The sequence below is a fragment of the Hesperophylax consimilis genome, chromosome 3, assembly GCF_061612785.1.
Source record: "Hesperophylax consimilis isolate HC1 chromosome 3, BYU_Hcon_1.0, whole genome shotgun sequence".
Lineage (NCBI taxonomy): Eukaryota > Metazoa > Arthropoda > Insecta > Trichoptera > Limnephilidae > Hesperophylax > Hesperophylax consimilis.
In genome coordinates this window covers 20,762,536-20,828,925 of record NC_142838.1, presented here as the reverse complement: position 1 = coordinate 20,828,925, position 66,390 = coordinate 20,762,536, and the positions used below count along the sequence as shown (strand labels likewise).

Genomic DNA, 66,390 nt, shown 5'->3' with positions numbered 1-66,390 from the left:
GTCAGCTTAACCCCCTTCGTTCTTCAACAGTTGATTTTACCCCTCGCCATTATCTTCTCGTCTATTAATTCCTATGTCTGTGCAGCTGGCGTAGGAACAATGTATCATTATAAATGCATTCGTTTTGATCTTTCTCAATGTGTAAAGATAGTTTTCCGGCTCTTAATCAGTCAGATTTTACCGTTTTATTTCCTTTGTTTCAGGTTAGCCAAATTCTTTAAATAAATTTAAAATAAATCAAATTTAATAATGTTATAATAATTATTAAGTTCTGCAAGTATTTCTGTTATTTTTACAGTTTTTAATGTGACAGCTGTTTCGGCTTAATTATTATAACATTATTAAATTTGATTTATTTTAAATTTATTTAAAAAATTAAATGGAGTTCTACGAATTAAACACCAAAACAATAAATAAAAAATTAGCCAAATTCATCAATCATCACTTAAGACCCGCGATAATTCTACTGATTCTCAAAACTCAACCTTATCCGAAACAGAAAAAGAAATTGTCAATTTATGTGATTTCCTTAACCTAAATCAATGTAAAAAATGTCAATAACAGATTACTAGATCTTGTTTTTTGTACCGACACGGCCACTAAGGTTGATGAGTCACTGGATTCGATTCTTGCACCCGACTCGCATCACCCACCTTTAGACATTGTTATACTATGTACCCCTATGAAATACCAACTTGAAACTAAGACCCAGTATCCAAACTTTAATAAAGCCAATTATGCCACAATACGTGATTATCTATATAACGTTGACTGGTCTATACTAGGGGGAGGTGACCTCGATGGAAATATTAAAGCCTTTTATGACCACTTGTATAAAGCCATTGAAACTTTTGTCCCAATCAGCTTTAAATCATCCTCTAATTTCCCTAGCTGGTTCAACTAGGACCTCATTAACCTTGTAATTGAAAAGAAGAAAGCACATAAAATTTACAAAGATACTAATTGTTAAAAGATACTGATTATTCAAATTTCAGCATGCTACGAAAAAATTGTAATAAACTATCGAACATTTGTTACAATAATTATATTAATAATGTTGAACGTTCAATTGGAAATAATGTAAAACATTTTTTTAAGTATTATAAATCACTAAATAACAATAATCTTGGAATACCTGAAACTATGCACCACAAACAGAAAACTTCCTGTAAAATTAATGAAATTGTCAATTTGTTTGCAGATTTTTTTAAAGATGTGTATGAAGCAGATATACCTAACGAACCAATTCCAAACTTCGAGTCAGATATAAATTTAGAATTATCCCAGATTCATATTGAAATTACAGACATAGCGGCTTGTATTAAACTACTTGAACCTAAATGTTGCTCAGGACCAGATAAAATTCCCCCCATATTCCTTAAAAACTGTGCAGGTAGCGTCTCTTACCCACTATACCTACTCTTTAAACAATCACTTTCATCGGGTAAGTTCTCGCAAATATGGAAAAACAGCTTTCTTACTCCAATATTTAAAAGCGGAGACAAATCTTTTGTTGAAAATTACAGACCGATATGCATACAATCGTCGATACCGAAAGTTTTTGAAAAGTTAATTCTGCATGAAATATGTTCTTGTGTAAAATTTAATATTTCTTCATTTCAAAACGGTTTTGTCTCTGGCCGATCTACTCTAACTAATCTTACACTATACGAAAACTTTATCTCAGGTGCTCTCGCTAACAGGCAACAAGTCGACTCAATTTATACGGATTTCAGTAAAGCGTTGGACAAGGTTTGTCATAAAATCCTTATAAATAAATTGTCAAAATTAAGGATTACTTATAAAAACGTATACTGACTGTATGTATCAAAGAACACTTGTCTTACGAATTCGAGGCAACTAGCGGTGTGCCTCAGGGTTCACACTTAGGTCCAATATTATTTATACTGTTTATAAACGATGTCACTTCTATTTTCTCTGATGTTCACATATTATTATTTGCTGATGATATGAAAATATTTAAAATCATTAAAAATATCAATGACTGTTTTTCCCTACAGTCCAATTTCAAAAAATTTGCAGAGTGGTGTTCCATTAACAAACTTACACTCAATATTAAAAAATGTCAAATTATGAGTTTTTTCAGAATAAAAACCCCATCAAATATAGTTATACACTGAACAACCACATTTTATTATCTGTACCTGAAATTAGGGACCTCGGTATAATCTTTGATAGTAAATTATCATTTACTAATGACATTAATGTCATTACTAGTAAAGCAATGAAAATGTTGGGTTTCATTACTAGAATATCTAAAGATTTCAAAAATATCCATACATTAAAATTACTTTATACAACTCTAGTCAGAAGTCAATTAGAATATAATTCGTCTATATGGAACCCTTCCTACAAAAACCATGCAAACTCCATTGAAAGAATCCAACACAAATTTCTCAGAACAATTAACTTCAAATTAGGAATTAACTCTGACGACATTGATTACGATTCATTATTACAATTAATGCATCTCTTATCGTTAAAACATTTAAAATAATCAATCACCGGTTTGACTCCCCTGAATTAACTTCGTTGATAAACTACCATGTTCCCTGTAGACCAACTAGACTCAAGTCACCTTATTATTGCAACAATACTGGAACTAACGCAGAACAAAATTCAATAATCCATCGCTTGCATAGATTAGGCAATGAATATTCCAACATCGATCACACTGATCGTCTATTATCATATTATAAAAGATGCATAAAACAAAAATTGTCGAGTAATACCATACCATCATAATGATTATGTACTTCAGATTAAAAACTACTAGTACTCAATAGGTAGAAGCTGATATCAGTGCATTATATATCATAGTCATCATAGGTACTATGTAAAACTTTATCGGACTGTCAAGTAGTGTCGCACATTATTATTATACACGCGATTCTCCCGGTAGATTTACGTAATTTATTACTTTTGTTTCCTTTTCATATTATAATAGTATATATTTTATTCCTTTCATTTTCTAATAGTATGTATATACATTTCTAATATCTTTTATTTTATTTTTTACAAACTCTTAATGCCTTTTAGACATTTTATAAGCACTTCATTCTTCCTTATACTACTTTATTGTATATTATTACATATAATTTCTTACTTTGACTTAATACTTTACTACAGATTGCTACTTATATTATATTTATATTTCTTTTTTTCATACTCTTAACCTTACTAATAATCAAAGCCTTACTACTATTTACTGATTATACCATTATACTTACATTTATATTGTTGCATTCCTTATGTAGCTGTACTATTCTCTGTAATTTAGTATGTGAATGGCACAGGTTGTGCCGTATATGTGAAAAATAAATAAATAAAGACGGTGAATAGAAGAACATAAGTTCTACCTAAATATGCTACAAAGAAGTCTGCAGTCAAAGCAAGCCAAAGCAAGCAAAAGTCAAGCTAGCAAAAGTCAAAGTAAGCGAAACCGGAAACCCACGGTGGAGTTATTATACCAACCCTGATTGTAGATTGAAGGAAGTACTGATAGTGTCAAATGGATTTTACATATACTTTTGTATTAGTGATCGACGAACTGGATGCAATCTGTTAGCCATAAGTTCATAATAGTTTCTCTAGTCTATAGTTCGTAATAAGGTAGAGCATTTTAGAAATATGTTACATATTTGTATAGCCCCCTTGAGGTCATTTTTCACAAAAGTGGCGCTTTACAAATCATCCAAATGTTATTATTATTATTAAATACCAGGTAAAAAAAGCACACAGCAATCTTCCATTAGATATAAAAAAACGTGTAAAAAGAAAAAATTTTCAGAGACAAAACAAAAAGATGGATTAAAGAACAAAAAAGACAACATTATATATATACTACACAACACCATCACAATGCACACATTATTATGTACAACCGTACCTCATAAAAAATAACAGATAAACAGATTTTTGAAATTTTATTTTTTATTTTTCTTCAGTACTCTTTTTTTTATTGTATTTTATTTTATTTCAGCTCTGTTTTATTTTATTTCATATCATTCTCTTATTAATTATTTTTTAAACTGTAAAATAGGGCATGTAAAGCACCCAGTGACGCCCACATTATCAAATAATGTATTAAAATATACGTATTGTACCAGATATAAAAAATAAAATTTACCAAATTCAAGAGGGTGAATAGTTTTACCTTGCTCGGTTTTTTTTAGCGTATTCTATGTACGGGCCACGGGAATGAGGAGTATAAAAGCTAGTTGGAGGAGGCTGAGGACGTGATGGTGGGGACTGTGAAGTCGAAGGCGAGTCTAATTTTATTGGGTAAGAGGGGCTGAACTTTATTTTTTTAGTTGAAGTTAAAACGACAGATTCACTGTCTGAAATTTCTGTATTTTCTCCGAGAAACTGAGGTTGCTGATCAGTCAGGACAATGCACAGCTAATCGTGTCACGGAAGGTACAAGAAGAAGATGGCGGCCACATGACATCATGGACAGCCCTTGGTTGCATCAAACATGAGGGCACCAGGCGCAATGCTGATAGCCACTGAAAGAGATGGCCGAAACAGATAAAACAATCGGGATACTTATCAAAATCACTTTGCGGTCGACTCGCTTGGTGTGACTGCCGTGAGCGTGTTCGCGGTCATACAGCGCGCCAAAGCCCTCATGGAAAGTACCACGCGCCCGCTGAATACGAGCCGGTGGGAGACCGGCTTACCATGGAGGGAGAACAACGCGTGGCTGCCCGACAACCGGCAGTGCGTGGTAAACTGGCTCACTGCCCTTGAAAGTAAAATAAAAAGAGACCCGAATTGGCAGCAGCCTACTCGGACAAGATTGCGCATCTAATATAGAGGAAGTTATCCGACACTGACGCAAGCGCACAGGCAAGAAGGAAATGGTACCTGCCTTATTTTGCTGTCACCAACCCAAATAACCCTGGCAACTGCGGGTGGTATTTGACGCCGCTATCCGTTGCCGGGGCACGACCGGTTGCAAACTGGGCCCGACCTCCTGTCCTCGCTTTTGGGCGACTTGCTGCGGTTTTGAGAAGGCATATTGCGATATCACAGCTGATATCGAGATCTTCTTCCCAATATATAAAAGAAAAGGACCAACTTTCACACCTATTCTTGTGGCGAGCAGTGGAAGCGTGAGTACCTACCGGCTAACCGCAATGATTTTCGGCGCTACGTGCTCGGCTTGAGATCCAGTTGTTGACTAAGACTGAGAGGCAGCTGTTGAGAACGGTGATGAAGATTTTTGACCCCGTGGGGTTCGTGACCTGCTTCACCGTGCGGTCGAAGATCCTCCTTCAAAACGCCTGAAGGTCCAATGTGGGCTGGGACGAGCACATTGACGAGGCGCATGCGGCACAGTGAGCCGAATGGATAAAGATGATGCAGGAGATTAATATCCGAATCCAGAGATTCGACTGATTGCTAAGCAAAGATAACAGCTTCTCTCTCCACCTCTTTTGCGATGCGTCCGAGGCCCCCTGCTGTGCAGTTGCCTACCTCGTGGAGACTACCGGGAAGAAGCGCCACCACCTTTCACCAAGCAAATGTAAGGTGGCACCGCTTAAACTACTCTCCATTCCCCGCCTCGATCTACAGGCGGCGCTCATGGCCGCTCGCCTGGCCAATACTATTAAGAAGGAGTGCCAGGCGCCTATCACAGCCACCATTCGACCAACTACACAGCGCTGTTCGGCGTATGCTGGCTTCGAACGGACCCCCGAAGCTACACCACCTTCGTGACCAACAGGCTAGATGGGAGGTAGTTCTCCGGCCCTCCCTTCCTGACGGCGCCAGAGATACAATGTCCTCAGGAGAGGCAGGCAAAGATGCAGCCGGATGACGAGAAACTTGAAAAACAGCCAAAGTTCGTCGATCCAACTCATGTCGTGGAGGAGGTGCTACCCTCCATCGTAAGGTTCTCATCATGGAACCTTTTAATCCAGGCCACAGCATCCGGTAATGCTGCCAGGGCCCTACTGCACAACTTCATCTCCACTCTCGATGACGACAAAACAACCTTCTGGAAACTTCCAAGTCCCTTAGAAAACCCCCCCCCCGCCAGAATATGTCCCCAAAAGGCACAGTTTATTCCGCTAGAGACAAAGCCGAGACTTTTTCAGACAGCCTTGAAGAACAATTTTTCCCCACCATGAGCTACAACGACCAACTACTTGTTCATTTAGACTCTAAAGTTTCGTCCATTATCACTGAAATCTCCACAGACAATTCACAACCCCTCAGGAAAACACTCAAAACAAAAAAAAAATCCCCGGTTCGGACGCAATCGCAAATAAAATTAAAAAATGCCTCCCTTCCAAACCATTTGCTCTCTCACAGCCATAAGCAACACGTCCTTTAGGCTTTGTAATTTCTCACAAGACTATAAAATCGCAGATGTTATTCTCATCTCTAAACCTGGCAAAGAACCCCTTCTGGCCCAAAACCACAGACCAATCAGCTTCCTTTCGTGTGCAGGAAAAATATGAGAAAAACTCATTCTCGCCAGGCTCAGAAAATCAGTTGACGAATTAAAACACATTCCTGACTTTCAATACGGCTTTCCATCGGGCAACTCTACTCGAAGAAATAACTAACGGTTTCAATAATCGCCAACACACAGTAATCCTCTCCCTAGATGTCTGCAAAGCATTCAGTAAAGTATGGCACAGAGGTCTCATTTACAAAATGTACCTCCTCGGTATTCACCTATCAACGACCAACTCATAGCTAATTTTATTAAAGACCGTAAATTTAGAAAAAAACTAGATGGAATTCTCTCCACAATGAGATCGCTAAGAGCTGGTGTCCCTCAAGGCTCTTTAACATTTATTTAAGCAATATCCTCTGCCCCAGTATCCAAAACCATCGCACAAAAATAGAAAAATTTGCAGACGATACTGAAGTCATGTCAACCTCGGTAAGCGTAAAAACGGCTACCCATCGCGTCCAAGTCCACGCTTCAGAATTAGTAATTTTCTTCAAACAATGGCGTATAAGCATAAATCCCTCCAAAAGCACTGCCTGTGTTTTCGTACGTACATTCCATAAAGGACCACCTAACAACGAAAAACGCAACAAAAACGTCCCTTGGAAAAAAAGCATCAAATACCTAGGAGTAACCCTTGACAGTAGACTCACTTGGCATAAACGTATAAATGTAACCCCAAAAAAGCAAACACAACCCTAGTAGCCCCTCTACCCCATGCTATGCAAAAGAAATAATAAACTCTCAGCAAAAAATAAACTCCTAATTTACAAATCAACGATAAGGCCAAAACTAACATATGCAAGCCCCATCTGGGCCCACGCTTCAGTCTCATTTAAAAAAACTCCAAAAATTTCAAAACAAAGCTATACACATAGCCCTGGGAGCCCCCAAATGGATAAGGGTTTCCCAACTCCACCTAGACTCTGAAGTCCCACTCCTTTAAAAACATATCTAAGTCTCGCGGAAACATTTTATTCTGGAATTCGCACCCATGAAAACACGTCTATAAATTGCCTAACCAAGTATGATGAAAAGGTACGTACCAAATAAGAAACCCAAACACATCCTTCGTAAAGATTAATCTCCCATATTGCAGCCATGTTCCCTTGCAAATAATTATTAAAAACAAACCTAAAATACATATTTTTCCAACAGCCATTATTATAAATTCATTATGAAAGAGAAAGAGGCCTTTTTGGCCCGGAGCTCTGTTTGCCAATATATCAAATAGCAAAAATCCATAGACATATGAATATTAGTAGACCTGCCCTAAGTGATTAAAAGCGTATTATCCCCACTCCCCATACCGGTTCCATTGGAGCCGGCTGGGCTCGCGTATGGCCTCAAGTGAAATTTGAAAACTTGACGTCATCATTCTTGTGCGAACTATGGTCGAGGCATCATCGGTTCATTTTACGAAATAACACGGCAAAATGTTGACTTGTACTATGAAAACTTGTAAAAATAGATGTGAAAAAGAGAATAAACCCAATTGTCGTATTACATTCCATATATAAGCATTATTTTACTTTATTTTAAGCATATTCACATCGTATAATATAGATCAGTTTTAGAAACATATACTATCACATCGAGAAACGTCTGGACGCGAAACACAAAGCTGGTTGGTTGCTGGGAAGTAAATTATGAACATTTATAAAAGTGTCTTAACTAAATACTTAAACGAAATATTCGACTCTGAAAATAGAACCGAATTTTTTTGCCGAATTTGGACTTCGCAAATTTGTTCATAACGTGGCGAGTAATTTGCGCTCCCATGTAAAAATGTCTATTCATTCAAAAGCAGATTTTACTTTTAACTTTTTTAATGCCAGTAGGTAGAAGTGTAGATGTGCACAGCAGGCCGTGAATTTTTAATCAAAATAAATCATTTTTAAATCTTATTTTTATAAATTAAAAACATTACACCTTGAAAGGATATTTAAATGACTTACCAAATTTATTCAATATTCGACGTTTTTGCTTCCCTTCACTTAGATAAATATATTTAAAAAAAACGGGACATATGTATGATACAGAGGATCAAAGAAGAGCGAGTAAACTCGCTATTTTTCTATGGCTGGCCTGCTGGGCACGGCCAAGAATGCGAGTAAACTCGCTCTTGGCACAGAAGCGGTTAAGAAGTAAATGGTGATATTATAATGCGAGATGCCTATTTACTGTCAGATTGATTTATTGACGAATCACAGTCAGCCTTACGCCCTTCGTTCTTCAACGGTTGATTTTACCCCTCGCCATTATCTTCTCGTCTATTAATTCCTATGTCTGTGCAAAAATCACTATTATCAATTTTTTTTTTGCAAATTTTTATTTTCCAAGTTGAATTTTTTTTTGTCCTGGGGAATATGAAAAAAGCTTCCATCAAAATATTTGGCAAATGTAATAAGCTTTAAAACGATGTGCAACATTGCTTTCCTGTATCCTCCATACTCTTCAAAATCTGTCTTAATAGTCAAAGGTTTTATGTAGCAATTAATTCCCCGCAAGCAGAATGTTTTGTTTTATTTATTTATTCAATTATTTTTTTTACAATTTCTTTATAACATTACAGATTGGAGTCTAGGCCATTATAATTGTACCGTTTATACAATGTATTTGCAGTGACAAAATCCTTGTAAGTGCGTTGTAGGACATGGAAAACATATCTTTTGATCAACATTTAAGAAGTTCGTGGCTCTCCCCACGGGTGAGTTCATTAACAAATTAGTGCGACTCGCTCTAAAGGAGGTTTTGGCGACTTTCTCGAGAGTGCCTCTGGAACAAAGAAATTTATTTGAACCAGAATCTCATTGTTAGATATGTGACCGTTTAGTACAAGATAAAAATATTTAACAGGGCAATACCTACATGTATCACTAAAAAGTGGTAATTTGTCATGCCCAGGATATAAATAGATGTGTATATAGCCAGGGGTAATATTCATAGACTTTGTACAACTGCATTATAAGGTCTAAAATTGAATACGCCTCTGCTGTATGGGCCCCATACCAACAAAAATACATTGAAAAATTAGAACAGATTCAAAAAAAGTTTTTGAGATACATGTAGAGTGCACGGAGAGTACCTGCGATTCATGCATCACGAAGATTTGCTTGCCGAAACACTTGCTACCAAAGTCTCCACTCGAGGAGGAGTGGGGCCCTTGCAGTAACGGCGTACAAAATTCTTAATAATTTAATAGATAGCCCATACCTTCTGGAATGCTATAAGTTGTTCGTACCGAACAACTACAGCCAGGGACGGCACTATGATCTGCTATGTTTCCCACGTGGCAGAACGGACGTACTGGCTCGGCATAGCATGATATGGGGTATGGCGCTGTTAAACAACGCCTCCAAGACTATCGATATTTTTAATAGTAGCCTTGAAGAATTCAAGAGGCATGTCGATGCCAAAAATCACTATTTATAACTTGTTATTTCTATTCTTTTTTCTTTCATTGTTTCGTATCATCTATATGTAGTTATTGTTATATGTGTATTGTAAATGGACACACAGTCTGTAATACACAAAAAAAAAAAAAAAAAATCCTTAACCCATTGGCCTCAAACGACGCCATCCTGGCGGGTCTGGTGTCGTCGGCTTAAAAACGAAAAAGGGATACATTATTGACATCTGTGTTTAAAATTTTAAATGCCAATCGCTCTGTAGATAATTAAGCATTCATTTCGTAGTAATTGGCAGGACTCCGTTGGTACAGTTTTTTCCTGATATTTACGATTGAAATTTTGTTATATTTCAGCGTCATTGAATTTTTTTTTAAATAGCGTGTGGTTCGGGAATTGACAAGCTTGTTCGTAAAATGCGTGGTGGGCGGCTAACATCAGCCCAGATTGAAATAAAATATATTATGGTCATAAGTATGATTAATGTAAAACTTTTCTTAATCCAATTATAAAAAAAAGAAAAAAAAATGGGTTTTATGAAAAAAAATATTTTTATATCCTCGTTTAATCATATCATTATTATTTTTTTTAAAACTGCATATATTTTTTGCATACCTTAATTCAATGAACGAGTAAATTTAAAAAAATTGTTTCGTTTGTATGTTTAGTTTAAAAGTTATGTAAGATTTAGTACACCACTGCAGATTTAAAACTTCGGTACAAAACAATTCGGAGGCCAATGGGTTAAAATTCTTGTGGACTCTTTCAAACAAAATGTACTTTATTTCATGTGTGAGGCCCAAATGATTGAATTTGACTCCAATACTAGTGTGTTATATAATATACATCAGTGTTTATGTATTGTGAAACATAATGAAAAATAAGGATTTCGAATTACGAAGCCAAGAAGCTTGAATGCTCTGCAAACTAGAGACGATATTGCACTTAGGTGTACTGAAGCTTAGGCCGTTTATTTTGGCCCAGTTTGAGACACGGTCGATATCACGTTGAAGCAGAACTCAGTCAAAGAGGTTTTTAATTGAACAATATAGTTTCAAGTCATCTGCAAAAAGTAAATAGTGCAAATGAATGATGACTGAACCAAAATCGTTCATTTTACCAATCTCATTCGGGGTTAAAGCCCAGCACATATTTGGTTGAAGTTGCCTATGAGATATCATTTTTAAGGTCATCGCTTGGACTATACAGGGAAAAGAAAGTCTTGGATAATATTACTTTTAAAATCTTTATTGTTTTCTAGGCAACATAAAAAAATACTTAAAAAAAATACAAAATATGAGATTTACTGCATTGTAATGAATATTACACATATTCGGTTTATAAAATCAGTCATGATAGAACTAACATTCATTTTCACCTCCCATATTTCCAACAGTCACAGATAAATTAAAATTTCACATATTGAACTGAAAATTGAAACATTTACAGAATATAATATCTGAAGCAGAAGAGAAAAATAAAGAAGCGGTTAATCAGCACATACATTTTATTACAAAGAGCTGAAGTTTATACAATTACTTTTACTTTAAGTGATTTAGCTTAGAGTCAAACAATATTAATTAAACATGAACATCATTTAAAGTTTATTCTAAATAAACACAAAACAAAAGATTTTAGGTTTTGATGTTAAAAATAATATGCACAGGTACAAAATAAGATCCATAATTCCATTAATATCAATAATAATTTTTAGTTGCTTTGAAAACTGTTTGATAAAAAACATACATTTATTTAAATATAACCGAAGCAACAATTTATAATTTTGTTCAACGCAACTATGCAACTGTTCCTTCTTTGAGGCAGATATAATACTAGAAGAGTATAGAATATCTGCCCTGTATAAAACGCGGTAATATAAATTACACATAGTGTAGTATAAAGATCAAGTAATTGTTGAGAATTCATTTCTCAAAAATTTATTGTGATGTTATTGTAGTTTTTTTTATAATTATTTTTTTTCATTGAAGTTTAAAAAATATAATATCTAAATTTGGGCAGTTTAACAACTTCTTCAATTTTTTATAATGATAATTTTAAAATGTTTAATGAAAACAAACAAAAAAGATATTTCTAGACAGTTCTCACTGCAAAATGTTGAATAATACAAAATGTATGGGACATCTCACATTAACTGTGATTATCATTATTTAGATCTACAAGGATAGCAAAAAATCTTTTTATTACTTAATTTTTTAACATGAATAATGCTAGTGCTTTCATCTCATTTATTTATCAGTGACACAGTGTTGTATGTATGATTGACTTTTAGTTTTGCAAAATTTTGATGAGTTTTTTCTTAAAATTACGATTGGAGAACTTTTTTGGAGAAACGACATATTACATAGTATGATGTAGGTATATTAATAGGGGCAGTACTTAGGCAATATGGTTGATTGGATAGTAAGACAGCAGCAGCAGTCTTAAACTAATATAACTTCCAATTATTGGTAGTATGTCGATCGAGACTCATTGAGATTTGTAGTACATAATATGATGTATGTATATTCATGGGGGCAGTAATTAGGAAATACGGTTGATTGGATAGTAAGATAGCAGCAGTCTTAAACCAATATAACTTGCAATTGGTAGTACGGCGATCGAGATTCATTGAGATTTGTGAAGAATTGAGTTAAAGTAAATCACCCACATAATATCACACCTTTGAATATTTCGATGAATATTTTTTTAAGGTTTCAATTAAAAATTGTTCAATGAAAATAAATGCAATTCTTGTGCTCCATGAGAATATAATATAATACGTAAGATTGTAAAATAAAATGCCTTGGTATAAGGCACTTGTGCTTGCAACATTGAAGTGCAAAATATATGATAAAAATAACTTTCGAAAATTCCAAATTATATTACTCTTAAAGCTTACTCAGTAAAAAATCTATATTTAATTAAAATAAAATAATCTACATATAATTGGTAATAAAAATTATACAACCTATCAATTATTATACTAAAATATAAATTATACGCTGCCAGATACATAAAAAATATTCTTAAAACTTATGGACATTCATGTAAACTAGGTGAGAATTCAGAGTGAATTGAGTGTAAGAGATTCATTTTGCCAGACGAGTTTCCGCAAACACACTTATGATAAAAATGAACACATTTTCAATTTAACACTTTCAATAAAGATAAAAGTAAGATTACATTAGGGTGATAGCGTATTTATGGCAGTATTCAAAGTCACATAGAGATTGTTGATTTGGACCCAGAGAAACGTAATCTACAGGTTGTGGACATGTACGCTACCACTAAGTTGCTGTCGAGGTTGTAGTATATTGTTGTGAGAAGAACCTTATATCTACTCTCCCCATACAGATAAATATTAAATAGTATTAAAACAATCTGTACAACAACAAGGAGACATTATTTGATGATTTCTATCAAAGTTAGTAAACATCTGTTAAATTCTTGCCGACCTTGTTGGGTGAAGTTCCACAAATAAGGCCAAGACATCCATTATAAGAACATAAATTATTCAACTCCGAGGAACAACATTTTCAAAGAATTGTATTCAACCATTAAAGAACCCTGTCAGTGAAATAACAAACTTAGTGCGTAATATCGTACGCACTAATATAATGAACGAACAGGAATAAGATATTCAATTGTAACAGAACAAATAATACGTAACACTGATGTTAAACATATGACAGAATTATGTAGATCTAATAAAAGTTACAAAGAAGATGCACTTAAACATGTACTTTAACTACCATCATCTAAACATCTAAAAAGCCTAACGTCTATTATGGTTAGCCATATAAGAATTAATTTCACATAAAACAGTGTCACCAAATAAAACAAAAGTGCTCTTCACACAATCGAAGGACAATACAAAAGCAATATTAATATTTATGTAAGTATTATAATAAGAAATGAAAGTATTATATGAAACTCCCTCTCCGCATAATTGACTATCTAAAAGAATAAAGTGTTGACCAGAAGATAACAAATACTAGCTTTGCTTTCTGGATGCCAACACAAATACATATGTATATATTAGGAAGCGAGGGAGAACACTACATTCACTTGGAACAGAGAACAGTCAACAGTAACAGTCACCCAGATCCTGCAGAGCACCAACCATGTTGCCCAACTCAACTTCTTGCTTCTTCATTTTCTTCTTCCTTCCTTACCGCCAGCAACAGAACAGACAGATCTTTTCTTTCCATTTCAAAAAGAGTTACAAGTTTGATTTTCAAAAATACAGGTAATTTTCTATCCTAGCTGTCATGTCAAAAATAGTCATTTTCTCTAAGGATATCTTTGCACTACTTTCGTATATAATATAACTCCAAACTATTCTAATTCCATTCCGTCCAATTAACTCTTGTACCATAAAATATTTTCTGATTTACAGCAACTGTTGTTACTTATATTTTACCACAAATAAATACATATAATGTACAAGTACAGCCAAGCATCAGCATTACATACATCTTTATTCATAAATATACACAAGGAGAAATAAAGCGTGGAATGTATAATTCTGTATATAGAACGCTGGCATTTCTTACGCACTATTATATTATCAAGTACGCATTGTTTGAAACACATTGAATTAGTAGAAAAACAACACAAATACCCATTAGCTGAAAAACTAAATTTATGATAATATTAGTAGAGTAAGAAGCATGTGGTTATTCACACATATGTGGGCTGTTGATTGTCTGAAGGGGAGAGAGCCGAAGCGTGTGAGGCGTTGGGGGACAGCGGGGCGGAGCTGACGGGGCCCAGACCTCCCGACAGCGGCTTCATGGCCCCCGGGACGTACTGCCCGATGAATGACCCGTCTTCCGTGAAGCGCCCTGCAATATTTATATTCACTTATTCATATCTTGTTCTGCAAGATTGTACCACTAACTTGTTGGTTATGATAAATTCAAAAGAGGTTACAGTTTCAATGGTTCAAAGAGTGTGAAAATGTCAACAGTATAAATACATATACTACTACTTGACTGCAACAAAAGTAAAATATTTTCAAACAGTAATTAAGATTAAAAATGCATTTATAAACAAATAACTAACATTCAATCTAATCGTGCTGTAACACAATGAAAGCATTAAAGTGTTTAAAAATAAAAACAAACAGTTAAATAATACCTTAATGAATATATAAAGAAAAATTTGGTGCACAACGAAGTTAAACGAGAGTAGCAAAGGCCCCCGAGGCGGAGTCAGGCTGTCCGGCACTGGTGGGCGGGCGGCGTTTGCGGCCGTACTGCCCGATGAAGGACCCATCCTCATTCATCCCCGCTGTACATAAACAAACATCCCCGTCATACATATACAATACACACATAGCATAGCCTCCAGGGTCATTTCTTAGGTTCCCGAGTATTTACTCAGTTGGAGTGTTTACACTAATTTAAATATAACATTGTCATCATATGGCCAATCTGAAAGGTTCCCGTTAAATGCAGATTCTATGCGGGCCGGCCCTACGCAGGCGCAATTGGAGCAGTCTGCTCCAGGTGCCGAATTTTCAACAGTGCTAACACATTGCACTTGAGATTCCTTTTCACAAAAACAGCGCTTCACAAATATACAAATCAATACCGAATATTATTGATTGCGGTGATCACCTACATAGGCGTCTACTGGTTTTAGCGCCAGGCGCTATTTCACTTAGAGCCAATTCTATGTCCGTTTCAGCTTTTTATCAAGTTGCCATCTGCATCAGCATAACATAACAGTTGTGCTTTTCTGCTGATTTGATTCAGTGTCCCAGCCTTGTGATTTAGGAGTTTTTGGTTTAACGGGGACCTTTCAAATATCAAAAAAATAAAATGGCACTGATTGGCTATTTGATGACTATGTAATATTTAATTTTCTGTGAAACAACTGGCCCTAAGTCAGCATGTTATGTAAAAGAAATTCAAAATAATTTGAGCAACGACTTATACACTCGAACGATTTTTGGCATATTATGGCAAGTTTGCAAAGCGTCTTGAGCGATCGCTTGCCATAATGTGCCATATATAGATACAACTTATTTAAATTTTTATTACCTTATTTTTAATTTATAAAGAACCTAAAAATAGTAAATTTAGAAGGATTCATTGGCTTTAAACCGCAGTAAGCAGTTCATATGTTGCCATGTTAATATTTTGAGGTATGATATTAATTAAATCGAATGGCCATATCAAAAACTGAACACCCATCGCTCGAGTGGTTAAGGAACAAAATGTTTTTACTCATTTCAATAATAAAGGTGAAATAATAATGACAAAACTACATTGCAAATGCATAAAATAAAATAACAGCAAATAATAATAAAAAAAAATACTTTCTACAAAAAGTGATGCAAATAAATACGTACAATTTAACTAAGGAGTCATAATAATGTAACTAGCATACAGACTTGCTGTAGCAAACTAAATAACAATTATTGTCCAAGTAATGGACCATTCATTACAACCTGCAATATAACATCTACCATAGTTCTGTTAAACAAATATTATCATTTTTGACACTGTCTTCTTTGCAGTTCCTAGGTCCAGATACTAATAATAAGACAGGCAATTAAAAGACATTAACAGATTAAAGACATTAACAGGTTCTCTGACAGCCTTGAACCTTGAGAGCGAAGGCTTGGAAACTCCGATATGTAGACTTAGAAAGCTCTGTCACACTTGTCCCCACGCTATAACTGTAAAAATAGAGTAGGTACAACAACAACACGTCGCTACAGTTGACGGATGAAAGTTATATTGACGCAAATGCCAATTGACTTTCTCCAAACATTTAAACACCACCAAATGGCGGAGTTGACAGTGAACCCATTAAGAAGTGTTAACCCAACTGAAATGAGCCCGGATGAAATTTATTTAATCTATGGCTTAATCAATTAAATCAATTTTGGAAGAAATCGACTTCTGGTACTTTTAGCATGCCAGATAAATTATTCAAGTCTAAAAAAAACTCAAAATAAAAAAGGTATATAAATAAGGTTTTAAAATTATGTTATTGATAATTCAACCTAACAAATCCATGCTTAATCAAGTTCAATTTCAAAGTTACTGCACAGATTATTAATTCGTAGTTTAAAAAGCAACAGTGAGACTACGAAAACGGGCATTTAAAAAAGCCATACCTGTTTCCCCGTCGCCATACTCGGCCATGGAATCTGTATCGCTTTCCGGGCCCGGCTTATTTCCACTGCTCATTGAATGTCTTGATTTATTATCCAGGCTAGAATATTTTTCAAAAAATTAAACTAAACAGCAATACATAATCTGCTTCAAACATATTAACACATTTAATTTCCTTCATTTGAATGTTTCACCAGTGTATCATAATGGCACACAAATGCAAGTCGTATGCACATATATTATTTATTTGAAATAGAAATAATTTTTACTTGATAGAACAAGAATGTTTTTGCCTCAAATTTTTTAGAAAGGAGATTATCATCTTTGGGATGCTGTGTGGAGGGTCTTTTATAAGGAAAGGAAGGAGAGGAAGTTCTGGGAAGGTAAAGGGAACGAGGGTTGTGTATGAATCTAGGAATCAGTGTGTCCAGGAGTGACGGGCATATGAATATATCCATCCCACTGCGGCGATGGTCGAGAGACTGGACCAGTTGGAGAGATCAAAGGTTCTCCCCATCTGGCACACCATGCAGCTGTTGGGCAGGCGCATCCTGAACACACTTCACCCGATGAACCCGGGCACCACTGCTAAGTCACCAAACGTAGCAAACCACTTGGGGTGACCTGTCGCAAAGGTGTCGGTTATCCGATAAATGGTTCCCGAGGCGGCGGTACCCAAAACCGCCTCCCAAATTAAAAGAGCAACTAGTACATTTAAGGTAATTGTAACATATGAGCCAAGAAATATATTTACCATACCTTTTACTACTATGTGAGACAATTTAAAAGTATTTTATAATTTATATTCTGACATTGGGTTAAACTACGAGTAATAAAAACAGTAAATAAGAAAGTTACGGTTGAGAATATTCGTGGAAACCTCCCTCGTCGGGATAGTCACGTCTCCCATTGGCGAGCTCGCGATCGTGGACATCGTACTTGCCACCGCGATTGCGCTTGATGATGCAGACTATGATAAGTACAAACAGAAGAATGGCAATAGCCAACATCATTCCAATGAACCATCCAGCGGTGGCAACATTTTCCTTGGGCTGAATGATCGGCCCCTCTGAAATAAAATGTTTATATAAATTTGTGAAAACTAAAATTACAAAAGGCATTTTTATTTGTAAACAGTTCAAAGGTGAATTATTTTGGCAGTTATTTAAGATATATGTAAATAGTAGGACTTATTATTCACCTATCCCCGATGTGTCAACCTCTCGAGATTCACTTTCAGCCACATGATCCCCGTCAACTGCGACTGCTCTAACTTCATACATCTCTCCCGGCAGAAGTCCTCGGAGAACAATAGAGTCGTCATTCATTTCTGGTTCAGTGGAGATGAAGATGGGTTCTCCCCTAATCCTGTACTTGACGAAGAAGTGGGACCCGGGACGACCGTCGAGGTGAGGCAGCCAAGTGACTCGGATGTTGGCCAAGCCGTTGGATGCGGGAAGAGTGGAAACTCTGAAGTCAGGTACATCAGGCATGACAGGTAATCCTGATCTAGTTTTACGATCGATGAAGTTCTCTTCACCCTCTCCGGCGCGAGTGGTAGCACGGACAATCAGTCGGTAGTTAGTGTTGGGTTTCAGTCCGGCAAGTTTAGCTCTCGTCTGACGGTAATCGGTAATATGGGGTTCTCTTTCCAGGAGGGGACCCACAGCAGTATTCTTTAGTTCCTGATAGTAAATTTTGTATCCAGTCAAAATTCCATTAGGCTGTTCGGGCTTCTTCCAAACAATGTACAGTGCTGAGGTACCCATAGGATAAGCATCCAAAGACATTACCGTACCAGGGAGACCTTCAGGAGTTTCAAAGCTGAGAGTGTTGCTGGGAGGTCCGTTGAAGCGTCCATTGTAAACCAAGACACGAGCGTAGTTTTTGGAATAAGCGACAAATTTAGAAACAATAGCCCTGGCAGCATCCGGCTGCACAAGAATTTCTCTCATGTTGTCTTCCCTTCCTTTGTCAGTCCACGTCTGAATTTTATATCCCTTGAAATGACCCCTGACAGATTCAGGAGAAACATGATTCCAACTCAAGAGTGCCGCATTATAGTTGGTCACTTGAACAAGTGTAAAGTTGCTAGGCGCTTCAAGCGGGCTGTCCTCTCCGGAGAAACCGATGGCCTCCACAGGTGTCACATTAGATTCTCCCTTTTCATTCATAGCCACAACTTTAATTTTGTACGGCTGAAAAGTGGGCTGATCTCGAATAAGTAGTTCTGATTGTCGCCAGTTAAATATGTCTTCCGTGTTCCAATCCTCTCCCGATATGTTGCGCTTCCAAAACACTCGGTATTGGAATCTGGGGGCATTGTGCTCTATTTCGAGCATAGGCTGAAAGAATGAAAATACTGATTAGACATAACGGAGGATCAAGTGGGCTAAGAAACCGTCGGTGGCTTAGAAAACGAACTCTTTACAAGAGGAAAGCTAAATAAAATACAAACTTACGGTCCAAGATATAATCAAATTGTTAGGCTCAGATCCTTTGCCTTCAACTTTGTCAGGGTTCTTAAAGGGGACATCGCTCTGTGTGGTGCAAACATCCGAATGTCCCGAGGGGAGGGATGGTCCAATCTTGTTGTGAGCCACAACTCTGAAGGTGTAGTTGGACCAGGGGCTGAGAAACACGTTGTAAGTCATGTCAGTGGCCGGGACATTCTCGTAAGCCACTTCCCAGGAGTCGGGGGTGAAGCTGGTGTTGTACTGGATGGTATAGCGTAGAATGGGGGCGCGGTTGTCTCCCATGGGGTGCCATCTGATGCTTGCATCGCGACTGCTGCAAACAATCTCGTCCAGAACAGGTGCATTGGGAACATCTGAAAATAAACAGATGCTTACAAATCGGTGCATGCACAATTTAATCAAGGTTATGGTTACAGGGGGCAAGATTACAGGTTAATGGTATTATTCATTTAAACCATCATTTGAGTCATACTCTAACTGATGGTCATTATCAATACATATCATTAAAAAACTATGCCCATATTATCCTGACAATTTATTTTTAATGAAATGACGTGTTTGTTATTATTCATGAATATTATGATTAATTTAATGTGGCTTGTATTATCACCAAACCACACCGCATACATAGCTTGAATCTGACAGTGTCAATGATTAATAAGGCAAAGGACTCCAAAACCAAACCTAACATTTGAAATATTATTCATTAAAGTATTGAAAAATACCATATTATTCGAAGGAGGCGATTTATGCTGATATTCAGTCATTTTTCGGAATTAAAAGAAAGATTTAAATATGTACACGTAATAAGTAGATTAAGATGTTTTAGTTAAATTTAGTGAAATATCTCCTCAAGGACAATTAAAGTACACTGACTTCACAACAAAAGAATTAGTATAAAAGAAATCAAAATAATCTTTAAAAGTAAAATAAAATGCAAACATGATTTAAACTTTTTACACAAATTTCAAAATTGCCAACACAGCTGTAATTATTTAAAAATTCACTCGGGTTGCATAAGAATTTATGACATTATATTACAGTTTTAGTGAAAAATTTGCATTCTCAATGAGAAGGTGACATTGAGCATTCAATTATATTTATGTGCTGATATCCGATCATGAGAGTTTTTGGGAATTACAGTGACATTGCAAATCCTAAAAAGTATTTATGATGAAATAAGATTGAATGGGGTCGTAGCATTAAATACTGACAATATAATATAAATATTATTTTTTAAAAAAAGGGAGGTGAAGATTTAATGTATATGATGAATTATGATGAAGAATGATGGAAATAAATGAATTTTTATTATTGGGAAGATAATTAAGATTCCATTATTATTTAATTAGATAAGCAGCCACTCCTGGTTTGTTTTGGATAAATGCCAACTTAAAAGAATATACATACAGGATGTTCGCTCGATCAATGCCAAGTTTTAAAAGAGTGATAGGGGAGGACCTCTTCTATAATCTCTTAAAAGTTTAACACTACCCGTATGTATTATTACATTAATGGTATGACATTAGACTTTTGTAAGAAAATGTATTATGGAAAGGGGGTAAAACGATTAATTCACAGCAATTTTTGTTATAAAAAAATGGCAATTATTCAAAAGTATAATTCACCGCCGGGAATTCTCGAAGCACGTCGAAGAACTTTGGCTACCTTATCTGTAAAAGGATGTCATTCACTTAAATAGGTATACTATTCCCAATAACACATTATACATGCACCACTCATTCTTTGATTTAGCCGCTCTCATCTCATTAAGTATGCCGAGCACATTCCGGTGCCCTTAAGCGGCGGTAGCGGCAGTGGTATGCACTCGCACTCGCACTCCCACTCCCACTCCCACTCCTCCACAACACACTAGTAACAGTTACTATTTTACTAACCCAAGCTTCTATCAATTTTATAGAAAACATTAAACATCAAATATTATATTCTATATAGATATCATAAACTAGGTCAATATAATATTCATTCAGAAAATAGGTCAGTGCAGTAGATTATGTGGACCAAGGCTCCAAATAGCACTAGATTGTATACATGTTTTGCGCCCTTGAGGTGATCTTCTTACGAAATAGGCGCTGTACAATCATTATTATTATTATGAGGGACAATAGAGGGCATATAAAGCAAAAAATCATAAATCGTTACTTGTGAGCCAAAATAAATAATTTACACGCTAAGAATTAGATAATAATTAATGCGGAACATACCTTGGACGGTGAGCGTAGCTTGAGCATCAGCCTTATCCAAATCTGTTTTGGCAACGCATGTGTAAACTCCGGAATCAAGTTCTGTCGTTTTCGTTATAGTGAGAGAATAGTCGTTGGTTTTGATGAATCGTGGTTCAGCCTCAAAATCAATAGGCTGCCCGTTGTTCAACCATTCGATGTCTAACTCTAGACTGGCGTCGGTGATGGCGTTACAGCGGAATGTGGCCTGTGTTCCGGCCGCTACTTCGTAGTCCTCAGGCTCATCTGTTATCCTGGTATGCTCTGAAATAAATGGTTGGTAGTAGAGGTTACATAAGAATCTACATGCAACATCACTGCATTTGCATCCAAATATGTTGGAATTAGGTAGACATATCTTTTATAACAGTATTTACATATTCACAAAATATTTGTACACAGATCATTACAAAAAGCATACATGCACGGGGGGGGGAACATACACAGATTCTGATAACATTAAGTCTGACTTATGTGTTTTTTTATCTTTTTTATGTGAATACTGCAAGATTCTCAATTGCTCCCAACCGTCTTGAGCTAGTGAAACTATTGCATCCCCAATCGGGGTATGTTGTTAGGCTGAAAGTAGTGGGGTAGGGAAGAGGAAGGTGGGGAGTACCTGGCTATTCAGATCAGGTCACCAAACACCGCTAAAGCCATTTCAAGCAACGTTTCAATTCTGAATGGTGGTCATTCACCAGGGCCATACTGAGAGTATCTTCCACTCGGGAACGTGCCGCAAGTAATACTATATATTATTTTTAATCAATAAATTGCAAAGTAACACAAATTAATCAAAGAAAATTTACTTGTGCATGCCGGGATTTGATCCCGCGACCTTCAGCTTGCCAGTCGAGAGTTTTACCCCTCGACCACGGAGGCATCATTTCCCCTTTATCAAATGCAAAACGTGTCATGTGATAGTTACAGTCTCAAAATGAACCTCTTAACAGCGTTTAAGGCTTATTAGGTAAAGAACACACAAAATATTGACTGACTATACACAATTTGTGACTTAAGTGTATGTTCCCCCGTTCGTAGATATATTTTGATGTTTGTGTGTACTTTTAATTATAAGGATGAGTACATAATAATAAGAGTTTGTTCATATCAAATCCTTGGGTAACATAAAAAAATTACTGTTTATAAGAACACTGAAAATCTTAATCAGAAGAAGAAGTGGATAAGATTGTCCTTGCATTCATAAAACAAATACATAATATTATATTATAGCGCTACCAACCTTTAACATCGAGGGTTCCATTGGCAAAAACAGACCCAAACTTGTTAACGGCGTAGCAAGTGTAGAGGCCGGCGTCACTAAAGGTCACATCCTGGATGTGAAGGTCTCCCTTTTCATCACCCGAGTAGCGCCCCCCGGTTAGTTCAATGCCCCCGCGCAGCCATTTCACCTGAGGCTTGGGAGCCCCAAACACTCGGCAGGTCAGCGTCTCGCTGTGGCCATCCACTGTTACCACGTCTCGGGGAGGCTCCGTTATCTCGGGGGCCAGGGCTGTGCACAAAATTACATACGTTATAAGGTGAAACTATCTATCTATGCAGGTAGATCTACGCAACTGTGAAATATAACAAGTTTACATTACAGTACAAACTGTAAGATCTCAAAAAGATTTCTCACAATGAAAATTGGAAGACACCCCTGTAATAATAATTTTCATTCCCTATTTAGATTTCCTAATACGCCGCTGCAGCGTCCGTTTAGCTATACGAGGAAGAGGGCCGTGTACTGCTTGAGTGAAAATCATTACTCATAATAATATTCATGCAAGTTTTTTTTAGACTGACATCACTTCGTTCCAAACCTCAAAAACACGGTCATTTTCGCATTTTGTTGATAACTTCACGTCTCATCAGATGTGATGTCATTGAACCGATCTGTTCTTACTTGCACCGAAATCCAGCCTATTTGATTATGCGTACATATTTTCATTGATAATTTATTTCGATTTAAAATATCCCTCCGATAGTGCTGCAAAGGGTATTACTGCTTTTTGACATTTTCATTATGCGACAGATCGATATTTGTCAAACTTTGCCGTAAAACGTCAACAAATTTGTGCAATCTTTATATTTCCTGTGCTATTCCGACGCTATACTAAAGGCCGTCCAATATAAATCTGACAGCTACTAATATGGCCGGTATACGCATCCGCAGCGATTATCAGTTATGTTTTCCACTATTGCGCCCTTATAATATTTATACCGCGATTATGAGTAAGACGGTAAAACTGGAGATGTAGCATTAGTACATTTGGTAGTAGTAAAATTAAACTCAAAATAATTAGAGTTAACAGGATGTTATTCCTTTGGAAAAAAAGACACTGCCATTGACTTAACTTTTAGTGTGGGTGGCTAATGTTTGTCAAGTTTGTATTCTTTAAGTGACAGTAATTTGAATGAGGATATGTTGAACTGAGACTATTGTAAATGAAATAATTCAGTTCAAGCACATCAACTATGTGAAAGAATACAAAACACAAATTCGAAGTGGGCTCTTGAAGGTGACAAGTTGTGCAAGGAAAAAATATATCTAGAACTAAACATGAGTTTTACAATGTTTCAACACACCAAATAGAAATATTCATTTTTCTTACCCAAAACGTTGACGTAAATATCTTTGTACACATATCCAAGGGTGTTGGTTGCATTGCAACCATAATTTCCCGTGTCCTTCTTTATGAGATTCTTGATCACAATACTATTGGGGCCAACAATACGGCGATCATTTGACGGAGCTTCCCCTATTGGCTTTCCGTTGTGAATCCACTTGATTTGAGGTTCGGGAATACCGGATGCCTCACATGTCAGTTTCACAGTTTCGTCTTCGGCCACATTCTGAATTTCAGGTTCAACAGTGAAGTATGGCACGGCTAGAATGTTACAATAATATTTGTATACAATGTCAAAAGCATTTTAATTAACAAGTTAGCTATGATTACAGGAATTATAAACATACCCATAACACGGAGATTGATAGAATAAGATTTGGCAGATCCCACTCCATTACTAGCCTCACAAGTATAACTTCCTTCATCTTCGAAGATTGCATGTTTGATGATCAAACTCTTCCCATAGTTGCCTTGTGTTATTCGATCATTTGACAACAAAATATTTCCATCCTTGGACCAGACTATTTGCGGGAGTGGTCTGTAAAAAGAGAGCTGTATCAATTTTACAAACTACAGAAACAAACAGGGTTTATTTTAGATTAATTGGTATTGTATATGTACTTACGTCCCCCCAAATATGCAATACATTTCTACTTTCTTTCCACGAAGGGCAACCTCATTCTTTCTTGTGACATACTGCTGAATAGGGGCATGCTTGTTCTGAGATGCGGATATTCCTGTGGCCACCACATTCAGAAGAACCCTGTTTCCGAGCTTGTACTCGTTACGGAAGACAGAGGTAGCGGCGCAAGTGTAAAAGTCATCACTGGCGTCTCTCCTGGTCACATTGGAGAACCACAGATTTCCTTCGGGATCCAGGGTCATACGAGAGTTGTTGATACTCTTGATGCCACCGGCAGTGTCCTGTATGAGCCAGTACACGTTAGGTTTGGGCCAGCCATCGGGGGGTTGGCAGGTCAACTTGAAGGGGTCTCCCTCATTAGCAGTCAGAGTCTGACGAGGCTGGTCCTTAAAGGAGTTCAGCTCGGCTTTACGGACAAACACGGAGTTGGATGTAGCCACACCCCATTCGTTCTCCGCAAAGCACTGGTACTGTCCCAAGTCCTCATCACGAGGAGAGGTGATCACTAGTGTACCGCGGCCAGGTTGCTGGGAGATACGATTATCATAAGCTTGCCAGTCAAAATTCTTTCCATTTTTAATCCACCGATATCTGCAAAATGAACAAATGACAATTATTAAATCAGACATATTAACAATTCAATAACATTACCTATTAGGTTTGTTATTTTTCCATAAGTTAACAGTTTAACTTTCTTAAGATGCCACCATTCACAATTTTCAAGGTCCCTTGATACTTGAGGAGCTTGAATAGGCATTATCCCAGTGCTTTTTTTAAATATTTATAAAAGATGCAAGAATAACGACTCCTAACCTTTTAATCAATGTATTGGTACTTATAATAACTATGAATCATAATACTTATTACTCATAAGATATGACATTAAAAAGCATTTTCAAAGAATGAATTTTTGCACATTTACCATTGCAAAATACAGGACAAAAGAATAAAAATCGAACACAAACATTAAAAAAAAAGTTATAATTTAAAAAAAAAACATACTTGGGGGCTGGCTCTCCTTCAGCTTCACATTCTATTATAAAAGGTTTGTCATTTTCGTTGGTTTGTTGAGCCACTTGAAAAAGCAGCTCATCTGTCGGAGGCTGTTTCACAATCCGGGGAGGTGACTGAACTGAAAACATTATGTCATTTGAATACATAATTATCTCATTTGTCAATTTGTATATAGTTGCATTGAGAAGAGTATTCCGTACATAGTTACAAAACCATTAGATACATTTGTATGTAGTTTTACTGAGAAGAGTGTACATAGTTACAAAACCATTTATAAATTATTATTATGAATGCAGAAGACAGTATGTTTATTATTTATGTCTAACAGTATTGTGATTTAAAGAATTTAGCTAATTGTGATTAATAAAGAATAATGATATACCATCGGCGTTAATTTTGACATTGGTTTAAGTAACTTTTAAGGGCATTTAGAAGAAACAGAAGACATGGAAATATAAAGTAAAATGTTTTCTTTGTAACATATCTGTTAAAAGAAAGTTTGTGCAACCTACATTTCCTGATATTAAATATTTTAATATCATATCAGTAAAGCATCGAAGAAGATAACATGACTTATGGGAATGATTAATTAAACGTATTTAACTTACTTAATGCATGACTAACAAGTGCGCAAGTGGCCACTATGAAGAAACTGACGATCTGTGCCTTCATGGCTGCTGTCATTTTGATACCTAAAACAAATTTTCATCACATTGATATCCTCTAAAAACAGAATCACCAGTCTTAGCGCGCTATCCGAATCCAATATAACAAACGATGACCTAATAATTAATTCGAGCCGAGATGATGCCGCCTGCAGGCAGTGACTACACCCACCAAAAATAGACTGCTTCCATTCGTCATATCATCGATACCACTGACGAAAGTGCAATAATCATAAATATTGTCAAAAATACTATTGATTTACAGTCGCCCTGAATGTGATCCCATTTAAAGTTTTATGAGTACTGTCGTCCACGAAAATAAGCGAGGATATTAACACGCAAGTCAGGGAAGGGAGGGGTAAACAATCGATACTATCCAAGAACCCTTTGAAGTACGAAGGATCGGGGACAAAATTATCATTTATTTTGTTAATATGCACCTTATCAATTAAACCAGGTGTAAATACACCATTTCACTGTAAACTTAAATTGAAAAAACACTACACAACACACAAAAAGGCGGGGCCATTCACTGATTCTATCCAAGACATGAAAATTTCACAGTGCTGCCATAACACATAAAATTTATTTTCCTTACAGGTAGTTATACGATTTCCGTTAAGAACTGTTCGGCACTGAATGGCACTGAATGTGAACGCGTGTGAGCGCGTATAAACTCCTTTGCCCAGGGGCATTTAACTAAGCTTTGGCCTTGAAACTCATTTGAAACCGCCACGCCCACCTCAAAATTCTTATAGAAAACGAATAATATGGCTAAAAGCTCAGATCTCATTGGTGAGAACAGAAGGATTGGTTTGATCTCTCGCTCTCTACCATAATGACTCGTGTAACAGAAAGAGATGACGGAATTTTGCCGTTTGACAGTTTCAAATCATTCAAACAAAATGAGAGTGGTTTATTTATACACGAGGGTTGTCATTTGCTGCCGAAATACTATCATTTCCGTCGAAAATATTGCGTGTTAAAGTTGTTCGTGATAAAAATACAATATAAGCCAGTATAGTGTCAGCGAGTTACAAACATATTATATTCAACCTACCTACGTAAGTTCAAGTTTAAAGTGAATTAACAGTTTTAGGTTATTCGTTCGGTCTTTTGAACAATGCTTCATACTTGACATATGTCTTCCTCCACAACGTATAAATGTTATTTAGGTACTATATCGATAAACTTATTCATGTTATTGATTAGTGTTATCCTGTATTATCTTATTGTTTTGGTGAAATTAAAGATTTTTAAACATATGTAACCATAAGTTCATGAGGCTGAAAAATGTCGGAATTTTTCGTCGTACTGTCGGACAATCATGTTTTGGAAATTTTCTTCAGTGTTTTTGCAAATTTCTTGTCATTTTGGGTTTCTTCTTCTCAGATTAACAAGTTTCATCTTAAGGAAATGCACTGTAAAAGTTTATTTTCTTAGTCAGATGAACCTTGCCCTTGGAAAACATTTCGACATTTTTCTGCTTCAAGGACATTTTTATTTTTATAATAGTTTTTTTGGGCTAGTGAATGAATAGAGTAGGCTGAGAGCAATTATGTTGTCTATGTTCGCATCTTTTTTTAAATGGCCTTGAGTTTCCTCTACCTTGTCTACTGCTCTGCTCCGCACGGTAGGTACTGCTTGTATATCTGTGGTTAAGTACTGTATAATTCTGTTAGATACAAAAAGCCGGAAGATATCGATCTAGAGAGTGGTATATTTATGCCTTTGCCTTTGCTCCCTCCTCTTCTGACCGATGTGTCGTCATCGTCAAACACGTTTAGTTTGTAAACCGATGACGAATCGAACATTTGATAAAAATGCTCTTCTAATACCGTGGCAGATAGTAGCTCTGTGAACAGTAGACCTCGCTTCTAAAAAGGTATCACCGTCCCAGTTCCATCTTGTCGTAAGGTCAAGAGTTGAAAGTCGGTTTTGAGTAAAACGCATTCAAAGTTGAAAATCGATTTTTTGATCACTGGAGCATCACTAATGGCTTCTAAGTACAATATAATATTCTCGATTTTTTATTGTTATTTACCCATCACGAAATTACCCTTTCCTGTCACCCTAATTTTTAAATTTAATTTTAAAGTTTAATAAAAATTGACGATACGACAAATTGGAACTGAAATATCTGAAGGAATTTAGCAAAAATATGTTGTTAAATTAAATAATTTAGACTAAAATAGCAGTTACCTACTTAACCCAGTTAATAAAGTTTTTGTTTCATCACTTTCCATGACTTTATATAACTTTTTAAAGATGTGATGAATTATCCGGTCACCATTAAGGACAACTATGCAGGGCGTGGTCTTGAGTGAGCTTGGGCTCAGTGCCCAATCAGGAGTGGCACTTGGTGCTGGTAGGTTGCGGTCACCACTGTGTTGGCGGAGGCCATTAGCCGCATCCTGGCTCCAGTGACCTGGTTTCTCATCAGGCCGGCAAATCCATTTAGTCCTAATTCCGTGAACATTGTAGATGCGGTGCTGTATTTTCGGTATCCAAATATGATTCTACAGGCGTCATTATATTGAATTCGGAGTCGTTCCATTGAGCAAGTTCGGTAGTGACACCATGTCTCGCAAATATACAGGCCGGTACAGAATGCGTTGAACAGTATTGCTGCATTTGCAAAATCTGCGGGCAATCATATTAGACACTATGCTTAGGCTTCTTCTTTGTCGTTCGATAGGTCTTGATTAATAATATGCCCCTAGTATTTTACATTCGAACATGTATTTATTCTTGCCTCGTTAAGGTGTACGGGGAGCATCTTACTTATATCTGGATTTTTCCGTGGTGGAACGCAACCAATTCCATCTTCTTCGGGTTGTACATCATATTATGCTGTTTTCCATAATCTTCACAAATATTTAGTATGAGGAGTCTTATTTGATAATACTAAATGTTTATTTATTTCAAGTTAAATATTAAAAAAAATAATAGTTCTATCTTGTCGTAACATTCAATTTGGGTTCCCAATATAATAATAAGGTAAAATGGAATTAATAATATATGTATACGATAAAATAGAATGGAAGATACCAAATGTTTATTATTAGATATTACGGCAAGTGGGAACTCAGCTTGAAGGATACGGCAAGATAGAAATAATTTTTTTTTGTAAATTATGGATTAACGTTAGGTTAAATGGAACTTGTAATACATACGATAAAATAGAACGATGAAACACAGACTTCAGCACATACGACAAAATGGAATTCTGTACAGACTTGACTAGGGCAAGACAACAAATTGAATTGGAGCATTTGGTGGAACAGGTCTCAAGGACTAACGCCATCATCATAAATCAAAAACGATTATTTTGACCTTCAGACAAGATAGAACTGGAGTGATGGATAAAAATACTATTAGTAGACCTCGCATCTAAAAAAGTATGTTTCCAATTTTCTCATAAACCAAAACCAAAATTTTCTCAGAAATTATGGTAAGTAGGTATTTACTTAAGCACATACCTACTTAATTATAAATCATAACACAGGCATGTACCTAGCTCGATGATCTAAACATTCTCAATGACTAATGAAACAATTTATTTTATTTAAAATAAGTTTACTTAATAATTTCAACCACCACAACACAGGCATGTACCTAGCTTGGTGGTCTAAACATTCTCAATGACTGATAAACAATGCACTGAATAAAGAAAAAAAAGGAATTTGTCCAAAAAAACATCACAATCTCAATGACAATTCTTTTTTCAAACTTTCTTTAGGCAGACATCTAAAATAATATTTAAAAAGTGCGAATAAAAAAGTCCTAATCAACCCCTTAATTTTTCTTTTGGAAAAAGAATCATTCCTGAACATTGAAACAGAAAGAAAAGCAAATTTGCAGATAGACGAAATGCAGAACGAAGTGCATTAAATGTGAATAAGAGAATGGCAATATTGATGATCTCAAACCCATCAGAATATAATAGCTTCAACTGAGTTACATGCCATATCAAGAATCATGAAATTTATTAGATAATCTAAGTTGTAAAATATTTCAAAGATAATTCCATTATAAAAGTTAGGTACCTTAGGCACATTATAATCAGGCCCGCCATATTAGGGCGCAATTGGAACAGTCCGCTCTGGGCGCCGAACTGCCAAGGCGCTCATAATATTTAACACATCGCCCTTGAGATTATTCTTCATAAAAACGGCACTACACAAAAATATAACTCTTCTGAATATTATTGACTAGCTGTACCCCGCCACGCGTTGCTGTAGCTCACTCTGTCTGTGCAGGTAGAAAAACAATAGCGAGTCTAACAGATGGCGCTATTTAATTATATTTAAAAGCATGTTTATACCTGTCACAGGTGACATCTATATTGTATATGTACATGTACATAAAAACACATGCATATTAGAATGCAACATTGTGTCAAAATTCATTAATAAGATAGATAAAAGATATGAAAGAATCCATAAAATAAAAAAAACAAACAACTATTCTTAATTTATTGTAGCAATATGACACGACAATCCAGTAAAAATTATATGGCTTTAAAAAAATGAATAAAACACTATTTTTTAATTTAATGCAAACCAAAAAAATATTTATTTTTTCAATCACCATGTGGTGGTGTGAAGGAGCCCGGAGACTATCAATGTCAATTGTGAATCTTGTTACGTCATTGACGGTATATTATTAACCTCAACACAGGCTAGTCCCAGTTAGGTTTTTTATTTTTAGCAGTTTGTCTAACGGGTTCTTTACATTATAAATCTTATCACAGTGAGTTTACAGCTACATTTTTACAATTAAATAAAACAAAAAATCAAAAAATTTCCAGAAATATAGCAAAAAAATGTTATGAAAAACATAAATAACAAATTTAAAAGTCTTAGAATAATACATCATTGTAAGCTGATACAAATTAATTCTTTCAGTAAGTTCACCTATTGTTTGTTTTGGACACAGTTTTTAATTTCAGCAAGTAACATATTAAAACAACTGGGAATCATGTAGTTTAACGTTCTTTGTCTATATTTATTTGTATGCTTAGGTACAATAAGTACTTCATTAAAGTTAAATGAGAATTATGATGTGTTCTAGCCTGTTTATATATAAAAGGTTATTTATATGCTCAAATAAAATTTTGAACCACAGAATTGCTCTCACTGAAAGAATTTTGAGACTGATACTGAGAAGTATGGAATATTATGCCTTTCTTTGTAATGTTAACAATAACACATACCATATGAAGAAACAAAAAATAAATGTGCATTGAAGTGCACACTTCAATCAACCAGTCAATACTTTCGTCAAAGTTGCTTTGTGGACGTCTGCAGAAACATAACCTAAAATATGCCAGTACATTGATGGATTTTTTCCACATCTCTGGATATTAACGATATAATGCAATTATAAGTAAAAATATATCTCATTCTGAGTTAAAACAAAAGGGCTCTTGATTGTCAATCCCACAGCGAAACATCCATTCCAGTCAATCAAAGTACACATCATTCCCTGTTAAATAAACCACTTTGCTTGATGTTATTCCCCTTTATATCAGATCCATTCCTTTTATTATATTAAAACAGCAGGATCATAAATAAACCACTCACAGCAGGACGCTAGGGTCAACCCATAAATCAACTATCTGTAGGGTCAAGCTGTTTATTTGCTAATAGAAAACAAAAGAACAATGATTACTATGGAACATACAAAATTGAATATTGTGGTGAGATCTTTCAAATTTATACACGCCGCGCACCCTCATCAATGGGAAGCAGGGGGGTATAACTCCGATCGAAAATTGGAACCGAAATATTGTGACGTCATATAAGTTTTTCATTGGTGTATAGTATAATAAGTAGGCTTCGAATTAGAATTTTACTGTCTATATATGACCGGTCAGTGGTTGAGTGGGCATAGCGCTTGGGTCTCACCCGAGCGTCGCGTGTTCGATTCCTCGGCTGGCTAAGTCCTCCATCACAACACAAGCAACATTTTCGGCTTTCTGTGATGGTAGTAGGAGATTTTCAAACATTGTTGGGTTATTCGTAACCCGGGAATGTTTGTCTTTCTTTTTAAAAAAAATATATATTGGCATATCTCAGCTTTTTTAGGACCAATTTGTTTCATACGAAAAGCTCGATCTAGTGAGTGGTCTATTCATGAAGGGAAGCATAAATAAACCAAAGGGAAGTCTCGATCGCCAATCACTTCAATTGCCTCAAGTAAACAATCAATTAGCAATTGTCAATTACATCAGAAGCAAATTGACAACAATTTATATTGATAGTCCTGTCTGCTTTAGCGGCACACAACTTTATCCACTGCCATCTTTATTAATATATTATTTACTAAACTCCGCTAAACCCAGTCCAAGTCCGAAAACAGGTCTCGAACTGTCGTTGCATTTTCTACAGCATGGCCCATATTAATAAAGATGGCGGTGAATTGACAGATTAATTGAACAGTAGTTATGTATTACAAAAGAAGTCATAAGTGTAATATAGTTGGCGTGAAGAATAATTAATAAAACACTAATCAGGGTATCAAGGTATTAAAAACAGAATTTAGAAAAAAAATTACATACCTAAAAGGAGAGCAACCTTCAAAAAATTATTCTTCATTAAATCAGTATTATTTCATTCCATAATTCATAAACATTTCTTCAAAAATCAGCATGGGCAGTATTATTTTTTTCGGGGAATAGATAGGTTTACTAAAACTTTAATTGTAATAAATTATTTCACTCCTCTTTAATTGAAGTCTAGGGTTTGAACTCCTGTCGCTGTTGACGTTAACGCATACATATTAGTCACATTGAATTGTATTTGGACGGTCTCCAATAACCATTGATTCTCAGACAATCAGCATTTTGTCAACTTCTAAGTAAGGTTATTCTATCAGACATTTCAAATGTGGTAAGGCACTAATCGTCGCAGTTGTTTATATTTGAGTTAAAATTATAAATAAAAGACAGATTTTAGATGTTTTTCGTTTTTATATTTATTTTCTTATGAATGATACAAGTTTACTTCTTTCCCTTAACTTTAGGTGCTTTGGGCGCCTTGGTGGCTTTGTTAAGGTCATCTGCGTTCTCTGCAGCTTCCTTCAGTTTCTTGGCGCGGATTCCAACCATCTCAGCATCAATTCGTGCCTATGAATAAAACATTTAATTATATTATAATACGCAATTACAAAATATCATTTTAAACCTCGTCAAGAACATTGAAATACATAAATACAGCTGTGTGTACAAACAAATACATGCCACAACAATTATTATACTTTCCATCACAAAACCACGATTGTAGAAGGCTTGATCTATGGCAAAAAAAAAAGTACTTGTTTCCATGTGGGGAATGTGATGTTCGTTTATGATATATGAATTATTAATTTTATTACTTTTTATTTATCTAATTATTTTTTTAAGGGAATTGCAACGTAAGGGTTCATTTTTACCCCTCGTGGTTTGCAGAGAATATACAAAGGTTAAAAATCTAATCTGAACATTACTAGTAAATAACTGAATAAATTCCAAGGTATTGGAGAAAACAATGTTTTTTTGTAATGCAATAACAAATTTTTAAACCAAAAATGCACAAGAATGAAAAGTTAATAACACAATATGGATGATATGAACATAATATGTCATATAACTTAAGACAGTAAAAGAAATCAGTTTTAACCTGTTGAACGCCGAAATAGAAAAGTCAAAAAGTCGGGCGAGAATTTGCCGAACCGCGCAAAATTACCTTGATGAATTTTGATCAAACATCGAAATAAAAACTACGATTAATCTTTTCTTGCAATTGTATACTGTTTACTATATAATGTATCTCATTATTCATGTATATATTGTAAGAATATAATGATCATTGTAGAAATGTATTATATATTTGTACAGCACCCTTGAGGTGATTCTGCACAAAAACGGCACTATACAAATATTATTATTATATCGTAAGAATATAAATCTCCAGAATAAATTTTTTTCAAATATTTGTTTTTTAAATCTCATTAGAGCAAAAGGCAACTGGCAAAAAATATATGTAAACAAATATATAAACCGATTTTGTTATTTCTACATAAAGCTGAATCCATACCCTACACGAAAAACAACAAACAAAAGTTGTTTTCAAAGAAAAAATTAGTTTTTTATTTAAATTAAAATGGTGCCACAAAATAAGTTTGCTGAGTTAGAAGAAAAAATTAGTTTTATAATACTTTGTAAACTAATATTTTCATTTTTGTGATGCCCTTTTCGTTGATGAATTTTGATGTTCATTTACAGATTATTTCAAAAGCTGTCATAGAGGCTACATTCATGAAATAAACAGTAGAAGCTAGTGACATCACAGCAAGCGATTCTGATTTTGTCCTCTGTAAACATAAAGGTTAAAAACGCATCTGAAAAAATTCCAGCGTGGATGGTATTAGAGCTCACGTGCGCCGAGCCCGGTCATAAAAATTGGCATGCACATGTGCTCAAACAGTCCACTGATTAATAATTAATCTTATGATAAGTACATTTATGCACAAAAAAATCCTGCATAAATATATTTTAAGTCTAATGTAAATTCATTGTCACTTCACATAAGTCGTCCCAAATTCAAAAACCATTATTATAATAAAGCAAAACCAGCAAAATCACTAACTTTCCAAATCATTGAATGCAACGGAAACTAAACTGCAGTGTAAAAAAATTTTAAAAGAAAGTCTCACCCTCTTGATGAAAGCATACGCCTCGAAAGCCTTCTCCTTGTCGGTGATGACGCGAGCTTTCTGTGTGGGCTGCGGCTGGCGGATGGGCATCACGGTGCCCTTCAGCTGCGTAGCAAGCTTGCATTCCTCCTTGGTGGCCTCTCCCTTGCGCACCTTCTTCACGCCACGGGGGAACAGGATCAGGCGGCCGCGGTACTCCTTCAGGCGTTGCACATTCACCTGACGAGACTCCACTGACTTGTTGCGCCTGCGGGGATCCACAGCCACACCAATGGCACGCGCAAAAGATGCACACATATTGGCAGACTGAAAGTTAAGTAAATCAAGTTATTTTTTGGCTAGAAAGCTGCTTGGAATGTGGTTAAAAGTAAAAGGTGTATCGATTGCACCAAAACAGGTATCATGAATTAAAGGACTGCTGAGGACCAATAATTGGAGTAGCAACACTACTAATACAACAAAGAAAGTCAAGGCCCACAACAGGCAACTTCCCACTCACAATGATTTCATCTCGAATGGTTGATGACCTCAGTGTGAATGAGTTAATGTACAGTGAAACCTTGTTTTAACATTTTAATGATTACCTAAGTTTAAAAAAAAAAAAAAAACATATCCTAGTCCCTAATATATGAAGGTACGTACCATGGTAATCAACTAAGAGAAATATATTAAAGAGCTGTCAAAAACCTCTGTTGCCATTCGAACTTGGGCATAAAACAAAATGTACGAGATCTAGAAAAGCAAAAGAACCCGATAAGCCAACGACAAAACAAAGCCTTTATAAATGTCACCGGTGCTTAATTCGGTTAGCCCCCAAATATAATTTACAGGTGGTTAAAAAAAAAAACTAAAGTTATATTATTTACATTGTGTCAAGACATCACAGCACCCTTGAGGTAATATTTCAGAAGAAAAAAAAACAGCACTATACAAATTATCCAATAATAATAAGTATCATTACAGGGTTCGGCAGTGATGAAGTGGCAACCAAGATTGGATAAATTAAAAAAGGAAGAGAACTATACTGTCATATTTTATGGCCTCTTCGTCATAGTGGATATCAAATGCTTTTAGTTGTTTTACAACTAAGCTAAGCTTTTTACTCACCGATATGATGAATAGCAACATAATCGAAATATATATTATAGATACAATATTAAATAGTTTCTAATGACTAAAATTAAAAAAATAATAGTTAATTTGACTGAATGTTGGGTGCTTTCGGTAGTAATTATATTGGGTCTGAAGGAAATTTTGAAAATATATTGGTTCAAGCCACATACATATAGAGATACTATGCAAGACGTTACAAAATTTTTTGTAAATAATACAAGTTTAACTTTATTATTAGATCATAGTTCACGTAAATGTCAAAATTCGCTAATAAAATTTTCAGTTTCTTACAATATCAACAATGTGTAATTTTATTGAAACTAACCTCAAACTCATAATTTAATAGTGCTGTGTGGACCAACAGATTGCGCAATGTTTACTCACTGCAACATTCAGCAAACAATAACTATACAAAAATAATAGAACCGTTGAAGAGGGCTATTTCAGAGAATCCAAAAATACGAAAAGGACCTTTCACTGAAAAACTAAATAATTTCGCTGTTGCTTCACACAATTTTAAGTCAAGCATTTAAATAAATATGTATAACAATTACCTTGATCTCATCGAGGGTGAAACCACGACCAGCACGGATCTTCTTGTGGTATTTGACAGTGGGACACCTCACCACCGGTCGGAGGGGTCCAGCAGCAGGACGAGGGAACACCGCACGGGCTTTCTTTACCCTGTTCTGCTTCCTCTTGTGCTTGCGGGCTGGCTGGTTGAACCAGGTTTTCACAAACCGTTGCCAATCTTTGTGGAAGTGCCCATTTGGGATCATATTATTCCCTTTACCCATCTTGAAGCTGCAATGAAACAACGATCTGTCAAAAACATTACTTACAAAAACCCTTGAGGTGCCGTTAAATGGATAACTAAAAATACACGTATAAGAAGAATTTCATTATTGAAGTGTATATTGCTTTATCATACAGAAATTAAGGCCGATGGGCCGGAATACTAAAGAAAATATTCGGTACGAAGTCGAAGCACTACCTTGTTTTTATCCACCAACCGGAAAAGAGAGGACCACAGACAAAGACGACCCAAGAGAATTTCTATGAAACCATATGCCATAGACTAAACACCAAAATCAAAATATTTATAAAAATACCGAAAGCAAACTCCAAAAGTACTCAACTCAAGATGGTTTTATAAATTAATTGGGCTCCACTAGGATGGATTAGATCCACCCACAAGTACACTTAATAATTTTCAATTGTTTTATATATTTGTCGAATTTTAAATAGGTACACGGTTATCTACGTCCTTTAAAACACGTTTTGTATTTAAAAAAAAACTATTTTTAGAAGAAATCAATCACTTTGTAATGTAAGTTTTGTATGTTTTCTTCTAATATTATTTCTTAATAATAATAATAATGATTGGATTATTTATATAGCGCCGTTTTCGTGAGAAAATCACCTCAAGGGCGCTTAACAATTTAATTTATGCATTGATCACTTAATTACTTTTGGTTTATAACTAAGTTTCATAGATAGAGAGAGACTTATAACTATGATTAATGTCGAATGATTTACAACTAAGACTTTTAACTAATGACCTAAGCTATACATATTTTTATGACCAAGTGGGCATTTACACAATACCGCTATAATACGACTTACAACTAAGGCTTAAACTACAGATTTACGACCAACATACATATTTAATTTATATTTACAAATACCGATTGTTATGATTTCTGCCCGTGGTGTCAGTTATAAAATATTTAAAAAAAAATTGTTTACGCGTAATAAACGGTTAATAACGGTGAAAAAAAGGCAAGTAGAAAAATCCCCTGGACTGAGCAATGAAATACTACTGATGAATAAAACAATAAAAAAGGTCATCATTCTGGATACGACAAGTTGAAAAGGTGAGTCTTTAGTTTTGCTCTGAACTCAGATGAGCTGTCGATCTTTCGCAAATATGAAGGGAGTTTGTTCCAAGCTGTTGGGCCTGCTACTGCAAAAGCTCGGTCTCCAAAATTGGTATTGTGATTGCGGATAGGTACTGAAAGTCTACCTATGGCTGTTGAAGATGCTTATCGAAGCGTTGCTTGCATAGAATTAACATAGTTTGGAATGCAAGGTTCCGGCAAGTAGGATGGCGCCATATCATGTATGGCTTTAAAAACCATCCAGCAGAGTTTGAATTGGATTCTCTCAGGGCACTTAAGCCAATGAAGGTTCCGCAAATGTTGTGAGATGTGGGAATATTTGGAAACACCGGTTATCAGCCTTGCTGCAGCATTGAAAACAGACTGAAGTCTGTCAGTGTATATTTTAGGGAGACTTGCGTATATGCCATTGCAATAGTCGAGTCGTGATACAACGTAGGAGTTTACCAACATATTTGTGGCGTTAGCCGGAATATTTCTTTTTATAGATTTGATTTGACGCAGGTGAAAGAAACTTGCGCTCACTGCTTTGTTAATTTGGGATTTGAGTGAGAGATCTTCATCTAGATGAACACCTAGGAGTTTAATGCCATTTTTAGGGATGATGTTGCAGCCAGAAGTAATGAGAGGAGTTTTGTCTAACATTGACTGGCGCTGTTTTGTTGCGGTCCAGAGAAATTCTGTTTTGGATGGATTTAGTCTAAGTTTGTTCGAAGACATCCACTCTGTTATGGCAGCAATGCATTTAACAGTGATATCTTTTAATTTGTCTTTCTCATTCGGTGCACAGTAGAAATAGATTTGCTGATCGTCAGCATAGCAATGGGAAAGAAGTCCGAATGAATCTATAATTTTGGCAACATCGTTGATGAACAGAATAAAAAGTAGGGGAACCAAGACTGAACCCTGGGAGACTCCAGAAGTCAGGGTCACGTAGGGAGAGTTTTTACCACCCGCTTGTACAGATTGGGTTCGGCCACAGAGGTATGATTTTATCCACTTAATAATTTCAACACCCAGTCCAAAAGTTTTTTCCAGTCTGTCGATCAGGAAATTGTGGTCGATGGTGTCAAATGCTGCAATAAAATCTAATAATGATAGCAAAGCTAGCTTACCTGACTCATTTGCAAGCATCAAATCTGACAACACTCACAGTAATCCAGTCTCTGTAGAATGGTACCTCCTATAAGCTGATTGGAACTTTGACAGTAGTTCATTTTTCGCCAGATGGGCGGTTATCTGCCTGATCACAATTTTTTCTAGAATTATTGAGATGAACGGTAGATTTGACACAGGACGATAATTACTTAAATCCTCAGAATCTAGTTAGGGTTTCTTTAGAATTGGTAAGACAAGGGCCTTCTTAAGCAGTTGGGGTACCTCACCTAAGTCGAAAATTTTGTTATATAAGTGAACTAGGAATGGTACTATATGTTTCAGACATTTTCAGAAGCCACGTTGGGATTGGGTTTAAAGCAGGTTGTTTGTTTAGTGAACTGGATACAATTTTGGTGACTTCTTCGGATGTAGTGTGTGTGAACTTAATAAAGAATTCGCCGCTGTAGGTGGTGAACGTAGGTGGAGGTGCAGATGCTGTTGTGGCCCGAGTATTATGGATTTTTTCTTGGAAAAAGTCGGAAAAATCTTTCGGACTGAGCGCTGCCGTGGTTGAGTTTTCAGACTCACCTCTGACAGTTTTAAGCGAGTTCCAAAGTCGCTGGGGGTCAGAATCTTCGCTCTCAATCTTCGTTATCCAGTAATCGGATCTTTTTCTCCGAATTGTATCCCTATATTCAAGTTGCACACTAACCCACGCTTCCCTTTGGCTGGCTAGTTTTCCACTCCTGTATATCCTCTCAAGTCGGCGCATAGCCCTCTTCTTTTCCCGGCATTCTGCGTCAAACTAGGAATCAGACTTGCGAACAGCACAGGTTTTGGTCGAAAAGGGGGCATGTTTGTTTATTAGTGTAGTTAAAATATCATTATAGACTTCTACTAGGCCAGATGTCGAAATGACATTACTATTTGTGTCGTATTTTGCAAGGATGGAAGTCTTTAGTTCTTCCTCAAAGAGGGCAAAGTCAAACTTTCGCCACGCTCTGGTCGTCTTCGTTTTGTAGACAGGTTTGGAAGTATTAAAGTCTACTTTCGTACGCACAAGCCTGTGATCTGAGAGACAAACGTCTATTACTTCGGTTATTAGCGGTGGGTCAGTATTCCTAGATACAAAAATATCAAGTATTCCGCCTGCGTCACGAGTCGGAATATCTACCCATTGCCTACATCCGTAGCACTCTAAGACATCAAGAAATTTTGTTGTGTTGCTATCAGTTTTCCTATCTATTCTGATATTAAAGTCTCCGGTTATAATGAGGGCACCCGGTAGGGCATTTACCCGCCCTAAAAGTTGCGCAAATTCGTTATAAAAATCCGCAGTGATGATCCTCGACCCCGGTCGGTAGATAGTGATTAGTGTGAAAGACGCCCCCATTGAAGAAATACAACATCGCAGAGATTCAAAAGTGTTGTAATCTCCAATGTTGATTTTGGATATACGCAGTCCTTGACGACCAATGATCGCCACCCCTCCATAATTCACAAACGAGATGTTATTGTTTCTGAGGTCGTCCGTCGATTTTCGTCTTGTCTGTTCTACGACCGTATAGCCAAGAGCTCGCAACTTTTTTATGGAGGTGGAGTCATAGTTTTCATGCCACGTCTCAGTAATCAATAGGATGTTCAGTTTCTTCTGGCCAATAATATCGTGAACATCATCCACCTTGTTGTTCACTGAGCGTGCATTCCAATTTACCACTGCGAGTCGGAGGTTTTGTAAATTTGCATGGCGCTGTATGGATACGTCTCTTATTGAAGTTTTTATTTCACCTGTCTTCTCATGTTCAGGATTGTGGGTTACTGCACTAATTTTTCTTGATTTATTTTTGCGATTTCGTCCTCCCCGACAACCTCTAAATCTTATATTCTTAGCAGAGTTGCGATTTAGATTGTAAAAGTTAATTTTTGCAGCCGCTAAAGGTTTTAATACCACACGAGCGTTTTTAAAACCAATTAGTTCATCTCTATCGTACACAATCACCATACTGATGCCATAAACTAACCGGCTTGCACATTTATATTATTGGGTACATATTTTCAGTAACACAAAAAAACAAAACAAGGTGTTAGTGAGATGAGACCCGGCACCCGAAGGGACAAAACATGTGGTCAATGGTCAATGGTCAGGGCACAAATTATTCGGTCTATGGCACTGTATTTAGAAACACTGTTAGATTGATTTTTAAATCGTAACAAACATTATTCTGAAATTCCGAATTACGTCCACACTAGTAACTTTAAAATTATTTCGAATTTATTCACTTAACCTAAAAATTATTGTGATTATTTTATGGTATATTTACACTGAAAAAATTAAGAATTTCTCAATATTTTCAAAATAAACGAGGAGCGATTGCAAAACGCTGCCGGCTGCCACGATGGCGCCCTATTCTTCAGGAAAACCGCGATCACATGTTTATTTTTATCTGAATCTTTTTTCCAGTTCTCCAGAAATAGATGGAGAGCCATTTCACGTAGTTGGTTTTTTTTAAACCATATAGTTCAATATATAAAGTCATTTTTTTTCTATAAAACAACAAGCAGTTTTTTATTAATTAATGTTCAAGTATCTGATCGTACTTAGGGAGCATGTTGACAGGTCTATATGATAGGAAAATTTTTGCTGGGAAGTGACAGCTAGGTCGGAGTGTCTCATCACCACATAAATCAAACCAAATCAAACATATTAGTTATTTTAACCCATTTAGTAATTTATTCTTTTGTAATTTAGTTTGTGTAACTATATTTGTGTTAATTGTTAAATATTGTGTTGTTTTTATCTGTTTGTCGGTAAGTCTTGTTAAATAATTGATGTAGGTAGGTTAAAAATATTAGTATAGAGATGGAACGGGGTAAACCTCCTGATCCCCCGGACGAAATCAACGATGGCTCTTTTTCAGACTCCTCGGTGGGCTCAATGGAAACGGTTGCCACCGATATTCCAGAACCCTCAGACTTCATCACAGTAACGACTAAAAAAAGGAAAAATTTAAAGCTTGTGCGAAATTCCAGTACAGATTCCGAAAAAGTACCCCACAAAATTCCTACACTTGATAAAAATAGAAGCTTTGTAGACAATGTTATTCTTCCGTCCAATCAGCAGACCCCATCTATCCAGCCACTCAACTCGTCTATCACAACGCCAATTGCTAGTCCAACTACTCCTGTCCCCATACCGACACCAGCCCCTACACCCTCACGAATTTACAACAATTTAGACAGGCCTCCATACATCACACATGTCACTAAAATTTCAAAGGAAGGAGGTCCAACAACATTGTATGACATTGACTTTGGTCACTTTCTCCACAAAAATAAAATCAGTCCTGTCTGGAATGGAGTTAAGTCGGTTGGTCGTAACCGTCTTCCCGTCGAGTTTAAGACAGCGGCTGAAGCCAATAATTTTGTTAAATCAGCGGTTGCCAAGGAAAACTCCTATAACGTATTCATTCCTTCTTACCAGGTTACTAAACTTGGAGTCACTAAGGGGATTCCGCCACACTGGACGACAGAGGACATCTTGGAGAACATTAAGGTTCCCCAGGGTTACGGAAAGGTCATTAAAGCTCGCAGACTAAATTATCGTTTTAACACTGGAAACGCCATAGAATGGAGACCCTCTCAGTCTGTTGTCCTCACATTCAACTCCAAAGATCTCCCTCAAAATGTCACCATGTTCCACGTATCCCTACCAGTGGATCTCTACGTGTTTCCAACTGTGCAGTGCTACAAGTGCTGTAGGTTTGGACACACGAAGACCCTCTGCAGATCAGAATCTCGATGCTATAAGTGCACTTTGTCTCATAGTGGCGATAGCTGTAATTCAACGGAGGAAAATTATAAGTGCTTAAACTGCTCAGGAAACCACTTGTCGACCAGCAAAATTTGCCCTGAAATGTCAAGGCAACGCAACATCAAACATACAATGGCTGTAAAGAACATTTCGTATGCGGAAGCATCCAAAATGTTCAATAAGGCTGTCATTTCTTATGCTGAAACTGCATCCAAAAATATTTCCTCCCCTCATCAATCTTCTTCTTCATCAACGAAGAAAACAGTTTTAAAGTTCAGTAAACCCCGAGTTCTCCCAAAAAAGAATGCCACTAGTCACGAATCCTTGTTATGGTTCCCCAATGGACAACTCCCTCCCAACTCTGATAGAACAATACCCAAATCACCTGTCAACGCAGACCCACATAACATTAATGATCTTAATTCTACACTTATCACGTCATTTTTACACATCCTTCAGACTTTAAATAAAAACAATATACAAATACCGTCCCACGTTGCCAAACAGATTGTACAGATTATAAATACCTCTAGAAATGGCCCCTCTGACGAGGATTCTTCAGTGGAATCGCCATAGTCTCCGAAACAAATCAGTAGACATCTTACACACATTAAACTCACTCTCCATTGCAGTGGCTGCCGTCTCTGAGACGTGGCTTGAACCGGACTCTCATTTCAGAGTTCGAGGATTCCACTGTCTTCGTGACGACCGCCAAGATGGGAAGGGTGGCTCCGCTCTTCTCATTAAAACATCCTTACCCTTTTCCCCAGTAGATGTTAAGCCAGCCGGTTGCCCTTTTCAGGTGACGGCCGCTAAGGTTTTTGGCACTAAAATCCTTTCCCTGTATATATCCCCTTCTAATAAACCCTCTAAATCAATTCTTCAGGCAATGCTTTCTAAGATAGAACCACCTTTCCTTGTTCTGGGTGACTTTAATGCTCACCACGGATTATGGGGCTCTGTGTCTTGCGACAGATTGGGCAGAGACATTGTTGACCTTCTTGACGATCTTGATCTTTGCATTATGAATGACGGTTCCCCTACCCGTGTTCAGGTACCAGGTCAACGACCCAGCGTGGTCGACCTTACCATTTGCAACTCAAACATAGCCGGATCCTTGTTCTGGAAAGTTCTGGAGGACCCGCACGGGAGTGATCACTATCCAATCCTCATAGAATCCTCCAACATGCTCCATACCAACAAGGCTTTCACGTTTCGTAATCGTAAACCGAGATTTGTAACCTCGAAGGCCAAATGGACTGATTTTTCAAAGCTCATAAAGCTCTCCATGCTTAGTCTGCCCTCTCCGACTAAAGATAATGTCACGGAATGTTACGAGTTGCTAGTTTCATCAATCATCGCGGCTGCAGAGACATGCATTCCTATCAAATTACCTGGCAATAAAGGAAAACCTCCCCCAGCCCCATGGTGGGATAATGAATGTGCAGACGCAATAGATTCCAGGAAGAGATATGCTAAAATATATTCTTTGAACATGACCCTTGATAATTTCCTGAACTTCAAAAAGATTGAAGCTAAGACCAAGCGATTGCTCAAAAATAAAAAAAGGCAAGGATGGAAAAACTTTTGTTCTTCCTTATCTCCCGATACCCCACTCTCAGCTGTTTGGAATTCAATCCGCCGATTCAGAAGTTCTTACGTCCCACCCGTTCCTCATCCACTCTCTTCAGAATGGGTGAAGGAATTTGCTGATAAATTAGCTCCTCCCACTGCGAGTAACTGGAACGATACGGAATTCACATACTCGTTTCGTACGCAAGGGTGGATAGACTCACACTTCAATATATTTGAACTAAGAGAGGTTTTAAACGACCTTAGAGACTCAGCTCCCGGCGAAGACGGTATTCCGTATAGCCTCATGAAAAACTGTGATGTTGCCATACATAATTATTTTCTTACACTTTTAAATTTGATGTTTGACACAGGTAAAATTCCAACCTCCTGGAAAACCCAATTAATTATCCCTATTCTGAAACCCCAAAAGGACCCCAGTTCTGGTCTTTCGTACAAACCCATTGCTCTTTCTTCTTCTTTAGTTAAAATTGCAGAACATTTGATAAAAAGACGACTAGACTGGTATGTTGAAAGTGAGAAAATTCTTCCCAGCTCACAGTTTGGATTTCGAAAATCAAAAAGTACAACTGAAAGCATTTCAATTCTCACTTCTGATATACAGATGGTCCTAGCTGAAAAAAATATTCTTGTCGGTGTCTGCGTAGATATTACCGGAGCTTTTGACAATGTTTTATTAAACGTTCTACAGAGAAAATTATTACAAATCGGCATCCCCCGTAAGCTTGCCAGATTCATAATCAACCTTCTTCTTACCAGAAAAATTCAAATCCAGGTTCTGAACTCCCCTTCTCTGTTGAGAACGGTAAACAAGGGTTTGCCTCAGGGTTCCGTCCTTAGTCCTATCCTTTTTAATATTTACACCTCTGACCTGCATCAGAGTATACTCCCATCATGTAAAATTCTTCAGTATGCAGATGATTTTTTTATCTATATATCGGGACGAATTATTGCTTTTCTGGAGGAAATGATCAACCTTAGCATGAAAAATCTTTGCATTTTTCTAAGAAATCACGGCATGGAAATTTCTCCAACCAAAAGCAATGTCATCGTTTTCTCTAGGAAACGTGTTGCCCCGTGCATTTCAATCCGAATCGATAACATAATCCTCCCCGTCCAGGTTCAGATAAAATTTCTGGGGGTCATACTAGACTCTAAGCTAACGTGGAACTCTTACGTAAATCTCATTATTAACAAAAGTCAAGCTGGCCTTAACGCCCTGCGCGCCGTGTCAAGGGTCTGGTGGGGAAGCCATCCATGCTCGCAAAAATTGTTTTATAATGCTTATGTTAGAAGCCATTTGGATTACGCGTCATTCCTTATTGAGCCCACTTCTAAAAAAAACCTTTCAAGGTTAGACTGTATCCAATCTCAAAGCCTAAGATTAATTATCGGAGCCATGCGATCTTCCCCAATTAACGCTTTGCAGGTGGAGGCTGTTGACCCTCCTCTCCATTTCAGAAGACAGTTCTTGGCAGACAAGTTCTTATTCAAATGTTTCAGACTGTCTAATCACCCACTGATGGACAAAATTGCTGCTCTCTCTGCTCAAGTTAGATCACTTTCATATTGGAGGAACAAAACAATCCCACTTCTCGTCAAAAGCCTCTATACTTACAATGCTTATAAACCTATTTTAAATCCCCATGACAGACTTCCATTATATTTAAATTCCTTTCAAATTCATTCGCGCAAACCTAATATTATTTTTTCACTTGGCTTTCCTGGCAACCACGAAGCCCCAAGTAAATTTATCCATATTTTAAACTCGAAATGGACCGGCTGGAAAACTATTTATACAGATGGTTCTAAATCTTCCTTATCTAACCATGTGGGAGCGGCGTTCCACTGCCCAAGAGACCAAATTAGTAAAAAAATAAAACTTCATAAAGAAGCCTCAATTTTTACAGCTGAATGCATAGCAATTTTAGAATCCTTAAAATACATTGAAAGTATTCAAATTGAAAAATTTTTAATTCTCTCCGATTCCCTGAGTGCTCTTCAAAAACTAAACTCCTCCCCTTTCCACTACCCGGAAGATGATTTGTGCATTGGAATCCGCTCCTTATTACATACGTTAGCTATCTCTGGCAGAGAGATCGCGTTGGCTTGGATTCCTAGCCACTGCGGTATCCCTGGTAATGAAAAGGCAGATTTATTGGCGAAAGATGCCATCGACACCGGAGAGTTTTTGTACAATTTCTTAAACCCCGACGACCTTCTAGTCAAACTGAAAGAAAACATGATCTCCGCATGGCAGAATCATTGGAATGAGTCGAGTAAAACAAAGGGTAATCATTTTTACAAGTTACAGCCTACGATTCCTTCAAAACCGTGGTTTTCTGGGCTCTCTTTGAACAAATTTTCAACTTCTTCCATTTGCCGTATGCGAATAGGACATTGCTGCCACAATGTTCACCTGACAAGAATTCAGGTTAAGAATTCTGCCATGTGTGAGTGTCGTCTTGAAGAGGAGGACCTCAACCATATTTTTTTCTGTTGCCCTTTAAATAATAATTATAAAAATTTCATACCTGATCTGATCAATACAGGTATATTGCCCCCCTACGACATTGCATTTTTGTTATCTTCCATTGACAAACGAGTATATAAAATCATTTCTTATTTTATTAAAGTTTATGGCATCAACTTGTAAATTTACTTACCGAATTATTCATACGTGTATATATATATATATATGTGTATGTATGTGTGTATGTATGTGCGTATATTTGTATGAATATATGTGTGTATATATAATATATATATAAATATATCTTTTTATTATTATTATTTATTTATATTTAGTGTGTTTAGTGAACTGTATATTATATATTTATGTTGTGTATTTGTAATTCTTTGGTAAATAAATATTAACCTACACATACACAAATACAAATACTCCGCACACTCTCTACTTGACACTGGCCAGAACACTCCACTGGGGTGAAAAGCCATTTAAAAAAAAAAGAAGAAGAAGAAAGACAGGTCTATATTTTTCAATTTCGGTATTGGGATGACTCTCGATATTTTCCATGACTGGGGGATCTTTCCTGAAGTAATTGATTAATTTATAATATTCTATAAGCAATTCTCAATGATTGGTCGTGCTTGAATTATTAATTGTATTGTAATTCTATCAGGACTGGTTTTTGATTTAATTTGATTTAGAACTACCTTTAATTCCTCCACTGTTATTTTTTTTAATTCCACTTCCATAGTTCTTTCTTCCATTTCTTCGTGAATATTGTAGAAAATTTTTGGAGTAGTCTCTTCAATACTCCTAATATCTAATATATATTTATATAAAAAAAACTGCTTATTTCACCTTTAAATAATAATTTGATTTTTCGAATTTTCAATTGAGAGGTGTATCTGTTTCTATAAAATTTTAAGTTTTACAGTGGTCGGAACTCCTTGTTATTTTTACTATTTTATACAAACTGACCCTTTCCATTTGTATGCTTCTAATGCATGGGTCATTTGTGGATATGGATTATTTTGCTGATGAGTTGCAAAATGCAAATTTATATTATTTAAGAGGTCTTCAAATAATTTCAAAGCCATATGTATCCATATCCATATGTTCTACGTTGTATGAATGAATTAAACAATTAAAATTATATAAATAATTTTGATTTTTTAAATATATAACGTCAACATACTACATTTAAATATCAACCTAGACTATATAAGATTGACGTTTTCACGAATATTACTACGGCAATGGCCGACACTACCTATCTACAATTTTTCGCTACGAATTTAACTTTTTGCCTTGAAAGGAAATAATTATGACCGGAGTCGGAATATCAACCATCTTGAGTAAATATTTTCTTCAATGTTAAAACTACATGCCCCTTTTTAAATCATATATGAAGCTGGCTGTTAGTTAGGAATCATAATTGCCTTATAATCGACGAAGACAATTATTTATGTCAGTCTAAAAGGCGATTTCCTCGTTGGTTTTTTGTAATTTGTTGAAGAATAACTGTTTGATAATGGAAGACAGGAATGAAAGTATTTGTGAGGAATCAAACACAGATTCTGTGTTAGTAGATACTTCTAATACTAAGGTATCCAAGAAACGTAACAAGAATAAGAAAAAGCTTGTTGAAGAAAGCAATGGTGACCAAGCGGAAAACGCTCCTGCCGACAGTGTTGAACCTTTGAATGCTAGCGCCGAATTCCAAAATATTTCGATTAAGGACTTAAGGATGGCTATGGAAGTATTAAATTTTCAACAGAAAACAGCTAAGTTGGCCAAGGAACCTTTGCAAAAACCTTACCAATTTTGGTCAACCCAACCTGTACCAAAAATGGACGAAAAAATCGTGGTTAACGAGCCGATCGAGCCCGAAAAGAGTATTTCTGAAATAAGAGCCGAGCCTTATAGCCTGCCTGACGGGTTCCAATGGGATACATTGGATTTAAACACACCAGCGATTTTGAAAGAATTATATACTCTTCTCAATGAGAATTATGTTGAAGATGATGATTGCATGTTCAGATTTGACTATCAGCCCGCTTTCTTGAAGTGGGCTCTGCAGCCTATAGGTTGGAGAAAGGATTGGCACTGCGGAGTAAGGGTGACCAAGTCTGGCCGTCTGGTAGGATTTATTTCAGCTGTGCCGGCTCAGCTAAGAATTTATGAGCAGGTTCAGAAGGTGGTTGAAATCAATTTTCTGTGTGTTCATAAAAAATTGCGCTCGAAAAGGGTGGCTCCTGTGCTGATTCGAGAGATAACGAGACGTGTAAACCTTACGGGCGTTTTTCAAGGAGTTTACACGGCTGGAATAGTTCTTCCCAAGCCTATTGCAACTTGCCGCTATTGGCATCGCTCACTCAACCCAAAGAAGCTCATTCAGATAGAGTTCTCTACCCTGTCCAAGAATAGAACCATGCAGAGAACCATCAAACTGTACAAACTACCGGATCAACCCAAAACTCCTGGCTTCAGGAAAATGCTGCCGTCGGACTGTGGAGCAGTTGTCAAACTATTGAACGATTACTTAAGTAAGTTTGACTTAGCGCCTATTTTCCACCCAGAAGAGTTCCAGCACTGGTTTATTCCGCAGACCGGAATTATTGACAGCTTTGTCATTGCCAATGAAGCCGGAGAAATTACCGACTTTATAAGTTATTACTCTTTGCCATCCACAGTGATGAATCACCCTGTTCATAAAACATTGAAAGCGGCATATTCATTCTACAATGTGTCCACTAAGACTCCGTGGGTGGACCTGATGACGGATGCTCTGATATCGGCTAAGAATGCCGGATTCGACGTCTTCAACGCATTGGATCTGATGGATAACAAGGAGTTCCTAAGCACGCTGAAGTTTGGAATCGGCGATGGAGATTTGCAATACTATTTGTATAATTGGAGATGCCCGAACATGGTACCTGGAAAGATAGGATTGGTTTTGCAGTGACGTCTTTGCTTTCATATTTAAGCAATACAGCCATTGAGAATACCAATAGTCATCCTATGCAAATATTTTATTTATTGTTTTTTCTTCTATTCATTCGTAGAAAGCCTTTTCCAATTTGACTACTCTACCTTAATAGACATTTTAATCAAATGTTTTTAATTGAGAAATTAATTATTGTGTGCAGGCACATGAGCCTAGTAAATGAAAGATATGTTACTTGTATAGCTATTTATTATTCACCTCTTCTAGGAAATATTTTCATTACCTTGCCAACAGTTAGCCTTAACTTAGACATGTTTTGTGAAATGTATATTATGGTTTTATGAACTTCATGCTGCCCTATCAATGACTTGCTGTGATTATTTTTCCAATAATTTTTTTTTATATCCAATCATTTTTATGGTTATTAACAAAATGTTGATAAAATCCTTGTTTTGGGAGTTAAGAAAAGACAGTAATGACATGCCCCTGAACCCTATTTGTTTGGCTATCAGCAGTTAGTATCCTCAACATTTTTTAAACCCGAAATATGAATGTGATTTTGTTATTGACCACCCTAATAACTCTGTTGATACCTTATATTACTTTAAGCACTCCTTCACTATTTATTTTTAATATTTAAAGTAAATCAAATTTAATAATGTTATTTATTATTAATAAGTTCTACATTACAAGTATTTTAGTTTTAATAATTGTGACAACTTTTTCAGCATTCAAGGCCCTTGTCAAACTGTTTCATAATAGCCTTGAATGCCGAAACAACTATCCCAATAATGTTTAACCAAAATACTTGCAAAAAAACAAAACATTATTAAGTTTGATTTACTTTAAATTTAATGGAGTTTTACGAATTAAACACGATAACAGTAAATACTCCTTGACCACATTAGACATACACATTCACAGTAAAACGTTGAGAGAAATAAAGAAAGGCAAGTGCCTAATATGTGCAACATCTTGTAATGGTACTTCACCAACACTCAGGAACATTTGTAATTTATAGCTTAGTGAATTTATAATAACAAAAGGCCAACTTTTACTCTTTAGGCCAAAATTACCTTTCGTTAAATGCCCATTACTGCTACTGCACTATTAAATTATGAATTTGGTTTTCGTTTATGAAATGACTGGTGAATATTTTAATGTTTTCAACTATATTAAAGAAGTGGCAAATCGGAATATTTAAGTCATTGATGAATAATAATTATTCTCATATTTGAGTCCAAATATTACACATTTAACCAGTGGAACGCCGATGGGTCTCTGGAGAACATGCAAGCAAGAATATTATCCTTTTTAGAACAATTTGTGATGCGATTTTGACCTTAATGCTTTGAAAAATGTATGAATAACAAAATCAGCATCGTTTGGGCCAATAAAACTTTTGGTTCCACTAATATTTTTCTGTTTTATGCTCCGGCCTTCAACTGGTTAAAAGCGCTACAGAGCAACACATTTTTTTTGGTTCTTCCTTACCTGTAGAGTGATGGGATGATAATTTTTCCAACTGCAATGCTAAATTATTTATTTGTCAATTTTTAGCTTACCTGCAATGAGTTTGTTTTAAAGAAAATAATAATATTATAATTTTTTTCTCAGTATGAAAAACTTGATTTACTTTCTTTTTAATTGCATCACAGCTTATAATACACCAGTTGGCTCCGGTTGAATTCGAGCATTGTGCCTGTATTTACAATAATATATAAAATTTGTATCTTATGTTTCAAATTTATGTGTACCTATGCTTGTTTTTTTTTTTTTTTTTTAATAATGTGACTATCTAAGTCCTCATCCAGTTTATAATCACTTCTAAGTAACATATTATGAATATGACACTAATAACAGAACAACGGCAAAAGTGGTGATATAGGAACCAACATTGAGGATGCATTGAAAATTATTTATAAATAAATTAATATTTTGTCAATTTACTTGAAAGACATAACAAATATCTATCTTGGGTATTGTGTGCTACCCAATATATTATTATAATTTAAGTGCCAGAAATGTTGTATGTAATGTATGTATAAGAATAGATTTTCTGACCAAACATCGCTAAATATGATATCAAAATATTGGTCTTCATTTCACATTGAGACTAATAATAGAGGAGAGTAACATCATCATCATAATAATATATATCTTATTTGATTTCACTTCAAATTATATTCATTTTCACAGATCAAAAATTAAATTATGTATTCTATTACATAACATGAATTGATTTTTTCTATTCTTCTAAAATCACATTAGAAAAATTCTAATAGAGATTTTAAGTACAACTGGCTTAGGTAAATTTTCACATCATAGATTATGATAAGATCGGAACATCGAAGCCAAATTTAAATTTATCAATTATTTTTCTTAAAATCTGAAACTAATTGTGAAAATAAAATATTTGTAATAATATTATGTAGTTTCAAATTATTAAAAATATTTCATATCATTTTTATGGCATTGTTTAATTTAAATAAAAATTCTATAGTCTAGTCCTTGATTTTTGCAAAGTTATAAGGTTGCCTTATAAGGAAAATTAAAATAATGTAAGTATAAGGATAATATAACTACCATAGAATAAGTTTTGAATGGCACCAATATTATCTCATTTCCTTTTCCTAAACATTTAGTCCAGGCGCACACAAGCAACTTTAGTGTCGCGTCGCCTCATGTGCGCAACTTCCATATACAGCAACACACTGTTGCTTGTGTGCGCCTGGACTTAAATGAACAACTTGTGAAATTCGATTATTTACAATAAACAAAAGAATGATTTAGCTATGTATTATATCAAACATACAAAGTTCATCTTTTATACAAATATTTGAATAACATTTTGGAATATCGAACAAATTTAGAAAAGATGTTGTAATAATTTATGATCCAAACTCTCAACTTGTATTATTTGATTGTATAATATATCGAAAGTATTGTATTTCAATGTTTTATTCATAATTTTAAGTTCCTCCTTCCAGATTTACTTGATAAATCCATCTTTATATTTATACTATCTCTTTCGAGGTTATCATTAGCCTCATTAGGCTATTGAAGATGAGATAAGTATCTAATTTTGAAACACTTTTTTAATAATCAAATGAACATTTGAATGGATCATGGAATAAATGGACAGCACAAATATGTATGTTGTAAAAAGTGCATTGGTAAAATTTTGTAATAAATCATCCTTAATTTTTTCTTTGAAAAAATACCTTTTCAAAATAACTGTTATATGTGTTATAGATATTTTGGTGGGACTATTATAGGGGATATTTTATATCAAATCAGTATAGATAGGTTTGTCTCTAAATCCTTAAATAACATCAATGCCTTAGACACATTACGCTATATTGTGCGCACATAATTTGGGCGTGGCATATACATATTATATGTTGGGGTGACACACTACGCTATTATCTTCCTCAGGAGAGGGGTCAGATCAGTTGTGGAATTGCCGCCAAATATCATTTCTTTGTATGGGATCCGTCACTTTGACAGACGACAGCTGCGTAATTGCGGCGCTCTGTAAATTGTTCTGACCCCCCTGCCGTAGGCAGGAGAGGGGGTCGCATAATTTTCAAATATCGCCTGGCTAGCAGATCATGGCGCATATCATCACCACACCCACACTTATAACACTTCTTTTTAGGTGTGACAGATCTCTATGGGATTGCATGGCGAGCAATATAGAGTTATATAAAACGCTTTGAACTTATAGCGTAATCTGTCACCCCTTTCAGGGTGGCGACACATTATGCTTTAAGCATCATGGCTTGGCCTATTTCAGCATATCGCTCGCCATACACTACCAATGGGAATGTATAGCGAGCGATATGCTGAAATAGGCCAAGCCACGAGAGGAACTCATAATGAAACCCATCAGGACCTTCAGGAACATGCCCCAGTGGGAGCCTCCACACTCCAATTAGCAGAATCAATCATCATTATGATTATTCTTAATAAGACAAAACAGAATGATGAAATTTCCTCCATAATGCATGTGAACTCCTAGCGTGGAGGATACAATTTCTGTAAATAAACAACATGTTCAGGTGAATAATAAAGAATTAAAAAAGAAGTACAGTTTCATGATAAAAGTTTTATTGAAGTTTATGTTATAATACTCATAACAATCATCATTCATTATAATAACATAATTTAAAAAAAATTATAATCTTTTAGATTCAAGCAAGTTTTGAAGGGGAAATTTTTTGATCTTTCTTAATAAATGGTTGCTTAAAAATTGCTGCGATCGGGAAGCATTATTTTTATTTATTTAAAGTTAAGGCAAATTCAAGCGTGAGTTTTTAATATTGGAAGGGTTAATACCTCCAGAAAAGTTAATTAAACAAGCTTCATGTCATGAACTATTCTCTCAAAGATTATCACATCCTTGACTCTGGGGCCAAGGGTAGGGGTTTAAAACCCGACAAGGTTTAACAAAAGTTAGGAGGTCTCTTCATAATGTGTAGTATAGTATAATATATGCACACCTTGTTCCAGAGTGAAAGATACTCCCAGTAACACCCCAGATAGAGAACACCATTCAGATGGAAGCATTGCTTTCTCCTTCCCATATCCTGCTTTCTTTAGCCTTGCATTATTGGGAAGGCCATAATCCTATTATCAACAGCCTCGATATTACAGCCCCGAGGTATAAAACAAAATTGGCTCTTTTCAGGGCGGTTTCCCCACCCGCAATCGTTACAAAAAGTGGGCCGTAAATAAAATTACCGGCTGTCGTTCTGGAAATAACCGGTAGATGACGTTTGGTGATCAGAAAAAGGTTTGAGTCTCGGGTGCCTACGATCCGATATGTGCAAGAACAGCAAAAACTTCGCACGGGTGTGATACTTAATGTACCTTAGCTAGGTAGGTTTACAGACCGACGTGATAAAATGTTGGGAAATTTAAAAAAAAAGATAAATTTCATATTGATGTGAAGGTAGGCAGAGATGCTATGTGAGTTTTTGATCTTACTTAGCCTATTTCAAGATTTTTACCTCGAATATGCATTGTTTATTTTTAATGTTTCCATCATTACGGTGAATTTCTTGAGAAAAACGATTGTTACGGACGTACTGCTCCGGGCTCGGCCACGGTCGCCAATCTATAATCTACGCCAATCTGTCTAATCCTAAATTGTATAAAATGAAAGAAATGTATTAAATGTATGTCTGAACCCCTATGTAAAAATGAATATGTAAACAATAAATGAAACGTCGGAGCTTGGCTAGGAGACACGGGCAGAGAAGTATACCGAGAGAGCTGGTGGATTAATAGCATTTAATTAGCATAGCATTTAATTCGGGCACGGTTATGAGAATCGTGCTTATACGAGCGGGAACGTTCGGCCGCGACCCGAAGCAAAGGGCCGTGCGCCGTCATAGCGTGCAAGGTGGTTTGCCGCCCGAACGTTCCACAAGCGCGATTCTGAGGACCGTGCCTGAACACAGAGAGGCCGTGGTCACGTTCGGCCACGGGCCCAAAATTACCGGCCGAGAGGCGGTAACCAGACCGGCGGCGGGGCCGCGAGCGCGTCACAAACACGGGCTTCGATTCCCAGAATCAAAGAGAAAGTTGGCCCGTGTGAGCGTCGCTCGGCCAGCGCCTGCCGCCGGTGGCCTATAAAACGGGCAACAGTCCCTTGAAAAGACAGATAACCAGAAACTACCACCAGCTCAACACCTCTCTCTCTGCTCTGCCTTCTACCTCGCTCCGACTTCTGCTTCTACTCGCCTTCTTTCACTCTGACCCCCGCTTCACCCTGGACCACGGAATTGCCTACCCCTTCGGACCAGACCCGGAATCAGCATCAAGGACGCGAAAACAGCATTCGGACCAGCTACAACGGCATCAGAGACGGCCCCGTTCTACCCCTCCACGCCACTGAAGGAAGACATCTTACGCCTCCACAGATTGGGATCACCGGCCCTATCTACAGTCTTGTGTGTCACGATTACGTCTGATACAACGATATTAATTCAGAAATTAAGGAAACGACCAAGTTTTTTTTCTGTTTATGAATGGTTTTTTTCAGTGTTTCAAAGGTATCAAGATGTTGAAACAATAGTAATATTTTTAAATGAATAGGGTAGTCGAGGGTGACTTTTGAATGTTATCTAATGTTGTATTTCTACAGAATTGAGGATCGTCACAGCCTACATAATAATATAATTGTTTTTTTAAAACAAGAAAATAATGAATAGTCATTTATTTATGAATCGAACGCCCTTGGGGCTTTTACAAACATAATATATATCAGCTCTTTACAATTTATTTTAAGCATGTGGGATTATAAATAAATAAAAGAGGGAGAGTCTCTTGGTACTCACCGTCTAGCATAATATTAGCAAACTTCTTAAAAATATATAATATGTTAAAAGCAGATAATTATTTAGGCTAAATTTTAATATTTTATAAAATAGATATAACTAGTTCAAGTGAAAACTATTAGAAGCAGTAAAGAGACTTTAATGCCAGCTCCATACGCTCAGCTATAGCTGTACGGCCATCTGTGCAGGCCACCGAAGCGCGTGATGATGTCTGGCCCGCAGTTTACACGCTTACTGAGTCAATATCAAACCGAGCACCGCCAACACATTGTCTGTTGACACCATCGTTCTCGACTGCTCGGATTTTAGTTTCAGATTAAGTTTATACCCATCAATGTAATATTTAATCATGGAAGAAGATAATACTAATACTAGTAAAACTCGCTTAATAAGTTTTTTTACAACTTTTTTGTCAGTCTCAAATGTCAATCTCAGAATTAACAATATTGTCCTCAACTAATTTAAATATTCATTCCTGTAGAAAAAGTCAGTAGGTGTCCCACATAAATAAAAATCTGATAGATATATCTCAGATACTATGTGGGTTACAAATAAATTGTTGTAGAATTTTGTAATATACAAAAGGATAGCAGCCTAAAAAATGGAAAAATTGAGGATAATGTTGTTAATTCTGAGATCGACAAAAATGATGTACAAAAAAACGTCACAATGGCCGAGTGGTTAGAAGTATTGTTCTGGTAAAAGGTAAAAAAATTCAGGGTTCAATTCCCAGTTGCGACCGTAACTCGGTAGATAATTTAAACTCAAATGATTATAATAAAGTTAAAATTCTTTCGCAAAAACTGGTTGATAAACATATTTGTAATTATGATTGGAAATCGCTTCTAAAGGAAACCGAATGTTCTGTTATTTATTTGAAAATTAAAAATTATTTTGATGACTTGTATAAATAAAGCACAATTGAAATAAGCAAAAAATCAAAAAACCGACCGCATGCCATAAATGAATGGATATCTACTGATGCACTTTATAAAATTAAAAAAAGAGATTTTTTATACAAACGTTGGAGAAATGCTCCAACGAACAAATACTATGAAAAAGAATATAAGTGTTTTCGAAATATTTTAAATAAATTGTTAATAAAATTAAAAACCTCATACTATAATGATAAATTCAAAAATATATTTCAAGACTCAAAAAAAACATGGGACGAATGTAATCAAATTTTAGGAAAGAAATGTAAAAATGATTGTGACCAAGTTGCATCCAAATATTTGATGAAAGATCGGACCGAAAAAAGCGTAACAAATGACTTTGTTGATTATTTCTCTGACAATGTTTGCAATATGTTACATCAATGTAATCACAGGACAACTGGGTTTGAACCAGAGGAGACGCCTCAAAGCATGTACCTACCTAGGGCTAAAATTGCTGATATAGAAAACATTGTGAAGCAACTTAAAAGCTCTTCTCCTGGAATCGATAATATCAGAATGAGCGATATTAAAAAACATATATTAACATTAGGTCCAATTATAACCCATTTTGTAAACAGAATCTTATTTGAAGCAAAAATTCCAGATGATTTAAAATGTAGTATTATCAGACCCATTTATAAAGGAGGTGATCACACCATTTTGGGTAATTATAGACCAATCAGTATTTTGCCATCACTCGAAAAAATTCTTGAAAAATACATTCAAATTAAATTAATAAAATATTTGGAAGATTTTTCTATTATTGATACTAACCAATATGGATTCCAAAAAAAAAAGGGCACTGAAGTGCTACTTCAAAAGTTTGCCAGCTTGATAAATAATAATTTAAATAATAAACATCATGTATTAGTCTTATTTATAGATTATTCCAAGGCATTTGACACTATTAACCATAAAAAATTGTTGAAAATACTAGAAATCATAGGAATAAGAGGGAAACTTCTAAAACTATTTGAAAATTATTTGAACAACAGGTGCATGCAAATAAAGCTTTTGAACACATTAAGTAAAAAAAGAAAAATCTTAGCAGGTGTTCCTCAAGGTTCCATATTAGGTCCTATTTTATATATAATTTATGTATCTTTTATTAAATTTATTTTTAAACATGTAAAACACTTTGTGTACGCGGATGATACTGCATTGGTGTTTTCTTGCAGTGATTTGCAATTATGTATTGAACTTTTACAAAAAGATTACATTGAACTTTTAAAATGGTCTCACGACTCTGGCCTAATCATAAATGCAAAAAAAACTAAATTGATACACATTAGATCACCCAATGCCAAGGTAAATACTATTATACCCGAAATTAAAACACACAATTCAGATTGCCTACATGTTGGTATCCCTGCGTTGTGTACATGTGAAAATATTGAACTGGTTAAAAAATATGTTTATTTAGGTGTTATTATTGACTGTTTTTTCAAATGGGATTTACAGATAAATAAAGTCTGTGAACGACTGAGATCTATTATTAGTAGATTATATAAATTAAAATTTTATGTTCCAATATGCACACTTCGAATAATTTATTTATCACTAGCTGAATCTATCATAAGGTATGGAATTACAGCTTGGGGATTTTCCTCTAAAACAAATATAAATCATGTTCAAGCAGTTCAAAATTCTCTTGTTAAATTATTAGCTCATAAAAGTTTATATGAACAAAGTCATAATGTTCCACACCTTTATCAAAATCTGAAAATCCTCTCGGTAAGAGCAATTATGTGGTATAAAATAATTTTTCAGCACATAAATAGCCCTATGTACATAAATAGACTGGAACACACTTACAATACTCGATTTACATTAAATGAAGGACTAATCGTACCAAAGCATGTAAACAAATATGGAAAAAGAACGCTAGACTACATGATACCAAATTGTTTAAATATGTTCCTGCAGAAATCAAAAAATGTACAAATATAAAAAGAAATTTTTTGTTGAAAAATTGGCTAGCTGAAAGAAATAGTTTGTACTAGACTCTAATACAAACTATTTCTAACTGCATACGCTTTAATTGTTTTTTGTTTTTATTTTTATTGTATTACACCTCTCATGATATGAATGTATACATTTGATATAATCTGTTTAAGTTAAAAGCACCCAATGACAAACTACTTTAAAGTAGTTTATTGGGACTTTTTGATTTTTGTATATTATTTTGATATTTAATAAAAAAAAAAAAAAAAAAAAAAAAAAAAAAAAAAAAAAAAAAAACCTTTTTATTTTCTGTGTCTTGTTCAGTTTCATATTTCATTCAGATTTATTAGTATTACCCTTTACTATGATTAAGGCTTTTATATATTATATAAAACTGGGTTGATTCTATAAATTAATATAGGTAATGTTTGCTTGGCTATGAAACACAAATTATTTTCGCTTCATAATTTAATGGAATACTTTCTACAGATGAAACACTGACCCTATGAATAGTAAGTAGTTAATTACATTTGTTCTTTGGTCTGGGATAATTGTCTTAGTTGCTTTAGAACCGTGTCTAAAAGTTTTTTACGGTCACGTTCAGCTTTTTTCAGGACAGAGAAAACTGACGAACGATGATCAGCCTCTTTTATTTTTTCTAATAATGTGGCCGCTTCAGACGGGGTGACCAGAGGGTACCTACTCTCCTCCAAGCCAACATCGTGCAAGTAGCTGGGCCAATCCCATCCCATGACTAGATCCAACAGTTGTCTAAGAGGAGCAAAGTAACATAGAAGCTCACTATCTCTGACAGCCGGCACAGGTTCACAGGCAGCAAAATGTTCACATTGGATTACATCTAGGTTAATTTGATGCAATGCACCCATGGATATTTGTTTGTTTCCGGGATTTATGACCAAGTTGTGCATACACACAGCAATATGCTGACAAGCAGCTTTGCATGCTTGTCCCGCAACCTCGTGAGGCAAGGTTGTTAGAGAATCAAACATATTCCGAAGGAAACTTATCATATCTGTTATAAAACTTGAGGCGTGTCCAGTCGATTCTCCGAGAAGCCAATTATAATTTTCTAATTCCAAGAACTCGTCGAGTTTTCTTTTGAGCTTGTCACAAATTTGTTGCTCAGCGTCATCACGCGCCACTTTGAACATTGTGCCCTGAACTTGGTCAGGCACAGTTTCGGATCCTGTGATATTTCCTATGAACTGATGAAGGTAAGTAGTAGCTCCTTCTAAGTATTGTGTATCGATTATAATCTGAACAACTTGGAGAAGAGCCAACGAAGGTCGTCTAAATAAAGATGAAAGACAGCCAGTGAAAGATCGAGTGAGCAATAAAGAAGCACTTTGTCTGACATGTGCAGCCCTTTGTGATGGAGATAAACCGAGACCAGTAGAAAACTTAAGACAGGCATAAATAAATTCTTTGACCTGTCTGTAAACTGCGGGAACCATTGATGAAAAGGGAAATCTTCTCGGGAATGGTTCTTTTTCAAGACCTTCCTCATTAAAAGGAAAGATAAGCAAGATATTATCATACTCCTCTGCATTATTGACCTCAATAGGAAAGAATGACTCATTGTCTAAGATATCACGGAAGACAGTAACCCAATGTTGCATCAATACCTCTGTATAATGTTCTGCCATTTCTTGGAGCAATCCAAGGAGCGGTCCCTCCGACAAACCATAATATTTGAGAGTTGTAATGAAGAGCACAATTTGCTGCTTGATATTGAGGATTAGCTGTGGGTCAGTAGCTAATGAAGTATGCTTTCTGAGAGACGAGGCTATTTTGATAACAGCCATACTCCACAAGTCATCCAACCACTCTTTTGATACAAATCCTCCACCAGTATTAAGTAGATGATTTTCTACAATAAAAAATCCCACCACGCTGTTTAAATATAAACAGTACAATTGTATTGATTCATGCATTGATGAATCTGGATCTAATACCAACTGAGCTTGTTGTTTTCTTTGATCGCGATAATACCCGATGAATTCATTTCTAATTCCCAACACAGAATGAATATGCAAACATCGATAGAGTGGACTAAAATCCACAAGATCTTGAGTACTATACGATTCATCATTCTCTTTACTTTCCAGGTTAAGAGACTTCTTTTTATTCTTTACAATAGTCGCTAAATCACGGCCCATAATTTCTTCCGTGTGCTTTTGAGCTTTGAAGCCAATTTGCGGAGTATTTTTACGAATATTTTCCAAGAAATCCGTTAGATCCGCCATGGATGCATCCTTGATTGCCTCCCTGAGTTTGGGGACACTAGATGAGATGTCAGCACAGAATCTGAAGTTGCTAACACGTGGCAGCAGTACATGCTCCAGTTGCTCTAAAGTTTTCAGAGCAGGATAATACCGCTTAGAATGTACCTGACTCAACAGTTTGGCATATGTTGTCATAAGCGGCAAACAGACCGTCATCTTCTCTACTGCAGCTGCTATATTTCGTTCCACCTGCCGGCCTTGCAGAAGTTCATCTCCATGAACGTAGAGTCCGTTTGCAACAGTGTGAAGATTGTTATTTAACTCTTTCACTTCAGAGTATAATGCTTGAGCATGTGATCGGACTTGCAATAAATCTCTGATCGATTCTATAAAGCCTTGGTAGTAAAAGTTACACATACGTTCAATTTCTTTGTCATGCTGCTTGATGCGAGTCTCCAGCTGTTCCATAAAGATTGCGTGTCCATTGCTCTCGTAAATGGAACGAAATGCGGGTCCCCAGTAATCATCGATTCCCTCTATTTCTTGAATTGTTGCGGTCATCATCTTAGTGCCATTGTTTTTAATGGCAAGTGTTGTACTGACATCCATTCTAGAAGCAAAACTAGATAATCAGTCCGTGCTTCTTTTTATATTCAAACCTCCAATGGTTTTTTGTTTAGATTATCTGAAATAACTATTAAAGTTTAAATATTCGGTAAACTCGTTGAATTCCGCCGCATGCAAAGGCTCTTTAAAAAAACAACAATTGATTTTAACTTAACTTAAGAAAACTATTTAAGTCGGTGTTTAAGTAAACACGCACAAAATAGGTTTATTTTAATAATTTATGCGTATTTCCTATCCTTCAAACTTAACTTTTATTGAGAAGAAATGGAACTTTAATGTATCTTTTACCATCTCCCACAACATAAATAGTTATTTCATGTTGTAATTAAGTTGAAACCGAGTGCTATTTATATATATTTTTGCGTATTAAGTGTTCAGCGGAATTCGACAAGTTTATCAAATTTTTTACAGAGCAAAATGGCAGTGATTTGAACACATACCAGCTTTTCGATAAAAGTAGGCGTAGGCCACATACGGTGTAACATTACTATTGTTGAAAACAATAGCAACATAGCTTGTAAATACAGAAGTTTCTAAGATATGTATTAAACAAAATAATAAGTTATTATTATTTAGAATTACCTGCCGGTTAGCACTTATGGCACTAAGCATCAGTTTAGTATTTTTATTTGGAAAATTATGTAAATTGCTTGGTTCTTAAATGCAGAAACGTCAAATGTGCACAGAGACAACAATTGTCATTGATTGACATGGAGGCATAAACAAACCAATGGAGGCATAAACAAACCCGAACAAACCAGAGGGACCATCGAATAATTATTGACCTAAAAAAATGGGACTGGGACACGGTCAAGCGGCTTGATCGCAAGCACGTCGTTTTTTTGTCTATTGTTGTCTATTGTTGTCTATTATTGTCTATGCTTAGCGGCTTGACAGCCCGCATCAAGCCTCTCCGTCAAGCATGGCCACGCCTTCCTGTGATTTCGTGGTGGTCTATGTATATGTACTTCTATGCCTTCCTGTCATTTCGTGACTCGCGGCAAAATGGAATCTGTCAAAGACAAAGCGTTCTTGGCTCTTACGTTAGCTTTATGTTTGAATAAAATAATAAAAAGAAACGAATTTGGTGTCAAGAATGGTACAAGTTAAGGTACCGCTTTACCCATGAGCATTTGCAAAGTGTATTACAGGCTACAGCTATTTTTTATGATGAATATCTTGTGCGGTATTCATACAAAAAATATGTTTTCTCCATTGAAAATTCAGAAAATTATTTATTCTACAGTTTGATTATTAATGACCTTGAAAACCGCTGTCATAATTATTAAAAAATACTAAAATACTTCCAAAATTTTTGAATTAGATGGATTTCTACAAATTGAACACAAAAACAATAACTAAGTACCTATTTAATAACAATTTTATTCAATTTATATCATTGTTTATGATACGTGATATTTATTTGTCTATTGTCGTTTGTCTATTCCCACAAAAATATAAATTCGCATCAAGCCTCGCCGCAAGCACGTAGAATTGCGCAATGCTTGCAAGCCAGCTTCGGTACACGGTCAAAATGCTTGACACAAAGTGCCATAGACAATAAACTACGTGCTTGCGATCAAGCCGCTTGACCGTGTCCCAGTCCCATAGAAGAACCGGACAGATCATTAGTGCAATTTTGTATGAATGGCATTGAAGCCATATCTATTGGAAAATAGCCCAGCAGCCATCTTGTATCACTAACTTTTGAAACGATTTGTGTGCAAAGTGTTACATAATGAACTATTATTATTTTATTTTGAGTTGTTAATGCAGTTATAACGGCTTATGATTTTTTGGGCATTTGATGAGACGAGGAATGGAATACGTCATTAAAAAATTAAGGAGGTTTTGCATTGTCCATAAATCTTCCCCCTCACCCCGCGACTCCAAATTGTTCTTGAATTGCTTTTGGGACTGGGACACGGTCAAGCGGCTTGATCGCAAGCACGTAGTTTTTTTGTCTATTGTTGTCTATTGTTGTCTATTATTGTCTATGCTTAGCGGCTTGACAGCCCGCATCAAGCCTCTCCGTCAAGCATGGCCACGCCTTCCTGTGATTTCGTGGTGGTCTATGTATATGTACTTCTATGCCTTCCTGTCATTTCGTGACTCGCGGCAAAATGGAATCTGTCAAAGACAAAGCGTTCTTGGCTCTTACGTTAGCTTTATGTTTGAATAAAATAATAAAAAGAAACGAATTTGGTGTCAAGAATGGTACAAGTTAAGGTACCGCTTTACCCATGAGCATTTGCAAAGTGTATTACAGGCTACAGCTATTTTTTGTATGAATATCTTGTGCGGTATTCATACAAAAAATATGTTTTCTCCATTGAAAATTCAGAAAATTATTTATTCTACAGTTTGATTATTAATGACCTTGAAAACCGCTGTCATAATTATTAAAAAATACTAAAATACTTCCAAAATTTTTAAATTAGATGGATTTCTACAAATTGAACACAAAAACAATAACTAAGTACCTATTTTACAACAATTTTATTCAATTTATATCATTGTTTATGATACGTGATATTTATTTGTCTATTGTCGTTTGTCTATTCCCACAAAAATATAAATTCGCATCAAGCCTCGCCGCAAGCACGTAGAATTGCGCAATGCTTGCAAGCCAGCTTCGGTACACGGTCAAAATGCTTGACACAAAGTGCCATAGACAATAAACTACGTGCTTGCGATCAAGCCGCTTGACCGTGTCCACATCCCATTTGACCATAAATGAACCTACATGGCTTTGACCATGAGAATAATAGAGATGAGATCAAAAAGGTGTAATCGCCAGTAGTGTTGGGCAGGATCGAAACATTTGCATGATCGACATATTTTAATCGAAACATCAACAGAAATGAATGATTAATCGATTTTATCGCTCGGAGTTCAGCGGAAAAATTATTAATAAACTTCTCAACATATTATAGGTCGGAATGCCATTTTTTTACTTACACAAAATGCACGGGCGTCTTAAATCGCGACCTAAAATGTTAATTAATTGTTCACATATCTTCTTCGGTTGATAGATAATATCCTAATCACACATTTTACAATTAGCAAAGAATAATTGCATAACCCCAAATGCATATCAAATCATATTAGGTAGTACGTAACAAAAGATACCCACGGGCATAATATCTCATTTGTCAAGCAATCATTTTTGACATCAACAAATTTTGACATTTCTAGGAGTTGGGAATCGAGTTACGTTTTCGAATTCTGACCAATGACGTGACTACTTTGATATCGATTAATTCTGACCAATGACGTGACGGCTTTGAAATCGATTCCTTGTTTGATGACGTTTCAAAACGACTGTCTCGGACTGTGATTTCGAGTGATTTTTGAGGTCGGCAGTTGCTGCTCCCGCTGAACTCCGAGCGATTAAATCGATTCTTTTGATGTTTAGATTAAAATATTTCGATAATGTAAAATCTTACCCATCACTAATTACTGTATACGCCATACCACTGCCATCTGTATAGAAGGCCGTGCTGTAGAAAACCAACTGACATTCAAAGAGTCCTGTTTTTGGGACTTCGTGGTAGCTTTTTTCTATGCGCCAGTATGGATTTTGTAGGCGTCTGGAAAGTGTGTGCAACTGATTTAAGCAGTTATTTTACATTTTACATCACATTTCTGCAATATTTATACTTCATGTTTGTAAAACAATACGTTGGTGGTTATATACGATCGTCAAGGTAAGACATTTTAAATATATTTACAATTTTAACGTAGTAAATAATGTTTTCAACAACTTTCATAATGGCGGATGACGCTTAGCTTTGGATCTGTACAGATTATCATTAGAAATGGTGTAATTTACTAGATAACATAATATAATCTGCATAATATAATATAATCTACATAATAGTACTATGTAATAACATGTGTAGAGCTTTCTGAGAGAATAATAGGGTAATTCATAACCCGCCACGTTT

At 35.9% G+C, this 66,390-nt stretch overlaps 4 protein-coding genes across 9 annotated transcripts; 1 reads left to right on the top strand and 3 right to left on the bottom strand.

Annotated features, from left to right (window-relative positions):
* Positions 1–11,130: 11,130 nt before the first annotated feature.
* Nrg (Neuroglian) lies at positions 11,131–27,333 on the bottom strand. Of its 3 annotated transcripts, XM_089649098.1 has the most exons (14): positions 27,146–27,333; positions 26,649–26,732; positions 26,029–26,158; positions 25,009–25,617; positions 24,731–24,921; positions 24,369–24,644; positions 22,997–23,266; positions 21,736–22,017; positions 19,496–19,863; positions 18,235–19,378; positions 17,892–18,102; positions 17,036–17,133; positions 15,043–15,195; positions 14,611–14,747 (listed from the first exon to the last, which is right to left on the bottom strand). In XM_089649098.1, exons 2-13 carry the CDS (start codon positions 26,722–26,724, stop codon positions 15,083–15,085), a joined length of 3,768 nt encoding a protein of 1,255 aa, XP_089505224.1. In that variant the 5' UTR covers positions 26,725–26,732; positions 27,146–27,333; the 3' UTR covers positions 14,611–14,747; positions 15,043–15,082. The 3 variants fall into 3 exon arrangements, with proteins under 3 accessions (XP_089505213.1, XP_089505219.1, XP_089505224.1); XM_089649087.1 differs by lacking the exon at positions 15,043–15,195 and having other exon boundaries at positions 11,131–14,747; XM_089649093.1 differs by lacking the exons at positions 15,043–15,195; positions 27,146–27,333 and adding an exon at positions 26,878–27,024 and having other exon boundaries at positions 11,131–14,747.
* A 6,328-nt stretch (positions 27,334–33,661) lies between these two features.
* Positions 33,662–37,603, bottom strand: RpL13 (ribosomal protein L13). Of its 2 annotated transcripts, none has more exons than XM_089649106.1 (4): positions 37,513–37,603; positions 37,073–37,322; positions 35,406–35,711; positions 33,662–33,837 (listed from the first exon to the last, which is right to left on the bottom strand). In XM_089649106.1, exons 2-4 carry the CDS (start codon positions 37,313–37,315, stop codon positions 33,712–33,714), a joined length of 675 nt encoding a protein of 224 aa, XP_089505232.1. In that variant the 5' UTR covers positions 37,316–37,322; positions 37,513–37,603; the 3' UTR covers positions 33,662–33,711. The 2 variants fall into 2 exon arrangements, with proteins under 2 accessions (XP_089505232.1, XP_089505238.1); XM_089649112.1 differs by having other exon boundaries at positions 37,450–37,522.
* Positions 37,604–48,850: 11,247 nt separating this feature from the next.
* Positions 48,851–53,282, top strand: Nmt (N-myristoyl transferase). The gene has a single exon (XM_089649076.1). The coding sequence runs from the start codon at positions 48,923–48,925 to the stop codon at positions 50,354–50,356; it is 1,434 nt and encodes a 477-aa protein (XP_089505202.1). The 5' UTR covers positions 48,851–48,922; the 3' UTR covers positions 50,357–53,282.
* Positions 53,283–59,868: 6,586 nt separating this feature from the next.
* On the bottom strand, positions 59,869–63,130 carry Sec15 (exocyst complex component Sec15). Of its 3 annotated transcripts, none has more exons than XM_089650960.1 (2): positions 63,023–63,130; positions 59,869–62,507 (listed from the first exon to the last, which is right to left on the bottom strand). In XM_089650960.1, exon 2 carries the CDS (start codon positions 62,420–62,422, stop codon positions 60,092–60,094), a length of 2,331 nt encoding a protein of 776 aa, XP_089507086.1. In that variant the 5' UTR covers positions 62,423–62,507; positions 63,023–63,130; the 3' UTR covers positions 59,869–60,091. The 3 variants fall into 3 exon arrangements, with proteins under 3 accessions (XP_089507086.1, XP_089507087.1, XP_089507088.1); XM_089650961.1 differs by having other exon boundaries at positions 59,869–62,498; positions 63,023–63,122; XM_089650962.1 differs by having other exon boundaries at positions 59,869–62,423; positions 63,023–63,104.
* Positions 63,131–66,390: the final 3,260 nt, after the last annotated feature.

Excerpts from the sequence above, each read along its gene's own strand:
- RpL13 (XM_089649106.1), bottom strand. The coding sequence starts at position 37,315 with ATGGGTAAAGGGAATAATATGATCCCAAATGGGCACTTCCACAAAGAT. Across the intron at positions 35,712-37,072 it reads TCACCCTCGATGAGATCAAG|TCTGCCAATATGTGTGCATC; the intron begins GTAATTGTTATA and ends CTTAACTTTCAG. Across the intron at positions 33,838-35,405 it reads CGTATGCTTTCATCAAGAGG|GCACGAATTGATGCTGAGAT; the intron begins GTGAGACTTTCT and ends TTTTATTCATAG.
- Sec15 (XM_089650960.1), bottom strand. The coding sequence starts at position 62,422 with ATGGATGTCAGTACAACACTTGCCATTAAAAACAATGGCACTAAGATG.
- Nrg (XM_089649087.1), bottom strand. The coding sequence starts at position 26,724 with ATGACAGCAGCCATGAAGGCACAGATCGTCAGTTTCTTCATAGTGGCC. Across the intron at positions 18,103-18,234 it reads GGTTGACACATCGGGGATAG|AGGGGCCGATCATTCAGCCC; the intron begins GTGAATAATAAG and ends ATTTTATTTCAG. Across the intron at positions 17,134-17,891 it reads TTCCACGAATATTCTCAACC|CCTGGATAATAAATCAAGAC; the intron begins GTAACTTTCTTA and ends AAAATATTCTAG.
- Nmt (XM_089649076.1), top strand. The coding sequence starts at position 48,923 with ATGGAAGACAGGAATGAAAGTATTTGTGAGGAATCAAACACAGATTCT.